This window comes from Hetaerina americana, unplaced genomic scaffold, assembly GCF_022747635.1.
Source record: "Hetaerina americana unplaced genomic scaffold, ioHetAmer1.1.p SCAF_2, whole genome shotgun sequence".
In the NCBI taxonomy this organism is placed as follows: domain Eukaryota; kingdom Metazoa; phylum Arthropoda; class Insecta; order Odonata; family Calopterygidae; genus Hetaerina; species Hetaerina americana.
The window spans coordinates 41,945,457-42,017,545 of record NW_027286763.1 but is presented as its reverse complement, the minus strand read 5'-3'; the positions used below and the strand labels follow the sequence as shown (position 1 = coordinate 42,017,545).

The 72,089-nt window shown below is 35.7% G+C and overlaps 1 protein-coding gene across 2 annotated transcripts; it reads left to right on the top strand.

Moving 5' to 3' along the window:
- The first annotated feature begins 41,171 nt into the window (after positions 1–41,171).
- Positions 41,172–65,582, top strand: LOC139687537 (PMS1 protein homolog 1-like). 2 transcript variants are annotated; one of them, XM_071584745.1, is made up of 14 exons: positions 41,172–41,349; positions 41,746–41,866; positions 42,224–42,388; positions 47,288–47,601; positions 53,098–53,235; positions 54,486–54,632; positions 58,033–58,815; positions 59,137–59,419; positions 60,217–60,379; positions 63,518–63,691; positions 63,900–64,121; positions 64,302–64,429; positions 64,663–64,820; positions 65,014–65,582. In XM_071584745.1, exons 1-14 carry the CDS (start codon positions 41,212–41,214, stop codon positions 65,173–65,175), a joined length of 3,096 nt encoding a protein of 1,031 aa, XP_071440846.1. In that variant the 5' UTR covers positions 41,172–41,211; the 3' UTR covers positions 65,176–65,582. The 2 variants fall into 2 exon arrangements, with proteins under 2 accessions (XP_071440846.1, XP_071440847.1); XM_071584746.1 differs by lacking the exon at positions 41,746–41,866 and having other exon boundaries at positions 41,242–41,349.
- Positions 65,583–72,089: the final 6,507 nt, after the last annotated feature.

Below are 72,089 nucleotides of genomic sequence, written 5' to 3'. Positions count from 1 at the left end.
CATTATTCTATTCAGCTCTCCTGCTTCTTTCTAATTTCTTTCGTGTTTGATGATTCTACTATTCCCACTAATAATCTTCTGGTTCGTTATTTAATTAATCTCATCACTTATTTTTGCTTTTCCCAGCTCCTGCTCCTAGTCAGAATTTTTGCTAATCTTTATTACATTCCATGCGTCTTTATTTTAATTTTGCAATCACCCTTCCTTTGTAATTCAAATAAATTTCAAGCAACATTTTATGACCAGTACATTAATATGACCCCTGGCAAATTTAGCGAATTGGTGAGAGAATAGGTATCGCCATATATACCATTCGAATACATGTATTCTAAGTATCAATATATTTGTTCAATGTTCAATATTGTTTGTACTTATGCCCTTCCTTAATCATTATTTAACTTTTATTGACCTCAGATCAATAAAAATCATGTTTCTCATCGAAAAAGTTCACAATCATTACTATGGTGGTATTGAAATCAATGTTCAAATTCTGCATCAAACTATAAGTAATTTAATGGGTAGGTGAAAGGGAGTTATTGAGTATAAGATAATGATTCAGTTATGGTAAACTTCCTTTTTTATCATTGCTTTCCCCAAAGTAAGGTCGTTCCTACCAAATATGTGGTAGTTATAAACAAATATTTGAAACTAAAAAATATTGAATACAATTGCTTTCCAAAATATTCGCTACCGAAATAAAGAATAATTTAATTGAAACTCCGTCACTAATTTCTTTTATGGAGGCAATGCTATAACGACAAGAAAGAATAAGTATAATACAAAGACTTGTCATGCATCTGGAATAGAACCGAATCCCTTAACATAAAGTATTCGCATCATAATTTACGCAGATAATAGTAAACAGCTTAGTGTACTACGAGAATCGCCTTTATAAATATGCCAGCAAAATCGATGCCTTTACATGCCCGTGTTCCAAAATATTCATTCAATGTGCCTAAACCCCGTACAAATTACTGCGAATCTCATACAAGTACTTGCGAGATGCCTCGTAGGGCTAGCTCTATAAAATAATCATCCACACACGATGTTGCAGAGGAGTCATAAAATATACCAGTTACCCTTTTTTCTCCCAACTCGGAAAGATTTCCTCAAACACCTGCCTGCAAGCACTTTCATGAATGCATTAGAGATAAGCGAATTAAGCCTCTAATTATGAATCTCTTTTTTCACTCTTACAATCGGAGAATATTTTCCCAGAGCTTGAATAATTTCAGTTTGAATGAAGCCAATAATATTTTGGGATGGAATGATGAAGAGACATTTCCAAACGCCCACGTATGGCTCTCCGTAACCTGTGTGGGCGACCAGGTCTCAAATGTCTGGCCTCCCACTAGTTTTCCGTGGATTGTAAGTCGGCTCAAGATGAAGTCATTATTTATGAATGGTTCATATTACATTCAATCACATCATTTCCAAAACGTTAAAAGTTGATTGGAGGAAAGCACGAATAAGAGAAACCTATTAACTTCAGTTTTCGTCTTGCGGTAGGTCCACTTATTTAATAATGCATGCGGATGTACAAGGGACATTTTTAAAGTGGCAGTGAAAGCCTAGATCCTATAACAACAAATTAATGGCCATTACAAAACATATTAAAATGTATATTAGTTGTGCCTTCGTAATCAATATGAACCGTCGTTCAACTAACAATCACACTTTAGCACATGGAAATACGATATTAATTCTAAATTATCAAACTCCTGAGAAATTTTTGCACTGGGTTTTAATTGATTCAACCAGACAGCACAATTTCATTACAACCTGAAACAATGAGTTTAAACACAACATTCGTGTGCGATTAATACAAGTGTAAATTCTAATTTTTTAAATTTGAAACACAAATATTATCATTTTTACGACAAAATTATGTCACATCTATTATCATTTTCATTTCAGTGCCATTAATATCTATTCACTGTAAAATATAAATTCCCCTCAATTTGTCAATCACGCTCTTCCAATCCTTCAGTAGATAAAAATCATTTTATAACGTACTACATTTTTAATTAAGGTATAACTTTACTAAACTCATCTACTTTATTTTCTAATACCATAAATAATACTAAGAAAATTATTCATAAGAGAAAAATCAAATTACATTAATCTAATAATATGGAGCTCCAATGTAAAAATTGGACAGAAATATTTTCATATAAAGCCTTTGCCGTCTTTGTGAAAACCTAATTACAGACGTATAAAAAATTTCTTGCTTCAACATGAAAATGGATATTTTTATCAGCAAGCATCATAGATAAAAGAGAATATCGAAGATAAAAATGAAATAACCACAAAATAGAAAAGAGGATAGAGAAAACTCAACCAATTACTAGCATGAGACTGAAGTTTTAGGGGCAAAACATACACCTCTAATTTACCACTTTCCATGAAAAAAAATAAATGCAAAATTTGCAAAATATTTCTATAAACTATGCAACCTCATTCAATCCACAGTATATCATAAAATGACACGATTAAAGTTTAGGGAAAGAAAAGGAACGGGCGAATTCAGCAGCTTTCATTACTGAACAGTTTATGATTTAGGAGCTTACTGAAAAAATAAACTTTCATTAACTTATTCAAAGCTTTTATAATAGCGTCTTAAAACGTTGGTCGCCTAAAAGAACTCACGCGCCCGCTTTAAGATCAAATGAATAATTCATTAATTATTACACACAGGAAGAACATAAAAATACCGTAAAAACGGTTAAGACAAATAAACTATTCAAATAAAGTTCACTCAAATTTTCCGTTACCGAAGAGTAGACGGAACAGCTTATGTCCACCTATTTACTTAAGCTTCTGAGACTTGAAATGGCAGAGAAGTTTCAGAACAGAACTCGTAAAGACGGTTCAGTTGCAACAGAACTCAAAGCACAATGTGGGTGCTGAACACTAACACCCAAGTTGTCCAGTTACGGAAATGTTCTTCAGAATAGTGGCTACTGAGCATCTCGCTAGAATTTAGTTGAGGAACAGTTCTCAAATGTCAAGGTCAGCTTTATAGACTAAGTTATCCTGTCACTAAACTTAAATAAAACACAGGGATCTTCCAGAATAAATTTGAGCTAAAATTTTCAAGAGCTGTGAGTCGCGATTATCTATGCTAAAAGCTTTATGCTATATTTATAAAAGCTATATGTAACGATGAGTAACTAAAATTCATTTATTATCAAGATATTTGGACACCATTAATGCAAAGGAGTTAATTTTCATCGAAAAAAGATACCCACTTTCACTGTTTGCTAAAAAAGCATGCATACAGCGACTGAAAATGTGAAAAATGTTTACCAAACTAGAAAACAGAGTGTACAGTGCCTAAACTATAAATATTAAACTTTTAGAGGTAGCATATAACCTATTTTATGGGAGTTCAATAAAAACTATGGGGAGAGAATTAATTTTCCCAGCCGTAAAGTATCAGAGATTCCCATGATCTGAATTTACCCAAGATACTTTTAGCCATTCACTCGAAGATATTCAATAAAATTGCACTGAAAAGATTTCATGTCCTTTGGGCACATTTAAAACAGATATCTGAACGTATATTTCGTCAAGAAATGAATCGCACGTTGGTCTAAGAGTTCGCATCCTGATAAAAAAAATGTCTCTAGTTGAAATATAACAGGGAAGAGGCTCATAGACATAGTCTTGGCGTGAGTAATTAACAATTAGGGTAATAGATGGACTAATTAGAGTGCAAAAATATGCGCTAATTATGAAAATCTTTTGGTTTTCATACAAATCCCCAAAGCTAACTTTTAGCCGCGTGAAATATGCAATTAAAAATATCACGCATATACTTAAGGTAAATTAAAAATATTTTTTAGAACCAACCAATGAAAAAATAGTAAGATATAAAATTTATCCGACGAAAAACATTACTTTTTATTACGATTGAGCCCTTGCATCAGCTGAAGAATTTTAATTTAGTAATTTTTGCTGTTAATATCACAGACGGAAATAACAAGGGTCTGTAAAGCTGCTGTTTCCACAATGTAACAAAATTCCCATGAATACATTTCTCACCCAGTAGCTGACTTGAGTACGACCCTAAATTTTGTCGGAGTTGGCATTTTTGCTAGCAAAATATTGGTACTACTTACAAAAGGGAGAAAGAGAAATTTTTAGGAGATAACAGGCGGTGGATAAGTTGTGAGAGGAAAGCAGAGTGTTTTCCCCCTCCGAAAACAATCTGCAGAAGAATTTTTTGCCAAATATTTTGCAGACGCGTTCGGTATTTTTGCAGGCCACAAGGGCAAAAAAAAATCAAAACAGTAAGCAAAGAAGGAAAAGGAACACGCACACGCCCTATCTTGAATGTGAGTCAAACGCCATAGGTTTTAAGTACATGTGACCTCTACCCTCATTTATCATCCCAGATTTTTAGTGAAGACTGTTGTTTTTGCTATTTTGACTCAATAAGTAGGATGGAACCTTTTTTATGCGCTAGCTCACTCCGATGCGTAGAACCTCTCTCCTGGAAGCGTTTGGAGAACCGCTAGAAAAATACCGCAGTCCCATGCTTCAGAATAGGATCCAACTTACTTTTTAAAATAGAAAATGTTTCAATTTTCGAATAAAGGGCATCTTATCAATAATTCATACCAGGTTATAGGCCACAAAAATCCATGATCATAAAAATAAACTGACAAGTGAAAACATGTTTGTAAATTACAGGTGCATATTTTTTATTTTCAGTTTTGATGCCAGCTGCATATTTATGGAATAAATTTTGGGTACTTTGAATGGACGTACTTGAGGAATGATAATGTCGGATTTAATTTCAACGTATATAAATATGCTATATGTTAAGCGAGAGATGGAAAGGGGAAAAATAGATATTTTAGATCTATGCGAGGTGGGATGGAAGGATAGTGGGGATAACTGGAGCGATAATTATAGAATAATGTACAGCGGCGGGGACGAGAGCCAACGAGAGGTTGCCATGGTATTAAATGAAGAGGTAGGGAGAAGTTTAGTCAACATACCTGTAGAGCAGGTAACGGATAGAATACTACTAGTAGAGATAAAAGCAGAACCGACGAACTTGGTTATTATTCAGGTATACATGCCACCGAGTAACAATAAGGAAGAAGAGGTCGATACGATATACGAGTTAGAGGACATGATCGCGTGTGTTCCTGCAGGGATACATTTGATAGTGATGGGGGATCGGAATGCGACGGTAGGCGAAGGAAGAGATGGTGACGAGGTCGGGGACTACGGTTAAGGCACGAGGAATGACCGCGGGGAGAAAGCAGTTGAGTTCTGCAGGAGACAGTGGTTAGTCATCACCAACACTTGGTTTAGACACCACAAAAGACGCAGGTATACATGGAAAATGCCAGGTGACTCAGGAAGATATCAGCTAGATTATATCCTGGTTAGACACAGGTTTAGGAACAGTGTGATAAATTCGAACAGCTTCCCGGGAGCGGATGCGGACTCTGACCACAATTTAATGGTTGTGAAATGTAGCGTCCGTTTCAAAAAGATAAGGCAGGGGCGGCGAGTCAGAAAATGGAATGTAGAAGCGTTAAATGGTTTGAAAAGGAAGGAATACAAACAGGCGGTAGAGGAAATCATGGAGGATGGTAAAGAGCTAAGTACTATCGAAGAAAAATGGGAACGTTTCAAGAAAGGGTTGTCTAAAACCGCAAAAGACACTATTGGAACCGTTAACACTAAAAGGACTAGGAAACCATGGATCACGGATGAGATGATTACAAAGAGGGATGAGCGGTGAAAATGGAAGAATGTAAATACAGAATTAGGCAAAATGAAGTGCAAAGAATTAAACAATAAATTGAGGCGGGCAACAAATAAAGCAAAAGAAGCATGGTGGAAAACGCAGTGGGAGGATATGGAAAGTCTGCAGAGGAAGGGTGAAATCGGTGCGCTGTATAGCAAAGTTAAATCTTTATCGGGAAGTAAGAAAGGGAGATCAACGATAGCAGTTAGAGATAAGGCGGGTAACGTAATAGTTGACGCAGGAAAGATCCAAGAGAGATGGAAGGAATATAGTATATAGAAGAACTGTATAGTAAAAAGCTTAGACCAACAAAATTAGACATTGAAAAGGAACATGACGTAGAGGAAGATAGCTTAGATCCAGGCATACTAGACAATGAGATAGAAAGGGCATTAAGGGAGATGAAACTAAATAAGGCCGTGGGGGTGGATAACATTCCCGTGGACCTTTTAAAATGCTTAGGAAAATGTGGGAGGAAGAGGCTATATGGGCTGATCCGTAGTATTTATGAGGAAGGAATCTGACCGGAAGACTTTGTGAGATCAGTTTTAGTTCCTATTCCGAAAAAGGTGAAGGCCACGTCATGTGAGGACTACAGGACAATTAGTTTGATATCCCACGCAGCTAAAGTTGTTCTCAGGATCATAAACAAAAGGATAGAGAGTAGGGCAAATGATTACTTAGGGGATGATCAGTTTGGGTTTAGGAAGGGGAGAGGTACGCGTGATGCCATTGCAGTAATGAGATTATTAATCGAGAGGAATATAGAACACAACCAGGAGGTATTTGCCTGTTTCGCAGATTTCGAAAAAGCGTTTGATAGAGTGAATTGGGAAAAACTAATGAGTATATTACAGAAAATACGAGGGTCATCCGGAAAGTAGTACCCGTTCGTGCCGCATGAAGTGCTGACGACGCGAGTAGCCGCTGGACGAGGTCAGATAGCTTCAGTGGCTTGTCTGCCTTCTCTGAGCCAAGTTGCGTGACGCTAGCATTGCCTGTGTTGTTTCTGTGATTGTTTACAATGTTTAAAAAAATTGAGAACGCCGCCAGTTGTGAAGTGAGGGCAGTGATTAAATTCCTCAATGCAAGAAACGTTCGCCCATGTGATATTCATCGCCAATTAAAGGAGGTGTATGGAGACAATGTAATGGACGAGTCGTCTGTTCGGCGGTGGTGTCGCAACTTCAACATGGGGAGGGGGAACACACACGACGATGAGCGTTCGGAGAGACCGTCTGTCATTACAGACCAACTGGTGAGCTCAGTTGACGAATTCGTGAGGAACGATCGGCGCGTCACAATTGATGACATCTGTGAGCATTTTCCCAATGTTTCTCGAACAATTGTTCATGAAATTGTTAAACACCATCTGCATTATGCAAAAATTTGTGCAAGATGGGTCCCTCGCGTATCTCAATGAGCTGGCGGCGAAGGACTATGCAGCAGGAATAGAGAAACTTGTCACACGTTATGACAAATGCCTTCATTTGCTTGGAGATTATGTTGAGAAGTAGTTTAAAGTATCCTCTTTCAAATAAAATTTTTTATGTTTGTTAATATTTACTTTTGTGTCTTTATTTCACGAACGGGTACTACTTTCCGGATGACCCTCGTAGGAATAGATTGGAGGGAAAGGAGGCTAATCCGCAACCTGTACATGTCTCAGACTGCTCAGGTGCGGGTGGGAAACGGGGAGTCAGGATGGGCAGTGTTGGGAAGGGGTGTAAGGCAGGGTTGCCCATTATCACCGTTGCTGTTCAACCTGTATGCAGAGGAAATGATCAAAGAGGCATGGGAAGAACTGGAGGTAGGAATGAAAGTGGGCGGGGAATTCGTCAAATCAGTTAGGTTTGCTGATGACTAAGCTTTAGTTTGTCAGTCAGCCAAGGGGTTGAAAGCACTGCTTAGTGAATTGGAAATTCAGTGCGACAGGTATGGGATGAGAATCAATATCAATAAAACAAAGGTTATGCGATTCTCTAGAAAGAAAAAGGCTAAGCTTAACATTAAAATAGGATGGCAAAAACTAGAACAGGTAGAACAGTTTACGTATCTCAGTAGTGTTTTGGACCAACACGGTCAAAGTAGTAAGGACGTAAGGAGAAGTATTGCGCTAGGCAAAGAGGCTTTCACAAGGAGGAGGGAGTTAATGACGGGGACGTTGAGTACGGATGTTAAGAAAAGACTCGTAAAAACTTTGATGTGGAGCGTGGAAACGTGGTCATTGAAGCAGGGGGATAGACGTAGACTGGAGGCTTTTGAAATGTGGGTGTGGAGAAGAATGGAAAAGGTGAAATGGACAGAGAAGAAAACAAACGAGGAAGTACTTGGTATGGTGGGCGAAGAGAGGGGTTTGTTGGGAGCAATCCTATGGAGGCAGGAAAAGTGGCTGAAGGGGGTATTGACCGGCACCGGGATGTTGAAGACTGTAATTGAGGGGAGAATGTTAGGCAAACGAGGAAAGGGAAGGAACAGGATAGGGATGTTGGACGGGATGAAGGGAGGAAGAAAGTACTCAGAGCTGTAGAGGGACCAGATGTAGAGTAGGATGTTTTGCTATGGGCCACAAATTATTTAATTAGTAATTACGTCCATCCAAAAACCTACTTTAACCTAATAATAATAATAAATATGCTATAGAATGATGTCTAATATTTTACACAGTTGAAAATAAAAAGCAACGTAAACTCCGGCAAAGCAATAAGTGCAAATTACTCTTGATGTTTTGAATTACAATTATGTATTACCGGATAACTACAAGACAAGAATATTGCGTTCTTTTAGGGGAAAATGTAAGCATCAAAAATTGAAAATTTCTGATTTTTTCAAAAATTCTGTTCACAAAAACGGACGCCTAAATTAGAATTTCAGACTTCATATAAAATATTAATATAGGTGATTAGCTCATTTTCTTGTTAATTTAGATGAATCAGAAGCAAAAAAATTGATTATAACTGGTTTTTCTATATCACTCATATCTTACATCCTTCTCTTAATTTGTCCATTTAACCTTTCATTGAAATTTTTGAATCAACCCGTAATTTGAACATTCGTCACAATAATGGACGGAATTATAGGTGCCATAGTTTAATACAGCAACATATTCTAATATTCTTTCAAAATAATTAAGAATTAAACATGCACATATTTTTGATATAAGAAATGATAAATTTAGAGTTCGTACTAATGACATCCTGTTTGACCACCGTTTGTAAAGGCTTGTAAATCTACATATCAAATAACGAATACTGCCAATAACAACTATAATATAAGTTAAACACATTTAATGAATTATAAAGATCAAATATCAGAATACTAATTAGAAAAAAATATCTCGGCCTGATAGAGATCCCTCTCAAGTTTTAAAATTATGTCAAATAGGTATTTTTTGATTTTTTCCTATCGAAATTCTATCCAAAGGATTGCTTGATCATTTTGAGCGAAGTTTATTGTAGAAAATTGAATAATAGCCTCTATTTCTTATTACAGCCTCAATTTTATTTGACATAAGCATGGAAAATGTGGACAAATCAAAAAAAATCAGGATTTTTTTGAAGAGTATTGGGAAAATGTGATGAAAAGGTTAAGGAGAAATGTTATCTTGCGATCGTTAGACCTCTTTTAGAATATGCTTTTAGAATATGGAATCCTCATGAAGTTGTATAAATTCCCGAATCGATTCGCGAGTAGCGTAGAGGAGCTAGAGTTGTAAAACGTTGTTAAGAAAAACTGAGTAGCGTAATAAAATCATTAGAGGTGCAAGGTTGGGAATTACGCAAGGAGAGAAGATTAAATTACAGATGAAATCTGTACAATAATTATTTCGGTGTCACTTAAGAAATTACGTTAAGAATGAACTATTAGCCCCATTGCAATACGGCAGGGGAGATCACGTCCGTAAAATTCGAGAAATTTCGTTTAGAGTAGATAGATTTACGATGTCATTTTTGCCAGGAACGATAAAGGGTCAGAATAACGCTAAGAAGTAAAGATGTTTTGGGTCAAGGGTGATCTGGTGTGTAATACCCCCTTGCTGCACACCCTAGAGGTGCCTTGCAGGGTACTACGCAAAAAAATATTAAACTGCAACAATTGCAACCTAAGATTGTGCTGCATATACTCAACCACAGTAATCAACCATAATCTTGGTTTTGATTAATGAGGAGAGAGCTTACTTATTAATAAACCCCAACGACCTTTCAACTCGAGATTTTGAAGGGCAAATGCTATTCAGGATGGTATTTGAAAAAATAGTCTTTTAGACAAAGACAAAATTCATCAAGTCCTGGGTTCACCGATATTACATTCATACACATTTTTAAGGAGTCAGTATTTTACAATGTGCGTGTTTCTTAATTTTTATTTTTACAAATAAAAGATTTAATTGATCGTGGTAAATCACAGTTTTCTTTACCCGATGCCAAGTAGTATTCCGGCTCGTCATGCTTGCCTCACTTCACTCGTATCCCTGGTCGATGGCATGCACCTGCCTGCCATGCATCTGCCTATATTACTGACCTTGGAGTAGCACCATACTTTAATTACTTAATAAAATGGTAGCAAGTATAAAGTTACCCCATGCAAATGACCATACCTGATGATGTCATTGGTCAATACAAAATGTGTAACCTTGAAATATGCGGGAATGATAAAATTCAAATTTTCCAAAAACAAATACTACCAAGAATAGGAAAATATTAAAATTCAATTAAAAAAGTACCTGGAGAAAAAGAGTTTCGATTGCAGCCATATTTAACAAGAGAATGAGTTTGCCTTTCAAGATTTAGTATGCTTCTACTCATACGAGGTGAAAACTGGAGTTTTGGTTAATTTTTCCATTTCCCGTGTTTATATGCATCACATGAGCAGAATGGCAAATATACTTGAATGAAGTCAGAGAACTAAATTATAAACTAGACCGCAAAGGAATTTTACTACCGTGGAGAATAAAACTTCCAATTTTCCTTTATCATGCAAAATTTTTCAAAATTCGCGTACCGGAATCGTTCTGCATTGTACGCGTACCATTAGGGCGATACACAAAGTTTATTTTGATTTTGCCGAAGTAACTCGCTACACGAGAACTTCGCACGAAATTAAGACGAAAATATTTGTTCGGTGAAACTCTTATGCAAGTCCTCATATCGCAGATCACAGTGTTTACAAACTAGAGCAGAGCTCATCCATAGACTAAGTCAAAATGTTTCCGTACAGAGAGATACCAAGTAAAGTTTTCTTCAATAGATTAACTACGTACAAAGAGCGGAGGGAAGAGAAGAGAAAAAACGAAAGACGCTGCACTCAAGCAAATTTCCAAATAACGAGGTTTCAAATCTAATCTTGGTTGTTCGGAGAAATAAAATGAGTGAATCTACCGTCTTCGTTCAAGGTGCTCACGCCGTCGCAAACGAGCGCCCCAATTTATTGCTCTGAACCCTCCAACGTTACCATTCAACATATGTCCGTCGCTGGTCCACAGCGGCGGAACTTAATATCAAAGATTTATTGCCCCACAAGCACCGTTCCAGGCATGGCTTGCATGCAAAATCTATGAGAGACCGTAGTAATATCGTGTCACGTGTCAGCTTGATAGGAACAGCTTCCTAGAGTCTAAATTGTATACATGAAACCAGATCCCATGTTTCAACTCTTCCAGGGGCATTAGTTAGGAAGTATGGACATCCATGCTCATCATTTGGCCTTCAGTTAAAATCGATCTTCGGTTTCGCCTATCATGATGTAAATAAATTTTGTGGACACCACTCGATAACACTGGTACATATACGAGATATTCTACCTAGATCACTATCAAAACGTCAATACCCGGATAGATATGAATGGACTATTTTTGCTAATAAAATGTCAACGTTAACTGGACGCGACCATAAAATGTAACAATATTTTTATGCACAATATTTACTCAAAAGCAAGAGAGATATCTTAAGAAAATACATTCATCGATAGAACAAAATGAGGCAAATTCGTCTCACACTGTTCATCGTGACCCGTTGGAATTCGTATATTCGACTGATATTTGCAAAAATTGATTTAATATATACCGCTCAATTATATGAAAATTATATGAAAAAGGAAAAAACTAAAATATCATGCTACTTGGTCAGCATCCAAAGGAAAGGAAAGCATTGAGTAGCATGGCCTTCCAAAAACACATGGAAACCGTCCTTTCTTAATATTATAGACCCTTTTTCCATGACGTGTATAATGAGATAAAAATGGAACACACATTTTTGGGATGTTCTCATTTGCCTAACATTTATTTCAGCATAACATTCATTTATTTTTATACCGTGAAGAATAATAATTTCAGCATTTTCGCAAATGATTAAATATTCTAAATACCTGTTCGTTCAAATTAGCACTCCCGAAGGGATTACTTGGTATCCGAATCTAATCACGATATTAGTTTTTAATACAATATAAATAATATTGTTAAGAGTAGATGTCACCTTCTGAATTTTCAACATATAAACAAATTTCAAACATATCTTCATTATTTGTAATTTAATAGGTTTCCATTGGAAATTAAATAGTTTTTAGTTATTCAGCTAGTTATTTTATAGGTACCAAAGCACGTTGATTAAAAAATCGATATTGACATACCCTGATGGAATTAATGGTTATTTCGCATGCTTCTCAGGTCACTACGCTACTCTAGCATGCCTCCCTCGGTTATAAATTCGCCAGTATCCTTGAGAAGGCAGAATACGTAGGCTCACTCTAAGGAATGCAACGAGAGGGGCTTTCGAGAAACGCAACAACGAATCAATCTAAAGAGGCTTCTTCGAAGTACCGTCTGCTGATCATGCTCTCTCACGAGGTACTGAGAATTTCAATTCGACATAAATTTTACCGTTTCATTCCATAAATATAGTACCTCCAAAAATGAAAAAAGCCGATGACTTTATCCAAATTCAGTGCAGTCGAAAGAGTGGAAAAGATGGTGTACGTATCTGGAAGGATATATTTTGCACGACTGATTACTCGACAACACTGTAGTATACTGTATAGTGTATTACCCCTAGGCAAAATTGCTATTCTCATTCCATATCAAATTTAAAGGCCATTATCAAATAAAAATACACTAATACAAAAATAAAATTATTGCAAAGAGGTATTCAATTATAGATACGCAAAGATATACTAGTGCTATCATTAAATCCGAGAAATTTCATTCTCAAGTCATGAAAATTATTCGTACATTCTCCAAAATTACTGATAGAGATAAATTTAATTTTTTATGCGCAAATATCTCCTCGTCTCAATACATTCCCATCTCTTCGGGAAACCACCATGGTCGTGCACCAATCCGAGGTTGCTAATATTGTGGGAAGTGCACGACCACTGAAATCTCCTGCATCGCTTAAGATTGATGAAGGAGTAATGAGGGATCAATGAGGGTTGGATAAGTATTTTGGAGGCAAGGAAGGATGGAGAGAGAAACTTCTGTGACAGCAAAAAGAAAGTCATCAATTTCCAGTCCGACGAATGTTGTACTTGAGTATCTCCAGCCGATAGTAAGGGACAGTCGCATGGAATCCCATTGGCTAATTATTCCATTGCCTAGTATTTTTTGGAGGAGGATTATTTATTTTAGTACCCTGAAAGCCACCGCTAGGGTGTGTAGCATGGGGAGAATATACACAAGACTAATTTTGACCCGAATATGACCCACACCGTGGTCGGACAGTGATACTCTGATCCCTTATCGTTCGTGGAAAAATAACTTATTCAGTGTATCTGTTCTCCGATCCATTTCTCTAATTTTATTGACATGGTCTCGTCAACATAATACGATTGGGCTAATAAAAATCATTCAACATATTTGCTAAACAGAAATCCTTCCAAATTCTGTCAGAAATTTAATCTGCAATTTAACCTTCGCATCGTGAGTTTTTCCCAACCGAGCTCCTCTTAATTGTTTTGATAAGCTACTTAGTTTGTCATCGCAACGTTTTACAAATCTAGTTCCTCTACGCTGCACTGCGATCAATCCAACTTCATGAGGATCCCATATACTGGCAACATATCCTAAATGAGGCCTAACCAGCAAAACATAAAGTTGCTCTTTAACCTATCATTATATTCGTAAGAACTTTACTCCATATAAAATGTTTATTGAGTCACTTGCTTATTTCCAGCTAATAATATTTGACGTTCGTAGTTGTTTCTTCTGATAGTTTCTTCGTCATTCTCACTCTGCTAATTATACTCCACTTGTTTCTTCCATCCAGAGTCCTTCCATTCTAAATTGGGAAACCATTCAACTTGTTCCAGCTTGGCTTTCTCTGGTCTTACATGAAATTATCTCCCCTACTTCTACTACAGATAACTACTCTATTTTTACCGCGTTTATCTTGAAATTGTATTTATTATCCCCTCTTCCATAGTGCCTAGTATCCTCGTCATATCTCCTTTCCCTGCAAATATAGCTACGTCGTCCATCAAAGAACTGAGTAATAGAATAAGAATAATTTCTTAACCAGACACGAGGCTATTTTGACGCTGTCTACCCAGAAAGGGAACGACGCGAAGAGTTAAGTACAAGGAATTTAAAGAGAACTAAAACGTCCAGTGAAACTTATAATTTTAAATTGCTTAGTAAACAGAAAAATAATAGATCGAAATCTTTTTATCAATATTAACGATATCAGCATGTGGAAACAATATACAAAAACTGTAGTACTTCACACGATGCCTCAACTAAGGAAGGGGAGACAAATATATCTAATTGCATGATGAAACTATTCCCTAAAAATACGGAAATAAATTGGCAACCTCGGTGATGACAAGTAGGTTGTTCTCAAAATCAATCAAGTACGCCGAATTTCCACGAAAAATACATGCATCCTGCTACCAACAGCGATGTTAACATAATCAAACGCGGGAAGAATTAAGGAAGGTTCCACATGCCAGAAAGGTTTCTTGTGTTTTCCATAACCAGTGTGTCAATTCACGGCATAAGTTCAGCGATAATTAAAAGTTAACATGATATGCCAACCTCTTCTCGAACCGAGCTCCATTTCCATCAAATCATTTGAATATGAAAAACATATAACGAATTTTTTACAAAATTAAAATATATTGCTTCCTTTTTAATGGAAAATGAACCACAGTTGCGCTCATACCTGGGTAAATCCATTCTGCATATGTTTATACTTATTAACACTTGATGGATATCTGTTCGAAAACTAACTTATCTTAGTTTGCAATGATGTTTGCCTTATAGTTTTCGAGTCCTCGAGTGTATGCATGCATTTGTATATGTTTATATATTCCAAAGAAACTGCGGGAGATGCCGCAACAGTAACTTTTAACGGAGTCATCCGCTAATGTGCATTTCAATGCAACAATTTCAGAGCGTAAAAATCATTCGCCTTGACTGGGACTCGAACCCAGTCAAGGCGAATTTTTCGTCTTTTTCGTTTCGTCATAACATCTAGTTCCTTTAAAAGCCCCAAAATTTCAGAGTTTAAGAGGACGCCTCGGTAGCTTAAGTGGCTAAAGCACTCGACCGGATATTGAGGGATCTGGGTTCGAGTCCCAGTCAAGGCGAATGATTTTTACGCTCTGAAATTGTTGCATGTTTATATATATATACACACACACACAAATGCATATATACACTCGATATATATATCGAGTATATATTTGTGTAAATATATATATATATATATATATATATATATATATATATATATATATATATATATATATATATATATATATATATATATATGTATGTATAATGGATTCCGGACACCCTTCGGATTTTCTATGGCCCACAGAATCAGCGTGCGAATTCAGGCTATCGGTATCCTTACACCACTTGAGCTTCCTTTTTTGGCAGAGACTGGTCTTCAAATAAACTCGACGGGAAGCGATGACCTCCCACTTATGTAAACCTCAAAGTTCCCCGATTCCTTGACGTTCCCTCAGTAAGATCCACGCCTGACTTCGGGAAAATATCTGGCGTCCGTAGAGCGACTGATTCGTGTTCGATGTGTACTCAATGCGAATTATTTGTCAACAAAGCACATGATGATTGATACAAAACAAAATAGATAATCTAAATATCATAATTCAGGTCGGTTTCATAGATGAGAATAGAGCTCTCCAAATATTTAGCTGAACTTTATGGGAAATTCATACACCACGGAAGGTGTCCAGTTCTTCTCCTATACCACATGAAGTTTCTTAGGAATATACTAGTATAATACCCGAAAAATCACACAGCTAAAAGGCGAAGCCGAAGGTGCCCATAGGCATTCTCGGGAATCGATCTCGAGGCCTCTGGTCAACAGCCCTGAGGATATAAATTTAAATACGCCTTTCCTTCTGATGCTACCTCCTCAATGCTAATGAGTCCATTCTTGGTGAATTATTCACGGGATTCAACCGGGTTATGTTCTGCATCATTGCTGACGTTTTAACGAAGGACTCGACCAGCTGAAGAGCATCTTGTATGCCACGAAATTATTGAAATATCTGATGTCCCAAATATAGGTAAGAAATTTGGATCCAAATCACTTCGAATTCAATGACAACATAGGTATTTAATAGCAAGATTAACATAGAGCCAACAAATGAATTGGAGTTTTTTTCTTTAAAAATGATTGCTTCGGAAAGAAATTAATTTTAATTTCTTGAACATTACCTATTACATACCAGACTAATTGACCCAAATATTTCTCCCTTAGCTCGGTCAGACAATGTTATTCTAATCCCTTATTGTTCGTGGAAAAAAATACATCTTCAATCCATCTATTTTACACTCCATCTCTCTAATTTTATTGGAATGATCTCACCTTAATAATATGATGGGGCAAATAAATATCATTCAACATCATTGCTAAAGATACATCCTTCCAATTCATGGAAGAGATTAAATCTGTAATTTATCCTCCGCTCCGAGAGTGATTCCCAGCCTAGATCCTCTAATAATTTTGAGATACTACTCGGTTTATCAAAACAACGTTTTATATGAACTGAGTACCGTATCAACATTATTAGAGAAGCTAGGCTGGGAATCACTCTCGGAGCGAAGGTTAAATTACAGATTAAATCTCTTGCATAGAATAGAACATTTCACAACGGAGAGTAGAAATATCATACCAGAGACAGACGCTGAGCCAGTTATATACGCGTAATAAAACAGCGCGATCTTCTTATTCCCGCGTTCTCGTCCTCTCTTTATCAACTCTCCAGTATTTCGGCTGCTTAAGACTTATGAGAACTCGTACTCGTCAAGAGGGTGAATTTTACACGTGAATACGAAAAACAAACCACTATTTCTGTCATCCATCCGAGGGAGGAAGCAAATAGAATAGTTGGGACTTCAAAGGGAAACGTGCATACACTTATCCGCACACACTGTCATAATTTTCCGTTTCAAACATCCGTCGAATGTGTTTGAATACACGTATTCAAGGGTACATAGAATTAAACATGTACGAGAAAAAAATACTCGTAATGTAATCAATGTGAGTTACAGAATAAAAACACTTCTCACATTTGGCACAAATATTATATAATTATAGACACTTATCAATAGTAAGACATCGTTGGGTCGTGATTTGGAAGAGAAACCTAGTCTGCCTCAAGAAGAGGGGGTGCCTTACTCCTACACTACAGTTCCATTCATCTATGATTAGATCAAAATATTTTCCAAACAATTCCCTTCAATTTGACTACTTTGAAGCGCATGTGTCACATTTCGACCCACTATTCCCAAGAAAAAGAGTTGGCCTCCAGGCGTTCAACCCTTCTTTTTGCACAGAAAAAAATTGAAGAAGGCTGCATTCAAAAATTTTCTTGAAAATATTATCAATTTTTGAAGGATTTTAAGAAAATATTCAACAAAAAGAAGTAAGAATGATGAAGTTACAATAATAGATGTGCTGTACGCATTCAGTCAGATGCCTATTTCAACGTGACTATTATAACGGGGTGTTAGGATAATGAAAGGAAAATTTCAAGAATAGGTGTTATATCGCATTAATAAAGACAAATTATTGATTCTCAGTAGTATTTCAAAGCTATCCGAGAACATTTTATTTAAGGTAGTAGGAATTACCAAGGGTTTGTACCTATAACATGAACAACGATATTTACGAGTAGGGTAAGTACCATCGAAGGTATATATCACAGATAGTTAGTTTATATAGGGTAGTTTATTGTAGGAGGCACTTTCTCGTTACATCGCTCCAGAAAAAATTAGAAAATACAATATTTCCAACAGCTGAAAAATGATTGTCGCTTGAAAGAATCGAACCGGCTAGTCATAATTCTGAGATAAGTCATACCAAATCAAAGCGGAGAACATATGCGTGAGTAATTCAAAACGGAAATCGCGGCAACATTTCTTGGAAACCTTGCTTTTAACAAACTGTCTGATATTCAAGTTGCAAATAATAAATTCGGAGGCTATTTTCAAACTTCATTCGTTTTTTCCTTTATAAACCTTTCCATTCGAAGATGGATTGACAGAAATCCTTCACAATATATTAAATGCTAATGCCCTCACGCTGCGGTATTCTTTTTTCTCACAAATTTGTTTCTTTGATAAATATATTTGTCCCTCGCATTGAACGTGTCGTCCTCCCTCCGTTATGTTCCCAATAAAATAAATGTATCTCAAAGCGTGTCTTAGTTCTTATTGCAAGTCCAAATAGGAGCCCATGTAAACAGTTACTTTCCACTACACTTTTCATTCCCGCGTGCATCGATTTTTTAAAATTCTTTTTTCCAATGACAAAACAATAATATACTAGCTTTGAACGCTGGAAATCCAAGCGATTTATTTTTCAATTGCCTTCTTTGAAACTAAAAATTTTTCCCGGTTTTTTAATTTACGCGTAAAATCGGTAAGAAGATTTGAATTCACGCCCTTTAATGCGGAACGATAATTCAAGAATGGAAGAGATTAAAAATAAAATTTTTGCGAGAGCGAGTGATTTTTTTTTCAATTCATCTCAACCGATTTCCATGCCATTCCAGTCTTCCCTGTTGATTCCTTCGCTTAAGCCCCACACATTCACCTCCCTCATTCGGCTGGTGTCCACATCCCAGGAACCACTTACCCCATGTGCGATGATACCCCTCCCCTTCCTTCATTTCCTCCGCTCACCAGCCAACCACCCTTGTTACAACGGTCGAAGCAATATGGAGCCGTGAATAATGCAGTGCACTGGAACCTCATCCCGAGGAATGAAACACCTTTCCTCCCGCGGCCGTCCACCCTTCCATTCCTCGCCCGAGGAATGGAAGTGGCGACCCCCTGCAGTCGGGGCTCTGGAAGATCGCGGGGGGGGGGAGCGGCAGGGACAAGGGGTACGGAAAACGGAGAAGCGAACAAAATATTTATTAAAAGAAAGCACATATTGGAATCAAGGGTGTTAGGACGAACAGGCTTTAAAATTTTTATGAGCAGGGATAAGGGAGAGCAATGGGACACGGAAAATGGGGAAATGATCTTTATCAAAGAGTTTAAAAACGTTGGATTCTTTCTTTCGACTATGACTCTACTTTAAATTTGAAAACACACCTTGGCGTCATCCCGCTGACTACCGCAAGAGAAGAAAAAAATTCCTAGGATACGACTTTGGCTGAAAATCAAAAATATTAATGCAAATTTCTATTTATTAAGACGAAGTCGAATAACGACAATGCCTCCTTTATGGATTAATAATCTTTTTCTGTGTTTTACGTGGTTTTGGCGGATCGCCGAATGCATCTATGACAACAAACCGTTTATGGCAGATGGTGCAATAAACAAAAAAGTCGCTAGATGAGGACCGGTGAACCTTCATTTTGTTAACACCAGAAAAAAATTGCATCCGCAATTTTTAGCTTTTGGACATTTTAATGCATCTTTGATACATACTGGTAACAGGACATAATTATGGAGACGCCATGCTTCAACACCTTATCTCTCGTTTTATATAATGAATCTATGTTCGAAAAGCTAGCTGAAAAACATTAAAGGCCTAAATATATATTTTCCATTGACAAAACTGAAGACATTTAACAATGGTTGATATTGTAAAGAAATAATACTGATAATGCACAATAATAATATCCTGTGTTGTCCCTGGATGTGTATCGTATTGGACGACTGACTGCTTAGGAAGGGGCGCGACCCCTCCTCATTAGGTAGGGGCATTACCTACTATATTACTATTAAGGTATATTTGTTGGATTACATCCATTATATGATCATGTATCATCATGAGATTTTCTGGAAGTAATTAAATTCCCCCGGTGTGAGAAAGTCTGAGATACCATCCGCTAAACCAGTTAAGTTTTGTTTCACCAAACGAATTTTGTTTACCACAGTTGCCGTCGACTGACTGCCAAAACAAGATTTATGCCAAGACACAATTAGTGCCACCACGAATCAGTCCCCGTACAAAAGAAAGCTAAAATAACTAGTTTTAGAAATGGGGGTTGCAAAAATGGATGAGAACATGAATTCTGCAATTCAGTAGAATCACTTGTTTGATCTTACTTAGATGCGATGGAACTCATTCGGTCTAATCCACTCATGATTTGCGATTTTACGGGCGAAATAAAAATAGCATGCTTCGATTACTATTTAAACCAACACGAACGACGCGATGGCTCGATAAATGAATGTTGTCATAATTATATCATTTTACGCGTTCTTCTATAAATCGCTTAAGTCAAATATGTTATTTTATTGCATTTTTGATGAATTATTTCGGAGAATTATGAAGATATACTTTACCATCCTTTATTCCCAAAATATATTTATATCAATTTTAAGATAGCATCTTCCAGCGAAATGGTAATACGTTAGAAGTGCCGCATTCTGGCGTGTAATCAATTATGTCATTACTCATTTCTATTGAGACTGCGATTAAGAATTTTTATTTATTAAAAGAGTTAATTGATGAAAATTTAACTACCCTCACTTAGATAGAGACGAGAATGTAATAATTAAATGGCGGTTGGCAGTCGCTATACATTTACATATTTAAATATTTTGACGCAAGTTATTTAGTTGGTAGGTATATGCTGGAGACAGAGTTAAAATTTTAAAGGGTAAATAACTGCGTGGTCCATAGGATAAATTCAAGCCAATTGACAATTAAAAGAAATGTGCCTCAGCTGCTACATCAATGACGTGGAGATCTTTTCAAGAAAAATTCGTATTTATTTTCTACTTAGTGTTTTCTCCCCTGAATCCATAAACAGTCCTCTTAAAAAAAACTGGCCATGAATATGATTGACACTTAAGAAATGTTTTATGGCAATCACTTTATACCACTCACACAAAACGTCAGGCTTATAGAATTATCGTATCTCTATCTACGTAAAACAGAAAATATCATACGTTTTTCTTTTTGCTACGGGTCACGTTTCTAATAGTAAATAGCTAAATGCGATCTGTTAATTGTTCTCCACCTAAAAGATGTATTTCACTGGTACGTAACTTAACCCATGCGGTTGATTACAAGGCATCCCTTAACAATAGGAATTTGACAAGCTACGCTTTGTACGTGGACTCCCTTATCTTTTAGAATAACTATTTTGGCCGTGGATGAGAAATTGTGTCTCATAATAGACATTCCACATTTCAGAGAGCTAAAGGTACATCAGTGAGTTTCTAATATTGCCACAGTCATATTCAGAGCAGGAATTCACACTCAAAATTCATTCTAATGGTCTAAAGGTCTACTCAGTATCTTTCCTCATCATGTTTATTCAAAAATAAAATATTTACTAAATAAAATAATTATGGATGAAGTTTCACAACTAAATCAAGGTAAACTTTTAAAAGTAAGTTTCTAGGAATCCCTCATGAATATTAATCAAAATCGTGAAAATTTTCTAAAGAAAAAAATCATTTCTCTGCGCAAATGTAAAATTATTTTTTATTGCTCTTGGGGCATCTCTAGTGGCTCATGTATCCTTAGGAACCCGATGAACCATTTTTGAGTCGCCGAAAATTTGCCGGGCACCAAGCCACCAGAGTTGACACAGCCGCCCTTGCCCGGGGTGAAACATGCGACCTTTGGTTCAGCAAGCGGGAACGCTGCCCATCTGATTTGATAGCGCTGCAGGTATTGGTACATTTCCAGATTAAAATCTTTTCCATTACTGGGAAGCCTTTTCAGAGTATTGAAAAATATCCCGATTTTCCGATTTATGGAAACTATCAAAATGTATCATACTCCGCTCTGGGATGTGTTCATCCTGAGTCGTTCGTCAAACGAAAATTTGCTCAGAGTAACTGAAAATTAAATGAAATTATTACGCAAATTTTTCAGACCAAATCTCGTCAAAAAATGTAGAAAACATAATATATAAAAATCTCGGAGGAAATAAATACCCTGAGGATTATTTCACGTTAGGAAGTCATTGGTTTTATTAAAGAAAATTAATTGGTAAGCAAACGTAAATATTATTACACATTATTCACTTCATATAAATTAGCTGTCCAAAAGGCATACATCCACATAAAGAATTCTATCGGTGAATTTATGATCTATACAGAGATTTCATAAGACTAACTGTACCTCATTTCGTTTAATAAATTACTGTCATGTAAGTTTAAACGTCTGAACGGCAAGTTCGAGTGCCGTAAATAAGCTGCTAAACTATTTCCCCCGTAACAATGTGAATGAGTAGCTAGAGCTCCAAAATAATCGTTGTGAAAAGGAGTCACGCAGCATTGGCAACTAGACCACCCTTTAAGAAAGACGAGAGGAGATCCACAATGTCACGCCACATCCGAGAGACCAATTGTATGAACTAGGCATTTTCCCCGAGTCATCAAATATTCACTGGGAGACGGAATCTACCAGTGCTGAGAAGTTAACCCAGACTTTCAGTATAGCAACATTTCACAGACCAGATCAATTCCGAAGTCTCCCCCACGTCCGAACCCTAGCTATAAAACTTAACTTTATCAGCACAAGGAGAACGCAAATATGACAGCGATCGCACCGAAATGGATGAGGGAAAGAAGAACAGAACTAGGACATGTAGAGAGAGAATAAGTCAAATAGAAAGCTGAGTTGGTAAAGAGAGAAGAAAATGATAGTTCAAGGAATGGGATCAATGAGTAGTAATAAAGAGAGGGAGATAAGAAGAACCGAGAGAGAGAAGAAGAAACCAACTGGTCTTAAATACGTAATTTCGTAGCAGTCCTTTCGAGGGATTCGCTCGTGTGAATGTAGCAATGAATTGGGGAGGGAAAGAGAAAGGAGACGACTAGGGGGAAGAGGGTAGAATGAAGGGAGCCAAAAAACAAAGGTGTGCAGGGAGGGCAAAAGAGAGATCATAGATTAAGTACGAATACAAGTAGCCATATAGCCGGAGCCGTTCCGAAACTGGGCGTCGCGACCTCATGGGAAGGCGGGGAATTAAGTCAGGAGTGGTGTCAAAATAATTAATAAAAATAATTAAAACCAAAACCTATAAATTAATTCCAACAAATCTCTGCATCATTGTTAACGAGTGAGTATTTTTCTTTGAATGAGTACTTTTTTTAATTATTTGATAAAATTAGTGATTTCATTTTTTATCAGTGCATCTACTAAGTGTACATATACTTAGCATAGTTTTGAAAAAATAATGTTGAAGACTTAAAATTTTATAATTCTTCAGTTCCTATAGTTTTACGTCATTCCAATAGATGTAATGAAGACATGTAATGCATTCCAATAGATGTAATGAAATATTTGACCAGAAGGGCAGCCAATGAGAGAAAAAATTAATTAATCCTTGATAAACAGCATAATAATATGAAAAATAATTAGGAAGGTCCCAATATTTTTACACGACTAGACTTGAAATTATTAAGCCTGATTAATTCCGAATCAAAGAAGAATTTGAGCGATATAATGTGAATTTGACTTCTTTGTAGACCTCTAATTGTAACGCATAGAACCAGATCGCCCTTTATCACACAATTGCAAACTGTCGTCTCAAATTATTACCACACTAACCTCGTGCGGAAAAAGAGGGCTTAAGTTACGCATGCAAAGATGCCATCCATTCCCTTACTTTAATCTATGGAGGAATTAAATTGGAGAGGGAGGAAAAAGGAGAAAGACCCATATCTTTCACGGGGTGGGAGGGTAGGAGGGAATGGGATTTAAAAAAGAGAATATTCCGCAAAGGACGGCGAAGTCGGATGGAATGTTGAAAAGGAGATTATGGTAGAGGAGCCGGAGGAGGGGACACAGAGAATGGGAGGGAGTTTTGGTCGCATTGGAATGAAACGGGTGGAGAAGCGGACAGGAAAGAAAAGTGGTGCGGTGAAGTGCCGGTTAAGGGGAGGATAAGAGCAGCCCATTGGGATTTTAGTTTGGGGTCGCTTAAAGTGGGCGGGTGGGTTAATGAGAGGGGATCAAATGCGAAGGCTAAATAACGCTAGGGTGGTAACAGAAGGGGGATGCAGATGGAAAAATAGTTATTCAGATGGTCCGTACAACAAAAAAGATGAAAGAGTCATACGGGGAAGAGAGGGAGAACAAATTATTTGAGAGAGGTTTCTGGATGAAGTAGAACACTTCAAATTGTAAACGAAGAGTACCGTTTCCAATTCCTAAATGTAGCATTATTACCTAGCAACAAGTCCTTCGAGTAATGAAGGTTAATTTTTGGAGAAGATGATGAATAATTAACAAAATTCTTTGATAATAAATAGCTATCTGCAAAATTTAATTTCATGACTAGCATTAGATTTTCACTTCATCAAATAAAAAATTAATAGCCCAGTTACCAAACTCTGAGAGGAAATTGGATTCACGGTCGGTCACTAATTTTTCCTTAGAGAAAATTTAATGTTAACTAGTCTTCGTACTAAATTGAATTTCTACCATATGAGCAACAGTATGAATATTATTCTCCGCTTTAATTTCATCCTGCTAGAATGACAAATTATTTATTAATACAATTATTATTATTGGGAGTCTAACGTTCAAGGAAGGATGAACACTGACTGATCATCGCTAGAATTTTACCTTCATCTAAAAAGATACTATAGCCTGACACCTCACTACATTGAACTGTTAATACTGTTAATATTGTTCCGTATCCTTCCTTTCTCCCTTCATTTTGTTCAACTATTACGTACGAATTATATCCCTACCCATTCCTCGTTTGCCTAACATTCTCCTCTCTATCACTGACTTCAACATCCCATTACCAATCAAAATGCTCTCCATTCAACTTTCCTGCCTTTGAATTCCTTCCAGCAATCCTCACCCCTCCCGCAATATGCCCAGTACTTTCTTGTTTGTTTTCCTTTCGGTCTAGTATATCACCTTTCCATCCTTCTCCACACCCATACTTCAAAAGCCTCCAATCTACACCTAACATCCTGCTTCATTGACCATGTTTCCGCACCGTTAAAAACTATGTTCCGCATCAAAATTTTTAAGAGTTCTCCCTTAACAACGTCCCTGTCACTAATGAACATTACAATGTAATAATTTTAAAGTGTAACAACCATTCGAACCCGGATGGATCCGAACCCTGATCCCTCGAAGTTCAGCCGACTGCTTTAACAAATTAAGCTACCGAGACGTCCTCATACCATCCGATTTTTTTTCCTCTGTCAAGTCGAATGATTTTCACACTTTGATTTTGCTGCATTGTAATCCGGATTAGCGGATGACTCCGCTAAGAGTTACCGTTGCGGCATCTCCCATAATTTCTTAAAATTTGTCGAAGGTAACTCACCCTAGTGTTTAAAGTTGGCTTTAACCTCGTAAACTTTGGCGTAACGCGCACGACTGCAAATGACTGTGACATTGTATGTGCGATATTTTATTTACTTATGTACTCTCCAACCCACCTCTAGGGTGTGTGGCAGGGGGTGAAAACACACCAGACTAATTTTTGACCGAACATGACCCTACCGCGGTCGGACAATGTTATTATGATCCCTTATCGTTCGTGGAAAAAATTAATCTTAAATCTATCTGTTCTACACTTAATCTCTCTAATTTTATTGGCATGATCTCATACTGCAGTACGATGGGGGTAATAAAATATCGAAGTGTATTTCGTCACAACATCTTGTTCCTTTTTCGCCCGCAAACATTTCTGAGTGTAAGAGGATGCCTCGGTAGCTTAACTGACTATCTTATATACAGACCTATCTTATATTCATTATTCGTCATTTTCTTTCTATGTATCTGAACTTCCAAGCCAAATATCCTTAACATTTACATCCTCTATTAATTCTTACCATTTCTCTTGCATCTCTCTTGGTTCAATTCATAATTATTCAGTCGTAGCTTCAAAGCGCGCTCGGATTTTCCCATCTTACTTTCTGAGAGAGGTTTCACCTTTCTGGGTACTCCACCAATTTCACTTTTCCTTGGTAAACCCTCCAGGTACTCGCCCAGCGTCCTCCACCCACCATGCTTATTTCGCCTGATTAATTTCCCGCATCAGTTTATTATCTCCTTGCACTTATAATTATTCTGTGTCTTTCATTTCTGGGTTCTCGGATCACTACCCTTTTTAGTGGTTGAACTCCTTATACTTTTTAAACGTGACAACATCACCAAAGGCTAATAAAATAAAAAAGAAAGCTTAGGGTTCACAAATAATAATTCTACTCTTTATAAAGTGTGAACAACATCAAATAATGTCTATTTTCAGGGGGTCGAATAAAATAATTCCGAAAGAAAGCAAAATCACGGACACCATCGACGTAATTTCATATTTAAATCCCGATTTCAGACGTTCATATGCTATAAATACCATCTTCTTCAATGAAAACATTTTCTGAATGCAATGTGAAAACTTTCATATCATGTAAAATCCAAAGGCAGCCCTTTCAGAATGGATCCTAATATATATGTGCCCAAGGGTCGGATCGATTCCCCATTCAGATGAACGTTGGTTAAGCAGCCTCCTCATGGGGTTATTCCTACGGAGAGAGATTCTGCGGATAAAATTCAAGGAGCGGAAACTTCGGAGCATCTTCATGTATTCCTTTCACCCGCTCTTGCGAAATGAAGGACACGGAAATTCTCTTCTCCGGCAAAAGCAAAGACAGTCCTCAAGCTATATATTTATGTTCCCGACCATAAAAAGATCTAAGGCACGTATCGAGAGGATCCATGCAAATAGTACCGATAGAGAAGAAATGGTACTTCAAAAATTGAATAGAAAAAACATTGGATAAGGCCATATTTTAAAATTAAAAAAGGATCCTAAAACAAGCTCATAAAATTGTCTGAGTGAAAAAAACCGAAATTCCAGCGCAATTCAATCACTAAAAAATTGATAAAATTGAATAGATAAAACATTTCAACGAGTGATGATGGGAAGAGAAACGAAAACAAGGAGAAAAACATTAAATATACAGACTCATTAATACAGATTTTTTATGAAAAACTTTTTTATAGATAAGAATTATGTCTTATTTCCCGTTAATCTCCTATTAATATTTATAATTCAGTTTTATAACTAATTGGAGCGATTTTCTAATTTTCGGAGTGCAAATTTATAAATTCTTCCAGAAATTTGGCATGTCTAGTGGTTAAAATCGTATTTTTCAAGACCCAATGATTTACTGAGGTGAATGATTCAATTAAATAGTCATTAAATACCGAAACGGTCGATCATAAAAACAACTGATTCATAAACAGTGACAATTGTATCAGTGGTATCATATTATGGTATGAGGTGTAAATTGTCCAAAATATGCGTATGCGTAATAATTCAGAAAAAAAATAGTTTTACCATTGAATATCCTGTTCACCATATCCAATTAAATCTTGCATCTTGATAATTATGTAGATCAAGCCATATTTTCCAATAACAAAAGTAGTACAGCAGTACAGCTGAGCAGTCTGTAATCTGAAGGGTAAGAAAGATAAAATGCAATTATTATTTATGTTGATAATGAAACACTCTCATCGCTTGGGTTATGTACACATTCCAATAAAATGGCATTTATGGCATTATTTTTTTTAATGTCGGTAAAAAAAATAGGTAATATTTTACGTCTACCACACAGGCATCATTTGCGAATTATTACACTGCAAAGCTCCAATAAAACGTGTAGCTCCCATATTAATACTGTTTCTTTAATATCAGCTTTCCTCGAGAGCAGAATCCCGACAATGCCCGTTTTCCCCAATGTCTTTCCCGTGTTTTGTATGAACGGTATGTCTGGAAGTTAATTTTTACAGATAATAAAGTAATTTAAAACAATGGAGCCTAGGAGAAAATAAAATTGAAAACATATTTTTAACAAATTTCATATTACTAATGACTCTAAATTTCCCATTATCACATTCAATGAACAAAATATATGACTATAATTGAAATTAATAGAATTATATATTATTGAGAGTGATTTTTTCTTCGGCGAGTGACAACTGCGTATTTGATGGAAATTCGGGTGAAAAATATAGCATGCTTTTGAGAAGGAGAGTTCCACGGGAAAGCTAACTTAAATATGCATGACTCAAACGCTAAAATCGCATTACAAAACCTTTTAAACAAAGTAGATATGACCGGTTAATACCCGTAGTGAAACTGTTCATGAAAAAAATTGCTCATGCGATGTGAATGAAAAAGAACATTGATTACCACTGGCATTACATTGATTACAGCCTATCGATCGCTGCTGATATTCCCCTTACTGCGAAATTCCCCTCTCTCAGAATCAAGGTTTATCTCTAGTGAGGCAGCTGGGAAAAAAATTGCATACAAGGTTATGATTAAAATTAAACAACTACCCAGGTTTACAATTGTATGTAAGCACTCGATGGTATCGGGCTTGACTAAGTGGAAATTCATCTCTAATGAAAGAAGAATACTAGGTATTATCCACACACTTTTTATTTGGTACAACAATTTTCAACGCATAGGCGTCACCCTCATGTACCTGGCATGTGAGATTGACGCCTATGCTTTGAAACTAGTTGCACCAAGGTTTATCTCTAGTGAGGATAAGGTGGAAAACACCTTATAGGCTTCTTTCATTCATATTATTTATGATTGCATCGGGGATGTTCACAGTGGTTTAATTTGAACCATAATTAGTTATTTCCATACAACTACACCTAATACCACTAAGCCTATAAAAGAGCAGCAAGGAGTTATGGGAGGTGGCGAAACCTGACAAAAGACAACACGGTTCATGAAATCACCACTAGGATGGGATGCGCTAAGTGTGGGTGGTGAAAAGGGTCTCATTGTTAGAAAAGCCGGCGCTGGTCCAGGAATGTGAATCGTTATTCCCAGATTTCCTAGAAATCAGAACGCCCTTCCTTTTGCCTCGACCCTGAACCTATAGTGATTACTTAGGCAGCTTCCAGTGATTTAGAGTGGAATAAAGTCCACAAGAATCCAGACGAAATTCATTTCGTAGAATACCAAAACTGAGGAATGGATGAGTCATTCATTAATATCCATCACATGACACTGAAATTAACTGTAGAAGCATCAAATACCGAAAGGATGCCACATTAATAGTAATATTTTCATTTCTTCCAACGGATTTTCCATGAATTTATCTCATACTAAAACTACTCCCATGCTCTCCATTTAGTTTAATCTAGGTCATTCTAAATAAAGACTCATTATCACATTCACATGAAAAAAATTAGTGTTCGCATGGTGCCTCGGTTTACTAATTTAACCAATCAATAAATATAACTACACTTTAACGACTATTCTCTTTTTTATCTTCACTTTAGAAAAGAGTTTAAAATAGTTATCTGGCACAATTTGACTTGCATCAAACCAACAATGCTTACTCGCTTAAAGTAGGTAGCTATTCATCTCCATTTTAAACTGATAAAAATTAACTCGGCGCTCTAAATCCGACGATATAATAGTTGCTTTATTATAATAATAGCTGATATGCTTTTAGTTTAGAATATTTTTCTCTTTTCAAGTTAATCTCTTATCTTTAGATATCTCCAATTATATCAATTTTTGGCGCTCTGGACACCTCAGATGTTCCACAGGCCCCTTGGGATACCAATAAGCCCCATCCGGCTTGTCATCATGTTTCCCAGGAGCCGCAAGAGCGAGTTACTCAACACAGCTGTCCGAGGCAGGACTCGAACTTTTGATTAACAGGCCAGCGCGTTACCCATCTTACGCGTTTTTATATGTACTCAAGTATCCATAGTATTTTTGTTATTCTGAGCCTCTTCCACCCGCACCTTTCTAGTATTATTGAGGTAAAAATGGAGCTTCTAAGTTACCACGTGCTACATTCCATTATAATTTTTGACAACCGTAACCGTATGTCTTCAATTCGTATGCCTGTCATCAACGACATCCTTATTGCAAGGGATTTTTCATCGTACTTCTTATGTGTACAAGTATTCTATTTTCTCCAAAATATCTACTTCCCAAATATGAGAACTCTTTCAACTGGTCTAATTTAATCCCGAACACATATATTAAACTTAATAACCATGCTTCTTGATCATTTCATTGCAATACCTGTAATTAGTTGACTTTCTGGCTAACTAATATTAGATCACCTGCAAATCTGACAATCAGCTGTCCACCTACCCTTTTCTCCGTTCCAAGCCTCCCCTGTTATTTCCAAGGCATAAAGGGTAAAAATCACTCGCAATTACGAATAATTCTGTCTGAATCCACTGCCCATTGTGATTCTCCCTCGACTGCCCTAAACTATCTACATCTACTTGTGTCATCTGACTCATGTAAAGGTTATGAATGAGTCGCGCATCTCCTCGGCCTGCTCATATTCAGCATTACTTTCGTTAACTTGTTCACTAGACTTTATTGAACGCCTCAAACATTACGAAACATGAAAAAATATCTGGCCAAGTAAGTAATAAATGCTAACAATATTTTTAGGGTTGGTGAAGTTAAAATAAACAGGAAGTATTACTCCCGTGCGAACTTGAGTATGTTTTATTACTGCTGTCGATATAAAAGTCGTCACGTATTTCTCACATTAAAACAAAAAATGCAAGAATGAAACTAACACTACCCAATTTAAGGTTGACAGCCAACAGTATTGATTGAAGTTTCGAACGGTGTGGTGGGGAATGAAAGGTAAACGAATGTAGTTGGAGAATATCAGAACCGAAATAGGGGTGTATGCTGCTTGGGGGTGAGAAATAAAATAATATTTTCACAATTACTTCAACTTTTTTCGTATCAGTATTTGTAACCATGGGGTTGAGGATGAAGACTTTTCCAAACAAATTGATCAAAGGTAAGTGGCCAAAAATAAAGTCGGATGGTAAATATTACGGAAAGATATTTCAAAATGTAAGTACTAAACAGATATACAACTTGCTGAACTAAAATAATAAAACTAAAGAAATCTCATACATATTACACAATTACAAATTATTAAAAATATATCCTACATTGAATCAAATCAAAAATAATCTAATTAGTTCAATACCTTTATTCCATTTAGTAAAATGAATTTTCATTGCTTTTTCGTTTTAGACTCATTAACTGCCCGTTTTATCAAATTTAGAAACAATTACGTCTGCAAAAAATATTGCTACAGATATAGGTAAACTAGCTTTTAAGGCTTTAACTAAAAATACAATAGTTTGAACTGAGCATAAGTATCGATAAGACGAATTAAATTGGAAAGGAAAAAGCTATTATATCTTATTATTATTTGGCAGACCACTGTTCAAGAAAGGTTTCGGATGAACACAGACTGAACACTGCTACATTTCCTATCCTCACCTAACAATACACAATCTGACACCCTACATTACTATAAATTGTTTTCAACTCCGCATAAATTCTACCTCCCTACATTTATCCACCACTCCCATCCTTTTCCTACCTCTACCTCACTTGCCTTCAAGTCCTCCACTCTGTTGCAGTCTATATCATTCCATCATCAATCCAATACTTTACATCTGCCTATCCTGCCTCCTTTTGATTTCTCTCAACAATTCCCTCACCTCCCCCCCATTCCAAGCACTTCCTCGTTTGTTTTCCTTTCAGTCGATTTCCCCTATTTCATACTTCTCGACACCAACGAAAGTTTCCAATACGAGTTTCCTCATATACGCCTATCACTTTTCTTCAACGATCATATTACCGCGCCACACAAAACCACGCCATACAATTCTTCCCAAATCTATCCTTAACATCCTTACCCAAGCATTGCCTATCACCAATTTCCTCCTTGTGAAAGCTTCTATGTCTAACGCAAACCTTCCGATTTCGCGCCTACTTTGAATATCTTGGTCCAAAACACTTCCAAGATAGGTAAACTATTCCACCAGCTCTCGTTTATGCCCTCCTATTTTAATATTAACTCTCTTCTTTCTCGAATACCTCATTACCCTTGTGCTGATAAAGAGAAAAACATTTGAGTAGGTCACAAACTACCCATGGAATGTTTAAAGAGGACGATCATAGAAAGGAAGATGGAGTAAGAAGATGTGTAAACCTAGCAGATGTCAAGAAAGAAAGAATCTACGAACAGCTGAAAGAAGACGCTCCGGCACGAAGGATAATGGAGGACTCGCAGTTGAAATCTGTCACAGGACAGATTTACAGAAGAAATGAATACATATAAATTTATTTCTAAAAATTTATTTCAAAAAGTTGAATGATGCATTTCTTGAATAGAACTGAAGAATTTTGATCAACACCAAGGTGTTAAATTAGTCTTCAGTGACGGCAAGAAAGAACTTCCATCGATGGCACAAATATGCTGTAATGAACTTGACTCTCTCAGAAGGTCGGAAAAGGTGGGCATTATTTATCAAGGTCATGTTTAGTGATGCGCGAAGAAGAAATCAAAGGAGGGTAAAGGGATCAAAAAGTAATAGGTAAGCAAAAGTAGTCATTTCTAGCAAGAAAGTATCATAGATTGCGCCCTGCATGAATCAGCTCAAGAAATCAAATTAACGATATTTTTAAAATTATATTAGAAAGGTTTAACGCATTTACCTCCATCAAATAATAATCAACTGTTTAAACAAGCCTCTTCCCGCAAAACAGATTGACTGCAATGCGGTCATCCTCCTACTGGAGGTCGCCGCAACTCCCACGGCAGCGGTCTCCAGGGGCTTCGCGTGCCCAAGGCTCATGCATGCAAGGACATATAATGGCGGCTTTGCTTTTCCTAACAATGAAGCTACATCTCGCAATCAGTTGGAATTGCCTCGCGCACACAAAATCCAAACCCAAATTCCCCATTCTCTAATGCCTCAAGAAGTGCCTTCTCCTATAACACAGGCGTCCTGCATTCTTCAAATATGTAAATGTCATTTTTAGTGTATTATTATGTATTATGTATTATTATGTATATGTATTATTATGTATTACGAATATGTCAGCACATTTGAGAACTTGACTAATCCTCGCCTGTCATATCATCCCCCATGTATTTCGAGCATATTTTACACCTCGTGTCACAGGAAACAAAAAAAATTTGATAAAGAATGGCAAACTGTAGATAAGAGTTAGCAGGACGTAATGACTCTTTCGGGAGATTTGATCGCTCCTAGCAATTTGCATAATTCACATTAGTCAGGAGTTGCACTTATGCGAAATCGGCCCATCAGCAGTTAATTAGATTAAGCACTTCCTCGGTTTAAACGAAGGAAGATTAATTCTGAAAGCAGAATTAATTCCTTAATCACTACGCAGAGTTCTTAGCTGTTACACAGGGAAGTGAGGAGAACCTTAACTTCCTCATGTGTATTAATGAATTTTGCTATACCATTCCTGGCAAGGTTTGACTGATGGCTCGCTTTCAGCTCGAACGAGAGAATATACGATATTTTTGTGAACAAGATTTCGACCTTTTTGTCCAAGTTACAAAACAAAATTTGAATTTCATTTAGAAGGATATAAGCTCTCCAAGGGTGGGGAAATACCATTGCTCTGATTACGCATACTGGCTAGTATTTTAACAAGGTGCAAAAAAAACTTTTTTTAGGACGAGAAGTAAGCAAAATCATACGATACTAACCATGTTAAACACCTGCGGATAAATCTTTTCTCTTAGTAATTTGAAAAAGTTCAATACTAGCGGGGGTCCGCGCAGAAATTCGGCTGGCGGGGATGGAACATGAACTTCATTCAACGCAGGAGTATGCGTAAAATATAAAACATAATATGCAATTTACACATTAGTGTTGTCACAGAAGTGAAAATAGTGCAGAACACAAATGGCACAAAAACACTCTTTTTAGTGCCATCGTCAAACTTGTGAAAATACTTTACTTCTTTCTATCAACTCACGCCTTGAGTGTTTAACCTTCGATCGTGCTCCTTCCGCATATCGAAAGATCAACTTTTCGTTCAATTCCACGGGTAATCGGAGCAGATCGTACCATTCCCTATCCTGTCCAATTTCTGGATAACATATGAACAGAAAGCCCAAGCAGAATTGCGTACGAGGGTCTTTCTGATGATATTTTACAAATATTTTGGCGTGTAACGATTCAAAACTGATAAGTCAATATCACTGATTGGAGCAGAGGTCTTCATTGAAACACGATATGTTCCAGAATAATCGAAATATGTTAGTGCTGTTTAGAAATGTACAAGTATATAATGTGTTGTTGGCATAGCATCATCATTTTACTCTCACCGTATTCTGCATGAGTCTATGTTAATAGCACTTAAAAGAATGTACAAGTATTGTATACTTGTATGCTTCGTATTCACCTCGCTATAATTACCATTCGCTGTTAGTCTTTTCCCTTGGACAGTATTTTTTCTATCGCTGCATAGACACCAATGATTTTTTTCGTTATTTCAAACATATTCTCCTTTAGCATGGCATAGAAAATAATTACAACAATCTCAGTTCGATCCTGAAGATGCTGGCTTCGGTTCGGGTATATCGGTATTTTGTTGCAGCAGGCGTTTGGGAGGGACCTACTCCTATTCCAAAAATTCATTACTACACACTTTTTTTTAAGTTTAATTCTGTTTTCCAAGTGTCACAAAAACATTGTATTTCATTATGGGCATCTGTTAAAGCGACTTCAACCTCAGAACTACTAACATATATATATATATATATATATATATATATATATGTATAAATATATATATATATTATATATATATGTATATATATATGTATATATATATTATATATATATGTATATATATATGTATATATATATTATATATATATGTATATATATATGTATATATATATTATATATATATATATAAACCACTGACTTGTCGGCAAATAAGCGTATGTTACTATTAACCACAGAGTTAAAGTCATCAACGCAAAGCAGCAATAAAAGGAACCCAATAAAACTTTCCTCGGGAACATCTGAAGTAACTTCTACGAGCTATTTCCTATTAGCATTGGAGTTAACGCCGGGTATGACTACCATTTCTAGACGTCCATTCACACGGTCTTTATTCCAACCCAGGATATTTTTATCTATGCCATAGGCTTATGAGAAGATAACTATGGAATACTTTGTCGGATGCTTTTTTTTAAGAAAAACCATGTCCACTGGAACATTAGTTTCTCCCGAACCCAAAATATCATAATCAAAAAGAACAAGCTGTCTCGTAGAATATACCCTTTCGGATATCATGCAGGTTTTTCATCATGTCTTTTGCCTATCAAGGTGCATTATTATCGAACTAACTATTATATGTTCCATGACCAAACGGGTACTCGACTCGTACATGATGTGGATGTGAGGAAAACAGGTCTCTAAATTCTTGGTTCTTCCATGCGTCCGCTTTTGCATATAGGCATTCGCCGTTTTACAGTCACTGGGAACCTTGTAATCAATTAGGGACTTCTTAAATACAGGTATGAGGTCTAGATTCAGCGATATTTCCGGCGCCAGTAACTTATATATACAAGCTAATATTTGATGGGACCTGGAGTATTTGTTAGGGTTAATGTTTTCCAACAACCATTCTATACCATTACGCTAAATTTCAATTTCGGCCATCAGTTGGCGACAATGATATGGTAAGCTATTGGAGATATTCAGTGAGATATTGGAGAAAATGCTTTAAAAGAAGTAATTTCCCGGGTATCCACATTTCCTGTGTGAAAAAGAAATGGAGCATTTTGTATGCAATGGTGTTTTTTTTAATGATTGTTCTGTGCAAAATCATCATGAATCTAGGGATATGTGTGCCACCTGACAATGTCTGTGTGCACATATTTTAATTAATATTCACAAAAACAGTTTCTAAACTTTACAAAATGAGAATGGTTGATTAAATAGCTCTTGAATCAAAGATTTCTAATTCTGCAAATGTCATGGTGAAGTTAATTTATCATTAAAACATGGATGGATTGTCTACCAAAATATGCCCTGTAAAGTATTTGATAATTTCCCTTATCTAAACTAATTTATATGGGGATGCATTGCGTATATTGGTCCTTGGTGCAATGGCCCACTGGAGCCCAACGTCAAGTATCTTGCTGAGCCAGTCTATCATTGGATTTAAACATGGTTGAGCATAGTATCAAATCCCTTATTTATATCAATGTACAATCAAGAAGAATAGAGACTGGAATAATGATAATTGCAAATTGTCATCAGAATATTGATTAAGGCATCCTCAGCCCCTGAATAACACTGATTCCCCAATATTTTTACTGAATCCCCATGAGAGTTGATTCATTTACAGCTACAGAAAGTGTTTGCAGATTGACAAAAGCAGATTCAGAAAAACCAGAAAACTTTTGCCAGTGAAGCATGTGTCAAGTTTGAAAATTAATTCTGAATCCCCTTCCAGCATTCCCTGCACCTTCCCATCCCCCCCCAGACCACTTACTTCTCTCAGGAAATTTTCTGTCTTACTTGAAGAATGCCTCAGAGAAGGTCTAAAGCTCAAACAATCTACAATGTGAGATTCCTTTCAAGTGTCATCACACACACACACATATATAGTCCATCATTATGCTTGCAAGCATTGCTGAGTGAATTGGAAATTCAGTGCGATAGATATGAGATGAGAATCAATATTAATAAAACAAAGGTTATGCGATTTTCTAGAGAGAAAAAGGCTAAGCTAAACATCAAAATAGGAGGGCAAAAACTAGACCAGGTAGAACAGTCTATGTATCTAGTAAGTGTTTTCAACCCACATGGTCAAAATTGTATGAACGTAAGGAGAAGAGAAGAATTGCACTAGGCAAAGAGGCTTTCACAAGGAGGAAGGAGTCAATGACGGGGACGTTGAGCAAAGATGTTAAGAAAAGACTTGCAAAAACTTTCATATGGAGCTTGGTTATGTATGGAGCAGAAACATGATCACTGAAGCAAGAGGATAGATGTAGATTAGAGGCTTTTGAAATGTAGGTGTGGGAAAGAATGGAGAAGGTGAAATGGACCAAAAGGAAAACAAATGAGGTAGTACTAGTTATGATGGGCGAGGAGAGAGGTTGGTTAGAAGAAATCCTAAGGAGGCAGGAAAAATGAATGAAGGGCATATTGATCGGTAGTGGGATGTTGAAGGCTGTAATAGAGGTGAGAATGTTAGGCAAATGAGGAAAGGGCAGGAGCACGACAGGGACGTCAGATGGGATGAAGGAAGGACACAGATGAAGAAGGACTTGATGTAGAGTAGGTTGCTGGATTGTGTTTTGTTAGGAGTAAAAAAATATTTGTTTGGTAGTTGTGTCCACCCAAAACCTACCTTAACTGGTAGATTACCTTATAATAAAAATATATCATAACCCATGAACTCTTTCCAATTATTCATAACAGTCAGTCCACATCACCTTTATTTCCACATTGTCCCTCAGTTTCGTTTAAACGCCCGCCAAACTTGCTAGGCATCTTCAAGTCCATAAAACTCCTGTGGGACCTCTGTGTCTCTTCTCCACCCCTCTCCGCACCATCCAACCACCCATTCTGCAAATACTACCATCTTTTTCGACCCGCCACTTCCTTGACAACCAAATTCCAAACCAAGAATTATTCCTTCACCACCTGCAATCCAAAAAATATTGTATTACACCTCTCCAGTAACTTTAGCATAGTATTATCTTCAGGTGAAGATGATACCTTACTGATGGTATTACATTATTGAGTATTACATTATTATTCATTACACTATCTTTCATCTTCAGGTTAAGACAATATTGTAATACATCAGAATATGATACTACAATACAACTGAAGATGATACTAGGTATTGAAACCTGGGTCATAGGATTAGAACATTTAGTGGAATAAACAAATTTACAATTTTTCTTTCCATGAGCATTAAATTAAAATTTATTTTGCGTCAATATTTAATTATAAAATCCTCTTCCTAAGTAACTTTAATTGAATTTTTCTTAATGCAGGTAATAAAATAAATCAAATCCAAAATCTTTTTTCTATATTTATATTAATTTTCTTAATTCAACCCACAAGTTTAGAAAGGCTTCACTGAGACCTAATGAGGGGAAAAGGGATTGTATCACCAGCTTATTCTGTACAGATGGTGAACCAGCCATGTAGGGCCTCTCCCAAAGGTAAATATCAATCTGTGAAACATCTTCTAAAGTGCTTGAAGGCGAATAACAATCTTTTTTGGCAACAACAAAAGGAAGTTCAAACCTATGAAAATATATTGATGAAAAATGGACTTATGAGCCAAAAATTAAATCCAAGAGAAGTTTCATTGCAGTGTTAGCAATGGAAGCAATCACTCTGGAAAGCATTAAACAAATGTTTTGCTATGTCTATTGAGAAATCAGAGTACATTGCCCAGAGAATATAGTTGGATGAAGCATTTTTTCATTAATTGGGAGCCCAATTTCATTAAGTGATTACATGTCTTGCATGTTGCTAATATCCGAGAAATTACCCATAACATAAAACAAAGTTAATCACATTCTGTTTCCAAGAAGACTACTTGTATTGAGCTCAAGTACCACTTCTGCTGTAAGCAAGTCGAAAAGGGTGCTGCTGCTTTCCAATACATTCCTTTACATTAATGTTTGGTCAATGTATTCATCAATATTGTGCATGAGCCAAAAACCTAAAAACTCCAAATTGTTAGGTCTAAACATACAATTTTCAGTCTTAAGAGATTTTACTTGAGTTTTTTAAATGAAAAAGCATTTATCACTTAGCCATTTCCATTATCTTTGATGATTCATTTTTTTTTATTGTGAACTTTGAGCATTTATGGAACTAGGGATAGTGCATATTAACCCTTTTGTTCTTGTAACTTGTTCAGTGTGACCAACACCTCTCTATTTCAACTCTGTCTGATGTCACCATAGAGATGCACTAGGTTAACCTGCCTTTATACACAGATTTATTTTTTTGTATCTTGTAGCATTTTGCACACATTCATAAACATTTCCAGTGAATTTAAAGTAATAACAACATTGGTGATTTGCACTTGGGAAAAATTGTTAAGATTCAATATCATGACATCACATTATATCTGACAACCCTGCCAACAGCCTAGAAATGAAAGTTAATTATATAAGTTAGTTCTAAAAAAAGTCATCTGAATTTCAATGCCTTTAATGACTCATTGGGAGTCTGATGTAATTATAAAACTATAAATACAGTAATCAACCCTAAGGTCGGTTTGATAGGTGATGATCGCGTTCACCCAGTACTAAGCCTGAAAGCATGTGAAATTCACACAGCAGGGTAGGGTGGCCAGTGCTTTTCCCTGTGCCAGCTATAGTTCCTACGGAAGATCTGGTCTTGCAAAGTCACATGGCTTGGGTAGAGTGGCAGGTGCCCAGAGAGGCTTGCCTGGGAATTGAACCAGGGCCTTCAGTCAGTAGTCCACCGCTCTACCTATGCACTACCACAACCCACTATGTGATTATATATCATCATAAATCACAATAACTGGATTAAAATTTCTATTTCCTTTCCCCATAATGTTATGATTGTCATTAAATATGCATTTGCAATAAGTTTTGCCTATAAAAATTTGTAATATACTTTTGTTGATTGAGTTTTGAACCTCAGTAAAGGGGTAGTATAGTCAAAACAAATGCCATAATTTTAAAGTGTTCCTTTATATTCTGTGCATTAGTGCCCAACAGAAATATTTTTCACCTACTCTGAGACGTAGTGATGATTGAGTAGTAGTGACTGAGACGTGAATGATATTATTGATGACCATGAAAAAATAATTATAATCGTAACAAGAAAATTTACTGTTGCCTGTTCTTTTCTTTGAGTGTAACCACAGGGCGAAGCATAAGACTTAATAAATTAAAGATGAGTAAATTTGGTATTTCTCATAACACAAACCCCAGTGATATGAGAAAAGCAAAAACACATATGACAGCATCAGTAAAGAAAATTCCAAAAATATATACCTCTAGATAAAACTTGACTGCATTAGAAATATTGTTGAAACTTAAGTCTTCTAAAATGTCTTCTAACTTCTAGTTTATAAGGCTACAAAATAAATGCATCATTTTTTCAAAAATATTTCAAATAATGAAGAAATTAGCACCTAGAGTAGGTTTGGGGTGGTGAATATAGCGATAGCATAGTATACTAATATAATAACAACGTGCCTTACATCCTCTTAGTGTTAGCTGAAAATAATGATCCATAGCACCATTTATTACCTTTCTTATTGCTAATTTTGTGCACTTCACTTACCAGTATTAAACGTGCAATTTTTCTTTTGTAATATCCGTTCCCTGAAAAAATAGATTATTATTAATTAATTTGTCATAAATCGTTATCACTTCATCTGTCCAGATAGTATAAAATGAAATTTGCAGGTTAAGTATATGACAGGTCAAATGGGAATGAACACCGTATTTATGTATGTGTGAATATGCAACAAATCTCCGGACAAATAAATGAATTAGCAAAAACAACATTGTTACACTCTACAGTCAGACCTAATATATAACATAAAAGGTACTCTTCCATGAATTTAAATAACTACTCGTTAAGTGACTCTGATTTGAATGCACTAATTGTAAATATACAAATACTATATTGTGATGTTATACCTGCTCCACGTGCTCTGACACACCCATGCTAATTCACACGATACAATCCGGGCGTCGACAGATACTACATCAACAGCATACTTTTGAAATTTTTATATGTGATATAATGTTAAATATCTCCTCAATAAGAATGTACTGCGCTCCTAAATCGAGTTACATGCGTACTTTATAGCGGATACCTAACTTGTTAACATAAATAAGTGGATACATAGATTGTTCAGGAATAATACTAATAATAATTATGTTTTCGTACAAACCTCAGTCGATAATATCCTACGCTACCGGAAAAATATCTTTTCTATCAGAAACTGTAAAATAACCCAAACTTGACGTCTGCTCGAGATATTCAAATTGATCGCACGAAAAGTCTCATATCAGCGTTCTTCAACTGTTTCTTATAGCGCACATGCGTACGCATCTCGGATAATGGTGGGAAATTGTTTCATAAGTCTTTGGATATATACTTGTTTTCAATGTCGCAATGCATATAACCCCGTTGGATGCACGGACAGCTAAACTAATTGGTAGTTCTGTTGTTGTCACTTCAGTGTACAGTGTCATAAAAGAACTGCTAGAAAATGCTGTTGATGCTGGAGCAACTTCGATCAACATTTCCTTGGTATTATTTTGCATTTTATAAGTGCATATCTGAAACCTTTTCCGACACAGTAAAACGGAATCTTCATTTTTGTGAACATTCCGTGAGTCCAAGGAGAAAATTTCAATGATCCAAATCGAGAGGGTCAATATTTTGCTCAGACCCATATCGGGTGTGGAATAAGCCCAATTGTGTATGTTTGTAACATTAAAAACTTTTCGTGCTGGATCTATTTCTGCTGTTAATTCATTTTCACACCACGTATAATTTTTTTTTAAATACGCATGTATCACTTCAAAAAATAAGTTGAATTCACAAACAATTTTTGGGGCTTAAGAATTTTTTTCATTCAACAGATTTATCGATGATAACCTAAATTTCTTTTAACCGTCTTTGTTATATTTTTTTCTTTTTTAGGAAAAATATGGACTGAATCGCATTGAAGTTCGTGATAATGGGTCAGGAATATGTCATTCAGACATTCCATTTGTATGCTTGGCAGGTCACACTTCTAAAATACAAGATTTTTCAGATTTAGGTGAGAATGTCATGCGGAGATAGTGGAGTTGTGCAAATGAAAATTCAGATCAAATGATTAATTTGATAATAATCAGTTGCAGTGGTATTTCCTCTAGCATTCATTAAAGTAACCGAAATATAGTTTTAAAAAAAGTCATAAATGGTCATATGACATTTGGTGGGAGTTGCCGTATTTTAGATGAAAATGGACTATGGTGAAATTGGATGAAATATGATGCAATTTTCAATGGTGGATTTTCTGTTACATTTATAGGCCCCATTTATTTTCTTTCTCAATTTTTGTTATATACCTTGGATTGCTAACATCTTTTCATCTATATATTGAACAATTGGAAAATTTACCTTTCTTTTTCAGATAATCTGCAAAGTTACGGTTTTAGGGGTCAAGCCTTAAATGCTTTGTGTACTGTAGCCGATTTAAGCTTTACTACACGAACTTATGATGATGATGTTGCTACTACTTACTCTGTGGATAAAGAGGGAAGAATCATATCATCAGGACCATCATACTTAGGTATAGGTAAGAACCTTTATCATACTTCAAAAATTCATTAGCTCTCCTTTGTTGTATTTTATAAATGATTGTATTTTGAGATTGTAATTTCATAGAATAAGAATCCCCCAACCAAGTGATAATATCCTACCTTATATGATACCAAATGACCAATAAATAATATGTACAAGAATCCCTGCAACTTGCTTCAAAAAATTAATTTCCTTCCTAACGCAAGTTAATTGTTGCTTCCTCAATTATATGGCCAAAGAAGAATTTAAAAATACATTTTTTTAATAATCAGGGTGGCACCTCAAGAAAATATGGAAGACAGTAATTACTTAGATAGGTAGATACTGAGATAAGGTTGTTTATGCTGGCCCTGACTAAAATTAAAATCTGACAAATTCCATTAATAACAGTGGCATGCAGTTTGATGGTCCATAAAGATTCTCTTAATCAGATTCACAACAATTTGAACGGTAAAACTGGGAAAAAAGAAGGCATGTTTATTAGTAATACAAAGTAATCAACCCGAAGGTTGTTTTTGGTAGGTGATGGCAGAGTTCACCTAGTACTAAGCCCGATGGCATGTGAAATTCACACATCAGGGTAGGGGGGCCTGTTCCTTATAAAAAATATATATTTATTTATGTATGTGTGTGTGTATGTATGTATGTATGTATGTATATATATATATATATATATATATATATATATATATATATATATATACACACATATATATATATATATATATGTATTTACATACATATATATATATATATATATATATATATATATATATATATATAGTATAAAGGGTGAGGTGCTTAAATCCAGACAAATTTCAATTTGTATTTCTTGCCATATCGTAGTTCCACCGGAGGTCGTGATTGGCGTTCTTGAAAACTATAGGCATCTAGTAATCAGGCATAACCTCAAAATGGCTGAGATATTACATCCAAGTGGGAAGTGCAATCAAAGAACCACTATTATCAAAGTGTTTGCCCTGGGCATTACATTTCGAAATAGTTTGATTCTTCTGGTACCCCAAATCAACTGTTTACGATATTGTGGCTAAGTATAATGCTTCATAAAAGTATGTGTATAAAATATATATATACATTCAAACACGAAATCCTGCCATATGGCAAACAAAGTGGCAACATATGGCCACATGGCGCCACTGATCTTTCCTCTTGTGTGATGTCTATTCATCCTCTGGTTGAAGAAACAGCCCCCTGGTGCCATCTCTTGGCCAAAGAATCAGGGTACTTGGTGACATATGAGACCTGCAGGTCTCAGTGTACATTACGTTACCTCAATAGCTCAAGTGGTCAGAGCATCTGCCTGGCAAGTGAAAAGTGTTCAAGTCCCGGTCAAGGAAATATTTTTACCCTTGTGAGCTGCTTGATTCTGCCTTCCCCACCTCTCCTGTGTTCGTCCTTTCTATGTGTTGCTATCTCGTTTACTTATATCTATTTCCATGTGAATGAATATATATATATATATATATATATATATATATATATATATATATATATATACACACATACATAGCAATTCATTATGTTTATGTGGTGAATTTCCATACTTCCAGCACCAATATAGCAGTCTCAATTATAATGTGGAACAAATAGCAGATTTAGTTTTTCTGTTTAGGCCATGGATTGCTAGGGTACATCCAAGAAGAAGACAATGGACAGTAGATGGAAAAATTATTTATTTGTATTTACTTTATATTGCTTATCTAGCAAATTTTTTAATGGCTTCCTATATGCTATGTATTCTGCAAGAAGGTAAAGAATCTTGCGTCACATCTGTGTGTGTACATTGAAGGAGCATTCGTGCTTTTAGTTGGCCTAACCAAGTGTCACTCAACCAAACAACTGTTTACTGCTTCCCTACAACTGAGAAGTAATTTTAATTCTTATTGAGGGAAAAGTCGAGGCTAATCCCAGAAGTACCCGACCCGACAAAGAAAACACAAAAATGTTGGAAAAAAATGTATTTATTTTTCAACATTATCTCCTTTCAGCTCTGTATACTTTTCCTGGCAATGTTTAATAAGTTCAATACCCTTTTTATGATAAGAACTTTCTTACTTCTCAAAATAGCCATTAACTGCTGACATCACTTCTTCACAGTTGGAAAATCTTTGATCACCGTGCCATTTTTCAAGTTTGCAAACAGAAAATAATCCGAGGGGGCTATCAGGCGAATAGGGTGCATGAGATAGCAATTCAAACTTTAATTCATGAATTTTGGCCATTGCAATAACGGATTTGTGAGCTGGTGCATTGTCTTGATGAACCACACTTTCTTCTTAGGCAAATGCGGCCACTTTTGCTTCATTTCTTCCCTAAAATGTTGTAATAGGTTCGCATAATACTTGCCATTGATAGTTTTTCCTTTTTCAAGATAGTCAATAAAAATTATCCCACGTTCATCCCAAAAAACTGATGACATGACCTTGCCTGCATATCAAGTGGTCTTTGCCTTCTTTGGAGCCGGTTCTTCCTTTTGAATCCAATGTTTTGATCGTTCTTTTGTCTCAGTTATGAAGTAATGGACCCATGTTTCATCTATGGTTATGAAACAGCACAAAAATTCTGCTAAATTCTTTGCTGTAAAGATGTGCTAAACACTCAATTGATACATCTTCATGATGCTGGTTTTGCTCAATTGTGAGCGAACACGGCACCCATGTTGCACACAGCTTTCTCATGTCTAAATTTTCAGTTAATATGCGATGTACTGCACCTTTTGAAATGCCTACTATGTCTGCTTGCTCGTGCACGTTCAGTCGACGATCATCCAGTATCACTTTATGGATTTTCTTTACCATTTCTGGAGTCGTCACCTCATTTGGTCGACCAATGCAATGCTTGTCTTGACAGCTCGTTCGACCTTATTTAAACTCTGCTACCCAATATTTTACTGTTGTAAACAAAGGAGCAGACTCACCCAGGGTAGAATCCAGTTCAGCTTTTATTTTGGTTGGGCTGAGGCCTTTCCTACTACCATCATCTCTAGGTCAGGCCGGGTACTTATGGGACCACCCTCGTTCCACGGGTAAGAAATCTTTTACAATAGGTATGTTTTTTTCCACCAACACTAGATGCCTACTCATATACTCCTTATCGCTTATTAACAAATTTGAATTTTCTGAATGCTAGTGATACAATATTCCAAATGGAGTCATGATATGGTTAGTATTCATCTAGATGTTTTAATGATGAAGTTAAAAGTATAGATGTAGGACTTCAAAACTGAAAGCAAGATAATATCTGTACTGTGAGCAGGTTTATCATTTTGGTGATCCTCAAATTTTAAAATTATTTTATTAATTAATTATCCAGCCTTGAATACCAATTGTACAGTGGAGAGTGCTGAAACATTTTCCCATATAGACTAAAGTTTTGATTGGATTACATTTGGAATATGAGGTGGTTAAAATGGTATCTCAAAAAGTTGTTAAACCATTTTTTATCCTTGAAACCCTGGAATTAGAAAACATGTAATTGCTGGCCGCCCTGCAATAGTTATTAGGGGAAGTCACCAACAGCTATGGACATTTTTGCCATTAGGGATAGGTGGGTGATTTGGAAAAGGTAGGGTTTTCAGGTTAAGGATGAAGAAAAATTCAGTGTTAGCATTAGCCTTATCTAAATGAAAGGCACCAAGTGGTCCACATTTAAATGTATCCTATCCAATGGATGATGTGCTTGACTTGGAAGTTCCCTCTGCACAGCACTAAGTAGGGATTTGGTTACCGCTGAAAAATATTTCCACTGCTGGCATTTGAACCTAAGCCCTTAGGAGCTAGTATACCAGCCAATGTATAAAAATTCATCTACTTATATTAGAAGTGCTCAAATTGATATTTGATGATCAAATTATTAGGAAATATAGAATTTTGAACAGAAAAAATGGAAAGTGATAAAATTCAGCTGAGCCATTGGACTCCTTCGTAATATGTTTTAAACACCTGATAGGTAATTTGGTTTCCGACATCTTTGTTGCACTGCTGGCATTCAGAAACAAGTAAATAGATGGTAAGTATTTTCCAATATTTTTGGCTTTAAATTGTTTCAAGATATTTTGTGTTCAAAAAAATGTTATATGTGAAATCTTTACTGTCTGTTTCTCCACTTTCATAAACTGAAATGAATGAACTATACCTATTGTATATTCTGCCCAATTTCATGTTCAAACTTTAAGACTGATGTAGTTCAGAAGTTATGGAGCTAGTAAATATGTGTCATTGTGCACCCTTCTTACAAACCTTCATTCATAAGAATATATCTGACAGAATTTATGTTGCAGTTTTTCTTGTCGTGAGTTGCCACCAAAGGGTTTAATTTATAGTTTCTAAAAAGAGATGATGGTATGTAATCCACGAATTGTGCCTGGACATGTTTGGATGTCCTTGAGCACAGTGTGAGTAATACTCTTCCTACAAAGAATTACTTTCCTGTAACATAAATCATAATTTATTATGAGACTTACTGTAAGGCAATATAGTAAATCAAAAGAATTATGAAGTTTTAGATATGATTAAATTCAAAGTTAAAATGAAAATCCATTATCCATGCCATACATTTTATATTACCCATACCATGAAGAAATATAAAATTTAGTGGAGGAAACATAATTTTCAAGTATGGATCTCTTTCACACATATCCTTCTTAAGTTTAAGTTTTTTATGTTTGGGTTTGAACCATATCCATGTACTCCTTGAATTTATTCTTCTAGTCAGTTTTAATTAACTGTAGGCTCACTTTTTAGCAGCTGCAGGCTTGTTTAGTATTGGATTATCTTCTTCATTCAAATAGTTGCTATAAAGCTAGGAAAATAATTGAAATTTATATATTATTCCTTATTATATGTACCTTATTTTATGTTGGGTAATTTTTCAGGTACAACTTTCATAGTGAAAAATTTATTTATGAACCTGCCAGTCCGCCGGAAAATGCTCTCAACATCTCCTTCTGGTCTACGCACTATATTATGGTTGCTTCGATGTTTTTCAATGGCCAAACCTAATCTTGCATTTTCATTAGTGCATGAAGGTTCCCTTGTGTGGAGGAAATGCACTGCTCATGCACTAACATCAGCTGTTCAGGAGGCATTAGGTTACAAGCTTGCTGTTTTATTGCATCAGATGTATTGGAAGGGTTCTTACCATGATTCAGACTTACCATCCGAGGAAGAGGTTTGTGAGGATGTTGAAGTGAGTATTACTTCTACATAAAATGTTGTAAAAATGTCTTTTGGGCCAAACTATTTTAGAAGAGAGTAATTTCATTGTATTTTTGTGCATTTGAAATAAGTAAAACATTTCAAGAGAGAGTTTGGGTTTATGATAAGTAAAAGCTGTTAAATCATCATCATAATAGCCAAATTACCACGTAGAGGTAGGCTTAGGCCTACCGTGATAATTATTACACATCCAATGGACTTAAAAGTATTTTCTACCAGCCTTACCTCTTCTATTTATTATTTCCTCCTACAATTCTTCATATTTTCTTATCCTCTACACCAGTATTTCCCAAACTTTTTCGAGCCCCCAATGCTTGGATCCATAAACCTATGCTCCTATACTCAAGGCCTAATTGGTAGCTTTTAAATAATAATCAAAATCATAAAACAAAATAAGGAGCATCGACATAATTAATTTAAAAACAATGACTAATCAAATTTTTATTTAGAATCCAATAGATGTATAGTTTTCATGTCACATTTATGCAAAATACTCAATACACGATAAAAGGAACTGATGTGAGAATATACTTTTTGCAAAAATATAAATTATCAAAATAAATAATTTTAAAACGCTTTTTTCAGAAGTTAATATGTCCTTTTTTTACTTAAATTAAGCAATCATGCTGCATGAACATTTTCAATTTATGAAAATAGAATAACCAATCATGTTTTGTTAAAATTAGTGAAACGATTAAGTAACTATTGATTATAGTTTTTCAGGGTCTAGAAGTTATTTAAGGAGATTGTTTTGCCTAATTTTATTACATATTTCCATCGAATAAAATTTTAATGGGATTGATCGCCTGACACCAGTTTTCCAACATCCGGTTTAATGTCACTCGGCAGGAGTCTTAAATCACCATGTTCACATACCTGAAGCCTGTTCCTCTGCTTGGAAATAAGGTGAATGACTGCACTAAAACCACGTTGCACCAAATACGAAGTCGGAAATGCAAGGAGTTTTTTAACCACCATCAGTTATGCAGGGTAACGATCAGAAAACTCCTTCTGTAACCAAAACTCTAGATGATTTATCATAATTGGTTTCAATTCAATATCATTTTGTAGTCCAATTAATTCTTCCTCTAATGGTCCTACTTCCTCAATATCTACAAATGTATTTATTACCCAGTCTGAAATTTCCAACAAAAGAAGATCCTCAAATTGCTGCATCATATATGTATGCAAGGTGGCTAATTGGTCACAGAAGACTAAAATCATCATCACCGATACCAGCTTGCTCTTCTAGCTTAGGCAGGGAAGGAAATTTATAAAGCTAATGGCGACCTATGTCGCACTTAAATAAAAGTAACTTGAAAATAAAATACAGTCACCACAGATTTATAAGGTTAAGCCACCACCACCTTTATAAGGTTAGTATCATTTTCCTGCAACTGTGAATTCATTTCAATAAACTTTAAAAATAGTTCAGACAAAATTGCAATGTCACTCCTAATCTCTTTAAGGTTGTCCCTAAGAAAAGCATCTTTCTCCTAAAAAAAAACTGCACGACAGTGTCAAAAAGATAGTAGAAGGGCCTTATATGTATAATTGCCTTTTGATAGCCTACAAACTTCCATGCGTTGTGACAAACATTTGAAATCTTCATCGTTCTCATCACACAACTCTCGAAAGAATCGATCATTTAGAGCATGGGCTTTGAGTTTGTTAACCGCGGTAATTACAATGTTTAAGGACTTCGTAAAGGCAATCACTAAGTATTTTAGCCAGTAGATGTTGTCAGTGAATGACACAATAAATAGCAAAAACATTTGGTACATATTTTCTTCAGTATGCAATACAACCATAGTGACGACCAGTCATTTTCAGAGCTCCCTCTGTCACAAGGGCCAGCATGTCTGAATGTGGATTTTTTTGTCCCTGAAGAACTGCTCTATGATACGAAATATTGACTCCCCTTTTGTGTCAGTTTCTAATAACCTTGCAAACAACAACTCTTGAGATAGATTTTCATCTTTAATAAAGTGTACTTAAGGTAGAAACACAGATTAAATACGTGGCAAAGTTGATTCGTCCAACTGTTATTCAAATTCTGTTGTTCTCAGGATGTCGTGCTATGCATCTTCCACATTTTCAGCCATTTCATCTATTAGTCTTTGAACTGAAGTGTTGCTTAAGGAAATAATGTTTATTTTATCACATAGTGGTTCATGCAGAACAGTACTCAGGACTTCACTTACTGCTGGTAAGATGAGTTCTTCACCAATTGTTTGTGGCTTTCCAGATTTGGCAATTTATAGTGACATATTGTATGATGCCATCAGTGATATGTTTTGAAGCATTACACAACATACTTGAAAGTGTTGGACGATTTTGCAAGCTTTCACAAAGTGACTGAATAAATGTTAGTCTTTTCTATCTTGTCAAGATGTGACTTCTAAAAATGGTCAATTATTCTGGAAGGTTTCATTGCCTCATTTGAAGACACCCTTTCGTATAGTAAGCACATAGGTATGTGCTTGTTTATAGGTGACTATCAATCCGTACCTAAGGTAATCCATATTATACTGTCTGCATTTCATCTTTGAGGAGTCATTCCCTGCCATTCTGTTTCTACAGTAAAGGTTTAAATATTCAATTGTTAAAATAAAATTTAATATATATTAACTAAATAGAATGCACGTATGAGTTAATGATAAGACGTGGATTCAATCTTTAAGTGGTTGCTTTTTAAAATATAATTACTAATAACCATATGAAAAATATCAAGACAACATATTTATGTGCTTGCGGCATAATTTTTAGCATGTATGCAAGGCTGAATATATGAATTTGTTCTTCATGCCTGGTATAAAACTGGATTTATACACACATTATTTTGCTCTTGAACAGTAGTAGTTTCACTTTGGGCAAACTGAAAATATTAATACAGTTTATTGATTTTAAATAAATATTGTACGTTTCATGTACAACTGCAATACTTTTATCACGTGAGCGCAAATTTGATAATGATGCATAGTAAGTTTGTCCATAGGTCTGCACATTCACCTATGTCGAACCGAACACTCCACTGCAGAGTAAGCTCCTCTCGACTTCGATTTATAATAATGGTCTAGTCAGTTTAGGATGAAATAATATTTCTTTGGCTCTCATTCTGTCATTATGATCATATTAGTCCATGTAATTCTCTAAATTGTATTCATAAGAAAGGCAGTTCAAGGGTCTGTTGCATTGAAAGTGGCTTTGATTCAATTTTTTGATACCTGTGTGTGCATTGATTCAACTAAAGTTTATTCCATAATAAGGCTACCTTTTCATTTGATGATATTTTAGTAAGAGGAATTTTGTGAAGAAGTATGTTTACTACTCAGTTTACTCGTGAAGGCGAAATATTTCCAAAGTTTTCTTTATTCAAAGAATTATCGTGATTACTATCGATTGTTTGAAAAATGTTCAGCTTCAAGGAAATGCATGATCTCAGCAAAACCGTGACTTTGATCAGTGAACTGGGAATTAATTTAATTGATATCTAGTCGGCAAAGGGAAAGTTCAATCGTGTGTATACGAAGTATGAGATAAAAGGTCCTTTTTTTGAACTATCTATTACCATTTCATGAAAACATAAACAATATACTGGACATTAATTTTCGTAATATGCTTTGCCATTATAAAATAATACAAAAAATTATATGATAGTACTATAACTAGAATGATATCATGCGATGACTGAAAAATAACTCACCAATACAATCTTGATAATATCGTTGGAACCGAATGCTTTGGAAAATGACTATCCAGATAAATATTTGATGTAAAACCACTGAATCTAATAATCAGATGAGCTGATTCCTCTCTGGATTCACACCCGTTTTATTCGCACTGAACTTTACTGCCAAACTACTCGGTGTCGTGAGGTTTTGCCAACAATAGACCAAATGAGATTAAACCCCTTCATAAGTTTTCCTTGTGCGAGAAAAGCTTGTAAATATTTTTCAACCATTCATAATTTGAAATGTAAGGAATTACATGGTTTAAATTACTTCCAGATGCAGAAACAATGTAAACTTTAAAAATGAAGCTTTAAAACAGGGGCTAAAGGAATGTTACCAAGCCTCACTAATGTCACATTGTCAGGAGCCTTTTACACCCCCCTGCCGCTTACTTGCTTATTTTGCCCCCATAGACTAAAGTACCGCCCCACGGGAGACGGTAGTACCCACTTGTGGAACCATTGCTCTTCACTGTCCAAAAAGTCTATTATCAGCCAATTTTCTCCATGAAATTTTACTTCTACTGAAAAGTTCAGTACATTCCCAGAAAAAGATGCAGAAAAAATATTTTTAAATTTGTCCTTGCTATATAGATTTACTGGTTCCCTTAAAAACAAATAAAAGTTTTTTCACCATTGGATGGCCAAGAGTTAATATATTTTATATATTATTCATTCTACCACTAATGTGGACAATAAAATAAAATCAAAACAGAAGTTTTGTACCAGTATGTTTGTAATTTGAGTTTTATTTGCGTAAGATTAGAATTTTGTAGTATTATTAATTTTCCTGTTTGTTGTTTCTTAAATCAACTCTCAAGTTTTAGCATTTCTCCTTTATTGTTCTTTTTCCCTTTGCTTGCTGATTTTGTAAAGTTTGGAGTTAAATAAAGCAGCGGGGGTGAGGATGAGATTTGACATTTCAATGACGAAGGCTTGCTCGCCAAGACGTACCATTCAAACAAATATGAAGACTTGGAACATCAAGACAGATATTTGCAACTAAATACCCTTCTGATATTGTGACACCATTCTGAGAATCCTCAATGAATTCTCCATGGCTGTTGCAATAGACAGTAGAGTTCTGATGCGATGATTCCATATCATCCCATCTGCATTTGCAAATTTCACCTTTAGATAGATAGATAGAGGTCTTTATTTGGGCGAAATTGAGACCAAATGTTCCCTTATTCCATTTAACCTATCTTTGCTATGAAATGCTACAATAGGTTGAGTTATGTTACGTTACCTAAAGTACTACAAAAAGGTATAGTGGTGTTACACTAAGCGATATTACTGATCATAGCCCATTGCTCATGATAACAGTCAGAAAATACTAATCCTAGTTTCATACGACATCTGGTTTTCATAAATACAATGTCATGGTTCCTATCAATGTGCGATTAGGTTTGAATCATATAGTGCATACTTGCAGTTCCACATCGTACCGGTATTGTATGGATTGCATTTTGGGATTGGTTTTATGAGGGCTTCGAAATACATGTAAGACAAGCTGCAATTTTTTACCCCTTGCCAGTAATCCTATATGATGCATTAGAAAATAAAGCTATTTTTTTTCTGGCCAGACTATGATGATAACTTAATATGTGCTATGACTTGTTTTGCTGTAAGTGCCTGATCTGTCAGTATTTTTTCATAATATGATGCTAATAAAATGATTAAGATACCTCATTGTTTACTATAATTACCAAATTCATAATTAACTTTTTGCAGATAGAGATGGATATCCTGGTGCCTAAGAAAGGATCAAGCATTTCTGAATTCTGCTCCACTCAAACAGTAGAAGGCATTGTATTGAATGAATATTTAATAATCAATGGAAGACCAGTGAAGCACAAAAAAGTGGAAAAGGTTTATCATATTCATGAATTTTACTATTTTATTAACCCTTGTTTGGAGTTTTAAATGTTGGCATTTTTATTAAAAGTGTAAATTTTGAATCTGCAAAAATGTGCATAAGCTTTTGTATCGTAATGATACATAATAAAATGTATGGAATATATTTTTGTATTTTGGATTACATCTTTAGTAGAATTTAATTTTTGTGCTATATTTTGATTCAGATATTTAGCTGTTGAAAGAATTTATATTTGTGGGAAAAGGAGTATATTTTTCGTATTTAGAACAATTGAGATGGATTCTTTGGAAAAAATATCTAAATGATTGCAGATATAAAATTCAAGAATTTTCTATGAAATATTGTCCATTTTGTTTGTCTTCAGCAAGATTGAAATAAAATATTTTTACTGTTTTTGATCGTTTGCTGGTATATTTTACTTTTTTTCAGCATACATATACATATGTTGCATATTCATATTAAATGTATTTATAATTTTCATTCTTTCCTGTAATAATCATCTAAAGTTCTAATTTTAGCTCTTTACTGCAACCTGTAAGCTTAAGTGAGGAAGTTTTGTGCTTGAATTTTTCATCCTGTTAGTTGTGAAACTACTGCTTGTTTCCAATGGCTTCGCATAATTTCATATTTTCTTTCAACTCTGTTTATTATGACACCGTAGATCAGGTGTTAATGGTACCAGGAATCAAACTAAGGATTCCTTGTTTAATATTTGATGTTGAACCATTTTACAAGAGCTATGTTAGGCTCTCCATAAAATGTAAAACAAAACAGTGATGTAAAAGTATGGGAAGACCAAATTTTGAGGCAAGAAAGTTAAATAGTAATATTGTCACTTCTGTCGTCATATTTTATCAAATGCACAGTAATAGGGCAGGAATTATGGGTATTGATTTATAAATATTTTTAGTATCCTGAGGTAGCACATTTGTACTTTAAAGATTTGCTTTGAGGTGCCTATTGTGGTTCTTCATTTCACTTTACAAATTATACTTTACCAGTGCAAAAAACATATCATATACAAAATGGTACTTGATAAAATGATGGAAGGTAATCCTGATTATTTCACATTATTTGATCAGTAGCCTCAGACTATATATTTACATTAAGAGTTTTGGAAAATACATTTTTCCCCTGCCATTTTTGCATTGGCTTCCAATGTATTTATTAACAGCTAGAAATGATTTTTCTGTACTCATGTGTTTTAAGCTGATTGATATTTAATGTGTTTATTCTTTTACAGATGATGACAAGTTGCATTGGAAAGGGCCTGTCTTCTGACTTTCCTAATCGCAAAAAGCCACCATGGGTGTTAAGGCTGAATGTACCCACCCATCAATTAGATGTCAACCTTGAATCAGATAAGACAAAAGTTCTCCTAAGATGTGAGGTATGTTATAAGTCTATTAAATATAATTAGTTCCTTTTTTCAGCATCTCAATTCTAGAAATCTGCTAACTTTGGTTATTTTTATATACATTAGCATGATTACTTGATGGCTTTGAGTTTAATTTTGGCATGATATCATCATAATGAAAAGTATGTACGAGTATTAGTTAGACATAAACAAAATTTGTATTAGAACCTATCATTTTCTGTCCCTTTATGACACTCTCATACTACTTTGTGTTGAATGCCTGTGAAATCTGAGTTTAATGGGAAAGATGCAATGTATGTATGTATTGGTCAAGGGGCTACATCAGATCAGCCCAATGCATATTAAGATTCATGGCAACACCACATGTGAAATGTAGCTAAACGATTTATTAGGGAATTTTTAGGTTTTTCTGTACTTTAATGTTCTTTTACTATTTAATTTTCAATGAAATGTTAAAAATCTGTTGCTTACTACTGACTCAAGAGTGTGATATAAGCAAAACTTGTAATAACCGCAACCATTTTCTATGCTTGATGCAGGAAAATGTGATATACTACCTTGATCAAAAATTTCCCGGAATTTATTCAGAAAATTAAAAATACAAGTTTATTCATCTAAATCTATATTGTCCCCTTCAAAGTAATCCCCATCGACTGCAACACACTTATGCCAGCGCTTGATCCAATCCTCGAAACATTTTTTATATTCGGTTTTCGGTATGTCCATCAGTGCTTCCTGCGATTTTTCCATTACTTCCTCTCGGCTGCTAAAACGCGTTCCCCGTAATGGTTTTTTAACTCGATTGAACAGAAAGAAGTCACAGGGAGCCAAATCAGGTGAATTCGGTGGCTGTTGGATGGTATTTGTTGCATTTTTCGTCAAAAAATTACGAATAATGATAGCACTGTGCGACGGTGCGTTATCATGGTGCAAAATCCACGAGTTTTCTGCCCACATTTCTGGTCTCTTTCGGCGAATTGCTTCACGCAAACGTCTCATAACGCCCAAATAATACTCTTTGTTTACTGTCTGGCCTTCTGGCAAAAATTCATGATGCACTACACCGTTGTAATCCATGAAAACCGTCAGCATTGCCTTCTTTTTTGACTGAAAACGACGTGGTTTTTTTGGTCTCGGCTCATTTGGTGAATGCCATTCACTTGCCTGATGTCTGGATTGCGTGTCGTACTCATAAACCCACGTCTCGTCTCCAGTAATGATCCTTTTGATGAATGTGGGATCGGATTCAGCCTCGCAAATCATGTCTTTTGCGACGTCAACACGGTCTCTTTTTTGCATGAAATTGAGGTCTTTTGGCACCAACTTTGCTGCTACACGACGGAAACCCAAATCATTAACCACAATGTCTTGGGCGGATCCATAGGCAATGTTCAAGTCCTCCGCTATTTCTCTGATGGTTAATTTGCGGTTATTGACCAACATTTCTTTTACTTTATCAATTTTTTCACCGACTTTCGATGTCGATGGTCTGCCACTGCGTTCATCATCTTCGATTGACTCACGACCACTTCTGAACCGCTCGTGCCACTGGTAAACGACCGTTTTTTTTAGAGAATCGTTGCCGAAACACTTTTCCAACATTTCCAACGTCCGTGCGCCACTAAATCCGTTTTTTACGCAAAATTTAATACAAGTTCGTTGTTGCAAATTTAAATCCATTTCTGAAATTGTAAAAAATCGCCAACACACACAGAGATAGATGTACTCTTGGCTACGTAACTTTTGCAAATGTCAAGTTATGACACTAAGATTTAAAGGGAATATCAACAACAGATGTACCAATTTAACAAAAAAAACAGAACTCAAATCGGAACGATGGGAGCGCCACACGGTGGTTATTCCGGGAACTTTTTGATCAAGGTAGTATACAAGGGCTGTCCAGAAAGTAACCTCCATCTTGCTCTAAAAAATACACTGGAAAAGAGCCAGAAAATTTATAATTTTCATCTCAAAACTACATACTGCATATCTACTATTTCATGCACATTTGCCATACAAATTTAAACATTTGTCCAATTTCTGAACTAGTTTTCAAATTCCTTCCGCATAAAATTCTGCTGCCCGAGATCACAACCAACGTATGACAGTATCTTGTAGTTCATTGTCGAGATGACCACAAAAAATGTAGTCGCCTAACTTTTCAGCCATGTTTCCATGCAACAGAGTCATATTAATTTGTGGAAAACTTTCTAAAGATTGCAGATATTGTAAAATGCTGGTTTTCATGGGCTTTTCGTCAATTTAGAGGTGCAGCTCATTGTTCACCACAGATGGGCAGCCACTTCTGTCATCATCATGGACATTTAAATCCACTCTTAAACGAATAATAACACTGATGCACAATTCTGTTACTCATCATATTTGGGTCATAGAGAATTTCCCAATGAATGTCAGCAGCTTTGAAGTTTTTTATCAGTGAAAACCTTATCACTGAACGAACTTCATATTTGGTGGGAATTTCTGTTGTATTGTTCATTTTGACTCGCTGTTGTGAACAAAGCAGCACAGCCCTCCAGCCATTGCAGTTCGAGGTGTACTGACCTACCATGTGTATCAATACAGTGATCATTTGGCTCCCTCCACTAATTCTCACGCTACACGAAAATGGAGATTACTTTCTGGAGAGCCCTCGTAGTATTTTTCCAGTGAATTGGCTCAATCTAAGTTATACCCATGTACCCCAGGCCAATGAGATGCACATTTCGGAGTAAAAAAAACTGCATCTTATGTGCCGAAAAATATGGTAACTGGAGTTTTACAGAAGAAATTCCAGAGAAGGATATGAAAACTGATCTTTCAGTAATGAACAGCTTTAATTGCTACATCAAGAGAGAGAGATGGGCATCTTTATCCCTTAGTTTTCTGAAGTTTCCGTGGAAATTTTCATACCCAGAAAATCATATGGCTTGGGTTTCACTCGGGGTGTTCATAGACATCACCATTGAACCTAGGGTCCTTATTTAACATTTTCTTGAAAAATTAAGGGACAGAATATATCACTGGTTTTCATTTATATTTGATTGTATGTATCCATGTCTACAAATTAATACATTATGTATTAATTTTAAATATTACTTATATCTCATATTTTTTGGTATAAAATTATTTGGCATTCAAAAGAGGCTGAAACCCTTTGTCCTGTTATGCGTTAGAATTAATCGTTGCTGATATTTGTTACTGAGCAAGATCATTTAGCTCTTGGCTGATATTTGTCATTTTATGGTGAAAATTTATCATGGTATTTACCTCTTTGAAATTTTATCCAAAACATTTCCAAATTTTAAATTTAAAAATATCCAGGCTGTTTTATTAGGACTGATTTTGAAGATAATCTTTTACCATGTTTGAGATATTGTGACATGAATTCATTTGTAATATTTTATTTTCTTAGGAAGTGATTCTTCATACTTTAGAAGAAAGAATTATAACATATTATGGTATCGAAGCAGCAAGTGTTGATCCTTCATCACAACCCTTGGAAGGGAAACAACGGAAAAAGAAGCTTGCAGTACCAAAAGAAAGTATTGAGGATCAAAGCACAAGTTCGCCAGATTCATCTCTTCATATTGGCAGTAGCAGTGGGAATATCAATTATTCAAACTCAGAATCTGATCAAAATCTTTTATCTCACCCTCCTCCTTCCAAGCAAGCGAGAATTGAAGTGGAAGAATTAGGTGGAGGAAGTGGTTCTGATTATCTCAATTTGGGCAATGTAGACCCCAGTAAAAATAATCAACCATTCCTTTCACTAGAGCCATTTGAAATTTCAGATTCACAGATACCAAATGTTGAATCTCCTGAAAATTTGGAGGATATTGAAAATGTACTTGATGTTAGCACTCTTAAGTTGTGTTCAAAAGAGTTGGGCTTGGGGTCATTTCGGATAGAAGTGTTTAGGAAACCAGAGGACATTCCAGAAGTGCAGGGTATTCCAGGGAATGGGGGTTCTGTTATGAATGAAATATTGGACTTTGATTCAACTGAATCCCGCAATGAAATAGAGGACATTATCAAAGAGAATATCATCAATGACTGCACTGAAATGGGCATTGTAGATAAAGATGTTATCCAGGAAACTGAAAACTCCATAAAAAATAACGAAAATGAAGTTGAGCTTGATCTGGAGGCATGGAGCAGGGGGAAAATGAGTGTTACTGGAGTGCCTATTGAAGATGTTAGTAATTACCTTGAATAAGTATCTTTCATGGCTAAGAAAAACAGCTCACTGTTTTATTATAACTATTCCTGTTAAGTATATGAATTTCTTCATTTTTAAATTTAAAATCATTTTTGATGTGTCAACTACAGTTATCATTGATATTTGTGTTGGTGGTTTTTTCTTGATAATTGGTTGTTTCTATATTAAATTTTATAATTAATTCAGTTTTATGAACCATGTATTTTTTGTTATGCTCAGCTTACTGTTCTAGATTAGTTACTTTACTCCAAAATTCATATCTTTATTATTTTACGTGCACACGAATGTCTCTTTCAGCCTGTTAAAATTCTGCAATCAGAACCAAATCATCAGTTACCCTCCAAGAGTGAAAGTGATCCCAAGTTGATAGCCAATAAACATGTTTCCACTGCTCCTTTTAAAGTGGAAAAGAAAGTAGCCTTGGATGAAAAATTGTCAGCTGATCAATCATCATCTGGATCTAGTGAACATACACCACATAAAAGTTTTGTGGCATCACCTTTACCAAATGCATGCAGCCAACTTGGGCGGCGAGATATGCGAGGCTTCGATTGCTTTGCTGCCAAAACAAGACCAAAGAGTAAGTTTCAGAGCTCACAAAATGAATTTCCTGATAAATTGTATATAGAAATAATTCTGCTGTGTATAGAAGAATCTAACAGTATTACATAATTTTTTGCACTGTTAATTGTGCAAATAAAAATGTTTGAGCTCTCTTTATTGAACATCCCCCATAGAACCCAGCACTTGGCAATGAGCAGAGAGCTTTTTATTTTTATCACTGAAAGTATTTGATATTAAAGTTATTTTTTATATTCATAGTTAATTTATTGCTGTATTCAAGCTAGTGAAGCAGTGTTTCACTTGTTTCATTAAAATCCATGCCACTGATGGTTCAATTAATAATGCTATTTGTCATGTGTAGTGGTATCTCATATGCTGGATATAAAATGTTGTTCTTTGAATCTCCCCTGTGATAATTGAATGGAAAACTATTAAGCTGTTATTCCACAGTATTTAATTAGATAAGACCTAGGTTTCGATGTTATTGGCATCTTCAGGTCCTGCCGGATGACGTTGAACATTGAAACCCGGGTCACATCTGAATAAAATGCTGTTGAATCACTAAGTTATGGAATTTCATTGTAATATGAATTAATTTCATAAGGTTACCTCTAAAACCACCTATTATCCCTCATGTTCTCCTGCCATCCTTTTCTCCTCTTGTAATTTCTTATGATGTGATAATATATTATCCTAATTTGAGTGCCTGATTAATTATTACCTGTGGAACTTAATGGAACAGTCCTTATCCTACCAGTCACCAGGCTTAATAGGGGTAGTTAAACAATAGCATTTTATCATGTGTTGAAATAGTCATTGCAGAGCAACCAGGAATCCTTTTCACCAATGTTGCATCAGAATTAGCCAAACGCTGGGAAGAACTCGCTGATGAAGAGCGTGATGAATTTAGGAAAGAAGGCATAGCCAAAGCAGCAGCTCGTCATAAACCACCAAATTCTGAGCTTTTGATTGAAAGGTAACTAATTATGTTTCCCATTAATATTAATTTTGTAATCATGCATAAGATATTTTTTATTAGATTTTCTCTTGGTATTGTATCTACACTGGACCTACCAACCTTAATACTGTGAATTCAGGGGTACTTTATTTGCCATATTAATCATAATTAGCCTCTCTTTATGTCTATTCTTTGGTGCCACTGGTGAAAATTATTTATACCACAAGCATCATTCCGAGTTGATTTTACATCTAAATGATGTGGTCCATTTCTTCTTCTGCTTGCAAATGCTGTTTTATTACATATAATCACGCATTAATATCGTCACGCATTTTACATCCCTGCTGATATCAAATAGCATCAATGTCCTTTTTAGGTGATTGACCAACAGAAAGCAAACTTTTTATTTCAAACTTGGAGCATGCATTATATTTTTCAGTTCAAATTGCAGTCAATTACATTCAATTTGAGAGATATTTGAGATTGATACTTTGTGAAATTCCATTGTGATTCTCAAGGAATAATCAAATAAATTTGCATTTCCACAGGATATCTTGTGGAAGCACAAAGTTTGTTTATTCTTCCATTGCCATCACTTACATTCAAAATTACACATCCAGCATCATACTTAAAATATGATGGTTATTTCTCACATAAGTTTTTATTTGTCTGTTAAATAACATTTTTATATACAGTCTTCAGGATGTGACATGCACATGCATGCATCAAAGTCTAAGGATTAGTCAGTCTTACAGCATTGCTGACAGAACAAGCAGAAGACTTTTCTTTAATGTAATGCTTATATAGTGGATAACTCCATTGAAAGTTACTGTTGTGGTATCTCACACAATTTCTGAGAACTTTTTTACATCATATTTCCTCTCTTTTTCTCTCTCTGAATCTCAGTTCTGTTCCTTTTCTAATCTTTTTTCATTTGTTTCCAAGTAAACTTCAGCATACCATCTTCCTTATACCCTTAGATCCAGAATTTCAATAGTTGTGGGTCAGATGTGAACTTCTGGCCTTGATTCATATTACAGATCTGCTATTGCCATCAAGAACTCTTAAACTCTCTCTCAAACCGATGCTATTCTGAAAGCATTTAATAGTCTTTAGGTAATCCAAATCCAAAACTTTTTCAAATATTAATCAATTTTGTATCAATCAATCAACTGTATCAAGTTGAGCTAAGATTTATGTATGATATGAGAGATTTTTACTATGGCAAACTGTGTATAAGCATGGCTACAGGAAACTTTTCCCAGTCTTATTCAGCGCACTGAATGAACTCAGTGCACAGACTACCAATTACCTTCATCCTTATAAGCTTTTATCCTTGTACATGTTTTAATTTGATTTTTATCCTGTGTCTGCCGGTAAAAAAAGGGCTATACTTAAAAACTTTTAGACTTTTTATTGTTGAATTTTTTCCATGATATTTTTATATTGACTTGTATTTTTATCTTTCAGTAATTTTTGTACAAACAGTCAAAGTTTGTCTTACCTGACTTTTAATCTACTTTAATCCTATTTTAAATTTAAAATGAAGTATTAATTATTCCATTATTTGTGTAGTGTGGTAAACAGTGTCAAAAAGACTGAAATATGGATTATGAATTATCATTTGCTATACATTTTTCTGAAGCTGTTATTCTGCATTTTATGTACACTGATTCAGCTACTGCTGTAGTGATCAGCATCGTGCTGATGACATTTATACTGTATAGTTACTTAAAGTCCTGAAGAACATGAAAGCTAATGTGAGAAAATGTTTAGTTATTTTATCATAAATAGCACACTTTGTTAGTTGCTATTTTTATCGTCTCACTTTTTGCTCTCTTTTAAACCAAAAATCACGTTTCTCATTATTCCGGACTCCTCTTGCTGGTGAGAGAGTGGTATTGTCATAATGAAGGCATGGTAACCCAATGGGTAGCACATTTGGCTAATAACCAATTACCCTAGCTTCAAATCTGGTTGACAATGATTACCCTCAATTTTCTTCTAACTCTTAAATTTTGCAGGTGTCAGGTCTTCCTGAAAAACCACAGTTAGTACAGGAGAAGGATTTCTCCTCTCACTTACCCCTGACCATAATGTTTTAATTTTATATGCCATATGGCTTAGCATTAAGGGAATTCTGCCCTCTCCTATCAAACCTAACTTTGGATTAATTAATATGGTTTCATAATAATAACTAAAATAAATATAATTTATTTTTTCTTCAACATTTACTTTAAATTTGAAACAATTCATGTAACTGAATGGTAAATTGAGTCACATTTTGCTATAAAATTTAGTTTGTGTCATGTGGGGCAAGAGCACATGTATCTTTGTTAATTTGCATCAAATTTGTAGGTAGCGTGGTAGCCTGATGGGGAGAGCTTTTGACTCTTGATAGATGGTCATAGATTTAAATCCAATCAAAATCTCTATATATACCCCTCATTGCTCATATGTTATGATCTGAGTTGTAGTACCTCCTGGTATACTGTGGTATACCTGTTTAATAGATGATAGGGAGAAAAAGGAACCTTTATCTTGCAATGTGTGAGTTTCCCTTTTTACCCTTATTTTTCGAAAGAGCTTTTGATTTGAAGATTCTCTTTTGGTATTAGGGAGAGTAAGCTCAAATTTAAAAAGATACTGGATTAGCAACCATGGTGTAACAAAGGTTCTATGCAAGTCTTTATATTATTTTATTGAAATCAATATTTAAAATTTTTATTGTATCATCACTGTTGCGTAGTCCAGGGGGTAGAGTGTTGGACTGCTGACTGGAGGGCCCAGGTTCGATTCCTGGCCAAGCCTCTCTGGGCACCTGCAGCTTCACCCAAGCTATGTGATTTTTCGGGTACCAGATCTTCCTGGGAAACCATAACCAGCACAGGGAAAGGAACTGGCTGCCCTACCCGGATGTGCGAATTTCTCATGCCGCTGAGCTTAGTTCTGGGCGAACTCTACCGTCACCTACCAAACTGACCTTTGGGTTGATTACTGTGTTTATGGTTTTTACCCCCTACCCTGATGTGTGAATTTCACATGCCGGCGGGCTTAGTACTGGGTGAATTCTACCGTCACCTACCAAACCGACTTTTGGGTTGATTACTGTGGTTATGGTTGTATTATCACTATTATAATTTTCATATGTTTCAGCTCGCTACCTAAAAAGACTGCTCAAAAGCTACCAGTGATTTTAAATGACAAAGCCAAACAGGAAACTCTTTTGAAAAAAGTAGTGAAAGAAAAACAGGAGACTCAATGTGTGCCAGTCATTGGTAGAACACAAAAGGTTTCTTTTAATGAAATTCAGCAAAAACTTAAAAAACGGTATGTATGATGTAGATGTTTATTATGAAATTATGGCATCTTGCTTACAATTATTATAAATTTCAGTAGTTTGAATTTTGCCTCAGAAAGAGAAGCCATCATCTGATTTATCCCTTCTTTATCATTGAGAAGAGCATTAAATAGTGGCATCTAATAAGCACTAGTCTCCATTTTTTATCCAATTTCTTCTTTTTTCATTATTTTTCAGGGAAGAGGCAGCCCCTGAGAAACAACAGGGGAGGTTGGCAGATGAAAGAGTATTTTTGATTGGTCAGTTGAAGCCTAGTGGAATGTGGGTTTACAGGCAAGGAAAGGATGTTGGGATCCTGCGACATTTTGCTCTTCAGGAATTGGTGGTGTATCAGAAGTTGATGGATAGTCTTGCTTTACCTCTTCTTCCTTTGGCAGTTCCAATAGTATTTGATGAAAGGTGACTATGAAGAGATAAAATTATTGGTTTTGTTACTTTGACGGTGATAACCATAAGCTGATGTTTGGAGAACACTTGTTCATGGAGTTCTCAAGTATTGCATTTCCGTCTATCATTAATTCATAAATATTTTCGTGGAAAACATCTAGAAACTGGAAATTGTTCTCTTTATGTCTTTAGGGCAATTGGATCTGAGCTGTGGAAGAAATTGTTATCATTGGAGAGTCATTATGATGTCATCAAGCAACAGACTTTGGTTACAAGTGAATTAATTGTTAAAAATGGATTTCAAATCAGTGTTCTGGAAGGTAATTTGTGCATTTAAAAATTTTTGTTAATTAGCTTAGCATTATATGTCTGGAGTATGTGTTTGTGATAAGTTAATCATCATGTAAATCTGTGGGATTCTGCAGTTTTGAGCTTTGTATTTCACTCTGTATCTTATATACAGGTATCCTGTACATATAGCAATCTCTATTGATTGGTGTCGAAGACTTCTGTGGGTTTATTATTCTTAATAGCCATTCTTTATTCCTTGAAGGTGATGGCGAAAATGATTCATCTGCTCTTATAACAGAAGTGGCTAGTGTGATTTCAACATATGGGTTGGATGACCTTAAAGAAGTTCTTCAGATAATTGAGTCTGCAGATGAAAAGTTATCAAAATGCCGTACCCTTCAAATCTCAAGTTATATTGAGGTATGTTCTCACATAATTATATCTGCCTGATATATGTATTTGTATTTAGCTTTGACTCACTTCTTATCTTAAACCGATTAGTGGTTAACCAAGTGACACTTGTCCTGTATTGCTTCCCTCAATGTATTATTTCATATAATAGGTGATAATTTTTATTCATTTATGCTAATAAAGATTTTTTTCTTTTTTAAAGTCAGAAGCTATTAGAATGTGTCGTCAATCTTCTCCTGTGTTGCCAAGGCATGATGTCCTTGCCCTTTTAAAGCAGTGGAATGGTAGACCAAAATGTCTTCACAGCCAACCAGTTCTCATTCCATTCGATGCTATAGCTCAGCCAAGTGTGATATTTAACTGATGGAAAGATAATAGCCCTTTCAGTTAGGTAATGCCTATTGTTGTATCAACATTAAGTGTAAATTTATTCATAGTGAATAAATATGTAAATGTATTTTATAACCTTGCTTTTGACTACCTCTTTATCATGTCTTAAATAGCATAGAAAATTTCATGTAGGTCATGCTTTAATACAAGTGTTGAGTATTCACTTAGTTGGTTATTGATAATCTGTATAACTTAACCTTTTGCACTCGAATGTCGAGTGTGACTCGACACGGTTAGCAACGGCAGCAGCTTGTATGTCAAGCCACACTCGACACGGAGTTTCACCACGAGGGGAATTGGGATTTTTTTCTATTTTTCCAATAACTTTTCTTGTAATCATCTGCATGAAAGGACAAGTAAAATAAAGCTTAATTAATAGCATGGCTTGTTTTATAAATGAATAGCATCGACCATTTTGTCGTTGTTGACATAAATGCCGTCTCCCAAAGGATGCCACCACCTACGCAGATGTGTTTTGTTATATTACTGTGTTGTAAGTTCTTTTTTGTTTCATTGTTTGCCCTTCATTACTTGGAAGTCAGCTAAATGTAAATTAATGTCTTTTAGAGATTATTGGTGGTTGAAAAAAGATCGCCAGAATGTAAAGTTACCTCAGTCAGCTGATCCTTAGTTCATTGCTTTCTAGTTTGGACTCTTTCATTTCCTTTTCTTCCTAGTGTCCGATGTCTCATCAAACATTCTGCCTGCTCTTTTCGTATCTATTGCATAATCAGGAATCTTGAGTAGGAGGGTCCAAGATATGATCTATTATAATCATAGTAAAACCTTAGGCCTTTTCTTGGAGTCATGCTTTTTTGAGGTTGCATCATCATTGTTTGAGGAGTGTCCAAGGCATGAGTCATTGATTCATAGTAACTCGAACCCTAACACTTTTCCTTTGTAGTGCTTTTTTGAGGTTGCATCACCCTCCTGTAGTAAAGAACCTTCCTTATCTTATTCTCCGAGGTTTGCTTACGTTTCTAGAAGCATAATGCAGGTGTTTTCCCTGATGACAGAGGGTTCTCTTACAACAGATGCTTTCCCTTTAGTTGGCCGAATGCTTTGCCAGCTAGTAGTTGCTCATTCTGAACAATTTTCACCTCCTCACGATGAATAAGTATTCCAAAGAATTAGAAAGCAGCAACGAAGAATTTTACATCGAAATTGACAAATATAATAGGGACAAAAGTGAGTTATCTGAGAATGGGTTTGGAGATGATGAACCAGTCGCTGGTCCAAGTGGAACTGTGGAAAAGAAAACGTCCCTTGCTTCACCCAAAGATCAGGGTGAATGTACTGACAGTGATGTTGAATTCATACCGACAAAACGAAGACGCACAATTGTTTATGTAAGTGATAGTGATGGAATTATAGGTGATAGCATTGTGCATTCGGGCATAAGGCCCAGTGAATGTAGTGTATATAGTGGAAAACCAGAAAAAGAAAAGTGGAATGCTGTATCTGTGAATGACCATGAGCCTAGCAAATATATACCCTTCTCCACTGGTCAGTTACGTGTTGGACCTCAAGTTCCTTCTGGATGTGCCACACCAATAGAGTTTTTTCAGTTGCTTTTTACAGATACATTGATACAAAATACAACAGAAGAAACCAACGAGTATGCTAGGCATAAAATTAACCAGAAAGAACTATCGCGGCAATCCACTTGGAATAATTGGAAAGATGTGACGATTGCAGAAATGAAGGCTTTTCTTGGCGTGATACTAAATATGGGTGTATTGAATCACCCTAACTTACAGAGTTATTGGTGCACGGATTTTGAGTCTCATATACCATTTTTTCGAGCTGTTTTCAAAAGAGAAAGGTTCTTGCAAATATTTTGGATGTTACACTTGAAAAATGATCTAAAGTCAAGAAAAGATTTAAGAACAAGAACCGAGAAGGTAAACTGCTTCTTGTCATACCTTGAAATGAAATTTAGGGAGAGATTCTGTCCTGGGAGATTTCTGTCGATGAGGCTGTTGTTGGTTTCAAGGGAAAGATACACTTCATCACATATAATCCTAAAAAGCCAACAAAATGGGTTATTCCTCTATATGTCCTCTCAGATTCCAAAAGTGGTTACGTACATTCATTTGTCCCTTATTATGGTGGAATAACAACTGAAACATTGGTGAGACCTGATCTCCCTTTTACTAGCAGAATAGTTTTAGAACTGCATGAAAGATTGAAGAACTCAGTATCTGGTTCTCAAGGCTATCATTTCTTCACTGAATGGTATTACACTAGTGTCACCCTTGCAAGGGAATAGCTAAAGGAAAAAACACACTTGACAGGGACAATGATGCCCTATAGGAAAGATAATCCACCTGTGATCAAACATCCAAAGCTAAAGAAAGGAGAGACAGTAGCTTACAGGGATGAAAATGCAATGCTCCTTGCATGGAAAGACAAGAGGATAGTCACAATGCTCAGTACGTGGGACACTGCAGAGACTGAGTCCATGGAAATGAGAGTTCATGGTGGTGGGAATAAAATGGTTTTCAAACCCAAGGTTGTGACCAACTATACCAAGTTTATGGGGGGAGTTCATATAGCGGATCATTACAGAAGCACGTACTGTTTCATGAGGAAAACTCTAAAATGGTGGCATAAATTGTTTTTCTGGGGGCTTGAGGTCAGTGTTGTAAATTCATTTATATTGTATAAAGAATGCCAAGAAAGAAAAAAATGAAAAACCGATCTCGCATGTGAAATTTGTTAGGAAACTAGAACACGATCTCGTTGGAGAATTCCGAGATGGTGCACAAACTTCCAGAGTTAGATTACCATCCACAAACATAGAGCAACGTTTAGATGGAAAACTCCATATAATCACACTTCACCCTAACAAAAAACATAAAGATTGTGCCGTTTGCTCTAACCGAAAAATCAAAGGTGGAAGAAGAGAGATGATATATATCTGTGAGACATGTGAATGTAAACCAGGACTTCATGTTGGTGAATGCTTCCAAAAATATCATACCATGAAAAATTATAGAGTTTAAATTATGGTTTTTCAATAAATTTATCGATAATTATGTCAAAAATCTAAATAAATGTGTATGAAAAGAAACTCCAGTTTTTCATTCTAGTGCCACGCTTAGTAAATTTGAGGTATTTAAAAAATATAATCCCGAGTAGACTAAGGCAATCGAGGAAAAAGCACCCAATTGCAAAGGGTTAATGTTTTATTTGGAATCTTAAGTGCCATATTGAAATACTGTGAATTGTGGACACACATTCGCAACAGTTTGAGCCTTATGACTTTATTTTAATATTCATTTGTATCCAAACTCAACTCACTTCATTTAGGTCTGAACACTATAATGTAACAAAGGTTTGTAGTCCATACTTCCAATGCTCTTAGGAAGTACACTTTTCATGTATATTAAAAGTGTAAGTACTTAGGTTTTCACTTTGATAAAACATTTGGCTGATTTTAGGAATTCATTTTCTCAGACATGTACACCCTTCACTGAGGTATAAATTCTTCAAAGTTGCACCATTGGATGTCCCTCTTTTCCAATAATGTTTTAAATAATTTTGGCTCTCTCCTCTGTATATCTCATTCCTTCTATTCAATTTTTTCTGCATATCTCTAAATGTTGTAATTGTAATTTATGTCAATAATCTTTTCTATTGCCTCGGAATTGCATAACTCTTCGATCATACATTAACATAATTTCATATGTATTATTGTGAGCCATTTTTTATTTCGAAATACTCTATCTAAAGTATGTGAAAAGACTTTTGTCTATTGTCAGATTTTGGATCAGTTGTGAATGTGTTGGATCTCAGTTCATATACCCTTCACCAGTATAGAGGTGCCTAAAAGACATCATGGGGATCCCTTTATTATTGTGATTATTCTCTGATGTCTATCCATAGACTCCATTTTACTTCTACAAATGAACTGTTCAAAATTGGGAAAATTATGAATTTATTCCAGGTAGGTTTTACCAAGACAAAAGCCACCCATTGGGATAGCCTTTTAAGTGACGGTGTCACATATAAAACACTACTAAAAAAGACAAGGAGAAATCATGCCAATTATCTTCTTGATAAGAAAATCAGATGACGACTCAATTATGTATTATAATGGTGAACTCTGAAAAAATGGGACTCATTGTACTGGGGTTGATACCCGCCGCAGAAGTAAGTTTCCACAGTCATTATCTCATGAAACCATTGCACAAATATGTCAGTATAAGTACTAACAAGGATTTGAAAGAGGATGAAGTCTGTTAAAATATGGGCTTAGAGTTGTTGAAGGAATTTGTGGAGTTTTTAAATGTTCGGTTTCTTTGTTATGAAATATGAGACTGTGTCAGGTTATTGGGTGATAGTTGGAGTAATTTACTGAGGAGTGTTTGCCTGTGAGAGTTGGAAATGAAAAATTCAAATGCATATGAAGCAGGTGAGTGGTCAGTGGCTGGTTCCAACACCATCAAATGTATGTAACTTACCCATAAAAGTAGTGGTAATACAAATATTTCTTGCCTACCGCGGCCCTTACTTGTACGCGGTCGATGTTTTGAGTACTAATTACTCGACTTACGTAGGTATTCTGTTCTTCCCTAGAAAATGTCAAGAGAATATATTTTTATCTCGAATAGCTGGACTTGGGATTTTATCCCTCTAAAATGGGTCTTAATTACAAAAATTGTGATGATGGTGACCCCTTCCATTTTTTCGCAGCGACTGTCAAACGCAAGGCTATTATTGGAAAGGGGAGGAAATTTTCTGCCTTAATTTCCATGTGGATTACTGGAATAAAAGTAAAGTTAGACATATTTGCGTCTCGGTAATGTAGACCACGAAACCTAACACCGGATGCCGCCTATACGTAGTGGTTTATCGACTGCGGTTTTTCAGGAACAAAATACCTGCGGTTTACGAGTGATAACCACTCAAATATGGATCTGGGGAAAAACTTTAATTAACCATTTTAAATTTTGAGCGTAAAATGTTCCCTCGATTTATTTTTTCTAATGTTGAGATCCCACAAAAATCCATTATTTTGTTCTACGAGCACATCACGGAGTGGTCAAACGATGTTTATAAAATCTGCAGTTTCAACTATGTCAATTCTGCTGGTTTCGAGCTTTGATCGTTATATACAAAGCGGTGATTATATATATATATATATATATATATATATATGTTAGTCCAGGGCATCGCTGACGGTCAACTACGTTACCGCGTGTATCGCAATCGTCAGCCGTTCCCAGCTTCAGATTCCTCCCTCCTCGATTTTTTATTGTAGATCAGAAATTATCTCAACAATAGCGACGCCTGGGACCATAGTATTCAACAATGTTATAATCGCTCTTAGTCTTGCTTGAAAACTAATTCTATGCGGATTTTATCCTTGAAGCTGATTATAATAGAGAATATTTCTGGGTAACTACTTTTAGAATATTCTCTAGGCAACAGGATAACCAGCTTGCGCGTCACTGCTGTGAACTTTCATCGAGTTATTCGTAGGTCCAGTTTTATGTCTCGTTGAATCCCGTCAGTCAATGGGAACGAAAACCTGACTTGGAGTTAACCAATAAATCCAATTTAATGAACAAATAAGATTGCTCATTAGTGAATGTGAGCAGTTTAACCATAGTAACACCGTATTTCAATAATGGATTATTTAAATGATCGGTTTTGTAATTAACTAATGGTCATAAAACTGAGTTTTGGCCTTAACCGGAGATTATAGTCAACCTTAAGTTTGATGGGGCATAATAAAACCTGACCTTATTGTAAGTCATGAAGAGGTCGACGTTTTAGAAATGTTGCTTTACTACCATCTGAAAATCCATGTTAATTTTATTTTGTGCAGATGAGCCAATTTCCGTGATCCTGCACACATGGACATGAACGGGTATATTTTCCAAATCATTGTTGGGACGTGGAGTAATTATGAGTTTCTCCACGTGACTTTCAACATGCTTCGTCATGGAAGTACCGCATTTTTTACTCCATCGTCAATTAAAATCGTGCTAATGTCTTCTTTTGGTCCATAGGATGACTCATAAAAGCTCTAGCACGTATTCCATGTAATTTATAGAAGTATAATTCTTCAATAACTTAGGTTAAGTGTCGTCACGGGAAAAATGTTAGCGGGACCACAGCAAGTTTGCCGAGGACAGTTGCCTTATTTCGGCTGACCGATACACAGAGGATATGAAGGATATATGCACTGTTTCAAAGCTCCCATTAATAGTGTGTGCGAGTCTAGAAGGGGATATCCTACTGGGCAAAACCCCAAAAATTCGACTACTTCGGAAAATCTCACTTTTTGTCGACCAAATTAGAATTTTGATTGAGAAAACCACCGAATATTTTTGGTTGGACATGCTCCATGACATTGGTGGGCTGACATGCCCCATACTCCTGGAGAATACTATATATGAGGAGCACGTCAAAAGGCAGTGCCCGCCCGAGCTCTGCTTTTCGTATGCTTTGTTTTGCGGTCTCCGATTCTTGCGGTCACTAGAAATCATTATTTTGAGATTCCTGTTAAGTATTATTTAGCGTTTTTGCCATTTTTAGCTTATAAATGTGGACTTTATTTCATTATTAGTAAAAACACCCAAAAATTTAGCTGTGCAATATTGTAAATTTCATGAGAAGTCTATTTTTTGTTAATATTCACGGAATGAGATCCAACTGAAATAATTTTCAATTTATCACATAAGAAACTAATATGTAGTCGCAGAAACGCGAATACTCACGAGAATTTTCTATTTTTTCATGCGGTACAATGATGGACTCGGATGAAGAGATACGAGCGAGTGAAAATGCCGTGTCTATCCGGGCATAGCGTCCGTATAATCCAATCACATTCGTAACTCTTTTATGGAAAAATATTCAGAGAATCCTACTGCA

Coding starts and splice junctions, on each gene's coding strand:
- LOC139687537 (XM_071584745.1), top strand. CDS start 41,212: ATGCATATAACCCCGTTGGATGCACGGACAGCTAAACTAATTGGTAGT. Junction 60,380..63,517: donor TCTGAGCTTTTGATTGAAAG/GTAACTAATTAT, acceptor CATATGTTTCAG/CTCGCTACCTAAAAAGACTG. Junction 64,122..64,301: donor CCAATAGTATTTGATGAAAG/GTGACTATGAAG, acceptor TTATGTCTTTAG/GGCAATTGGATCTGAGCTGT.